At 45.3% G+C, this 72,089-nt stretch overlaps 1 protein-coding gene across 1 annotated transcript; it reads left to right on the top strand.

The window, feature by feature from the left end:
• The first annotated feature begins 29,827 nt into the window (after nucleotides 1-29,827).
• On the top strand, nucleotides 29,828-31,996 carry LOC139384597 (proline-rich protein 36-like). The gene has a single exon (XM_071129423.1). It carries the CDS (start codon nucleotides 29,828-29,830, stop codon nucleotides 31,994-31,996), a length of 2,169 nt encoding a protein of 722 aa, XP_070985524.1.
• Nucleotides 31,997-72,089: the final 40,093 nt, after the last annotated feature.

Below are 72,089 nucleotides of genomic sequence, written 5' to 3'. Positions count from 1 at the left end.
TAAAGAGGAGAAGGAAACTCCAGCCCCGTACTGGTCTGGACCTAGTAAACACAGTAAAGATGAGAAGGAAACTCCAGCCCCGTACTGGTCTGGACCTAGTAAACACAGTATAGAGGAGAAGGAGACTCCAGCCCTGTACTGGTCTGGACCTAGTAAACACAGTAAAGAGGAGAAGGAAACTCCAGCCCTGTACTGGTCTGGACCTAGTAAACACAGTAAAGAGGAGAAGGAAACTCCAGCCCTGTACTGGTCTGGACCTAGTAAACACAGTAAAGAGGAGAAGGAAACTCCAGCCTCGTACTGGTCTGGACCTAGTAAACACAGTATAGAGGAGAAGGAAACTCCAGCCCCGTACCGGTCTGGACCTAGTCAACACAGTATAGAGGAGAAGGAGACTCCAGCCCTGACCCTGTAGTAAACACGGTATAGAGGAGAAGGAGACTCCAGCCCCGTCCCTGTTGTAAACACAGTGCAGAGAAGGAGGAGACTCCAGCTCCGACCCTGTAGTAAACACAGTGCAGAGGAGAAGGAGACTCCAGCCCTGACCCTGTAGTAAACACGGTATAGAGGAGAAGGAGACTCCAGCCCCGACCCTGTTGTAAACACAGTGCAGAGAAGGAGGAGACTCCAGCCCCGACCCTGTAGTAAACACAGTGCAGAGGAGAAGGAGACTCCAGCCCTGACCCTGTAGTAAACACAGTACAGAGGAGAAGGAGACTCCAGCCCTGGCCCTGTAGTAAACACAGTATAGAGGAGAAGGAGACTCCAGCCCCGTACCGGTCTGGACCTAGTAAACACAGTATAGAGGAGAAGGAGACTCCAGCCCTGACCCTGTAGTAAACACAGTATAGAGGAGAAGGAGACTCCAGCTCCGACCCTGTAGTAAACACAGTGCAGAGGAGAAGGAGACTCCAGCCCTGACCCTGTAGTAAACACGGTATAGAGGAGAAGGAGACTCCAGCCCCGACTCTGTTGTAAACACAGTGCAGAGAAGGAGGAGACTCCAGCTCCGACCCTGTAGTAAACACAGTATAGAGGAGATGGAAACTCCAGCCTCGTACTGGTCTGGGCCTAGAAAACACAATAAAGAGGAGAAGGAAACTCCAGCCCGGTACTGGTCTGGACCTAGTAAACACAGTAAAGAGGAGAAGGAAACTCCAGCCCCGTACCGGTCTGGACCTAGTAAACACAGTATAGAGGAGAAGGAGACTCCAGCCCTGTACTGGTCTGGACCTAGTAAACACAGTAACGAGGAGAAGGAAACTCCAGCCTCGTACTGGTCTGGACCTAGTAAACACAGTATAGAGGAGAAGGAAACTCCAGCCCCGTACTGGTCTGGACCTAGTAAACACAGTATAGAGGAGAAGGAGACTCCAGCCCTGACCCTGTAGTAAACACAGTATAGAGGAGAAGGAGACTCCAGCCCTGACCCTGTAGTAAACACAGTGCAGAGGAGAAGGAGACTCCAGCCCTGACCCTGTAGTAAACACAGTACAGAGGAGAAGGAGACTCCAGCCCTGACCCTGTAGTAAACACAGTATAGAGGAGAAGGAGACTCCAGCCCTGACCCTGTAGTAAACACAGTATAGAGGAGAAGGAGACTCCAGCCCTGACCCTGTAGTAAACACAGTATAGAGGAGAAGGAGACTCCAGCCCCGACCCTGTAGTAAACACGGTGCAGAGAAGGAGGAGACTCCAGCCCCGACCCTGTAGTAAACACAGTACAGAGGAGAAGGAGACTCCAGCCCCGACCCTGTAGTAAACACAGTGCAGAGGAGAAGGAGACTCCAGCCCCGACCCTGTAGTAAACACAGTATAGAGGAGATGGAAACTCCAGCCTCGTACTGGTCTGGACCTAGTAAACACAGTATAGAGGAGAAGGAGACTCCAGCCCTGACCCTGTAGTAAACACAGTACAGAGGAGAAGGAGACTCCAGCCCCGACCCTGTAGTAAACACAGTATAGAGGAGAAGGAGACTCCAGCCCGACCCTGTAGTAAACACAGTATAGAGGAGAAGGAGACTCCAGCCCCGACCCTGTAGTAAACACAGTACAGAGGAGAAGGAGACTCCAGCCCCGACCCTGTAGTAAACACGGTATAGAGGAGAAAGAGACTCCAGCCCCGACCCTGTTGTAAACACAGAGCAGAGAAGGAGGAGACTCCAGCCCTGACCCTGTAGTAAACACAGTACAGAGGAGAAAGAGACTCCAGCCCCGACCCTATAGTAAACACGGTATAGAGGAGAAGGAGACTCCAGCCCCGACCCTGTTGTAAACACAGTGCAGAGAAGGAGGAGACTCCAGCCCTGACCCTGTAGTAAACACAGTACAGAGGAGAAGGAGACTCCAGCCCCGACCCTGTAGTAAACACAGTGCAGAGGAGAAGGAGACTCCAGCCCCGACCCTGTTGTAAACACAGTATAGAGTAGAAGGAGACTCCAGCCCCGACCCTGTAGTAAACACAGTGCAGAGGAGAAGGAGACTCCAGCCCCGACCCTGTAGTAAACACAGTACAGAGGAGAAGGAGACTCCAGCCCTGACCCTGTAGTAAACACAGTGCAGAGGAGAAGGAGACTCCAGCCCCGACCCTGTAGTAAACACAGTACAGAGGAGAAGGAGACTCCAGCCCTGACCCTGTAGTAAACACAGTGCAGAGGAGAAGGAGACTCCAGCCCCGACCCTGTAGTAAACACAGTATAGAGGAGAAGGAGACTCCAGCCCCGACCCTGTAGTAAACACAGTACAGAGGAGAAGGAGACTCCAGCCCTGACCCTGTAGTAAACACAGTACAGAGGAGAAGGAGACTCCAGCCCTGACCCTGTAGTAAACACAGTACAGAGGAGAAGGAGACTCCAGCCCTGACCCTGTAGTAAACACAGTACAGAGGAGAAGGAGACTCCAGCCCTGACCCTGTAGTAAACACAGTGCAGAGGAGAAGGAGACTCCAGCCCTGACCCTGTAGTAAACACAGTGCAGAGGAGAAGGAGACTCCAGCCCCGACCCTGTAGTAAACACAGTACAGAGGAGAAGGAGACTCCAGCCCTGACCCTGTAGTAAACACAGTGCAGAGAAGGAGGAGACTCCAGCCCCGACCCTGTAGTAAACACAGTACAGAGGAGAAGGAGACTCCAGCCCTGACCCTGTAGTAAACACAGTACAGAGGAGAAGGAGACTCCAGCCCTGACCCTGTAGTAAACACAGTGCAGAGGAGAAGGAGACTCCAGCCCTGACCCTGTAGTAAACACAGTACAGAGGAGAAGGAGACTCCAGCCCCGACCCTGTAGTAAACACAGTACAGAGGAGAAGGAGACTCCAGCCCTGACCCTGTTGTAAACACAGTACAGAGGAGAAGGAGACTCCAGCCCCGACCCTGTAGTAAACACAGTACAGAGGAGAAGGAGACTCCAGCCCCGACCCTGTTGTAAACACAGTATAGAGGAGAAGGAGACTCCAGCCCCGACCCTGTTGTAAACACAGTATAGAGGAGAAGGAGACTCCAGCCCCGACCCTGTAGTAAACACGGTATAGAGGAGTGAATAAGGAGGAGGGGGAGTGAGGGTATGTTACTGTATCAATGGGATAAAGTTCAGATGTAGTTTATTAAATGGCAGCTTCATTTATGGTAGGGTATTATTTATTATATTTTGTTTAGTTCTGTGCACTTCTTGCTGAATTTAGAGTAAAGTTGCTTGGTCAACTGTCTGGGCTATCCTCACTCACGAGTCACGAGCATTCCCATCTCTCCTCAAACATGGCCCTTCTAGCCCACTTTCACCACTCTTCTCGTGGCACGCCATGGAAGGCAGTTTTTGTCATGTATTTATTGACACAGCTAATATTGCAGCGTATCACAGGCCTCACTCTTCTCCCCAGTTACTGGGGCTCCACTACCTGACACTCCATGTCTCCTCAGCCTCTGTACCCTCCAACCAGTCTCTGTGAATGAGCTCTGTGTTCCCCAGCCCAGTCAATTAGAAGCTAGTCGACAGCTCCAGGCCGGGGAGTTCCCTCATGCTTTCACGCCTATAATAGGACCTCTCCTCTTGCATCTCTCTCTCTCTCTCTTGCTCTCTCTCTTTCTTGCTCCATCCATCCATCCCTCCCTCCCTCTCTTTCTCTCTCTGTCTACCCTCTCTCTCTCTCTCTCTCTCTCTCTCTCTCTCTCTCTCTCTCTCTCTCTCTCTCTCTCTCTCTCTCTCTCTCTCTCTCTCTCTCTCCTGCTGCTGAGGCCTGTGGCCTGTGTAGGGCCAGTGGTGCCTCTCCTCTCCTGCTGCTGAGGCCTGTGTAGGGCCAGAGGGGCCTCTCCTCTCCTGCTGCTGAGGCCTGTGTAGGGCAGAGGGGCCTCTCCTCTCCTGGTGCTGAGGCCTGTGTAGGGCCAGAGGGGCCTCTCCTCTCCTGCTGCTGAGGCCTGTGTAGGGTCAGAGGGGCCTCTCCTCTCCTGCTGCTGAGGTCTGGAGGGCCAGAGGGGCCTCTCCTCTCCTGCTGCTGAGGCCTGTAGGGCCAGAGGGGCCTCTCCTCTCCTGCTGCTGAGGCTTGTAGGGCCAGAGGGGCCTCTCCTCTCCTGCTGCTGAGGCCTGTAGGGCCAGAGGGGCCTCTCCTCTCCTGCTGCTGAGGTCTGTAGGGCCAAAGGGGCCTCTCCTCTCCTGCTGCTGAGGCCTGTAGGGCCAGAGGGGCCTCTCCTCTCCTGCTGCTGAGGTCTGTAGGGCCAGTGAAACATACTCCTCACCTTTACAGTGTGAGGCCTGTAGACACTCTGTTATCCCTTTGTTCCACCTTTGACAGGTCGTCATTTTAAATAAGAATCTCTTGATTGACTTACCTGTATAAATAAATGGTAGATCAAATAAATTGGCAGCTCTCCTACAGTGCTGGCTGGCTCTGCCATGGGCCTGTCAACAGATGGTAGGAAAACCATCACAAGAGGGGTGAAACCTCTCTCTCTCTCTCTCTCTCTACCCCCAAGCCCCTTTGCTCAATACGTTGGACACGGCAAAACCCCTCTGGTTGTTGGGTTCTGAACAGCTGTAACACATGTCAGAGGAGTGGGCTGCCTGCACCACAATATAACTATTTCTCCCGTTAGAAAGCCATGGATATGGAACTCACCGCTCCATACACTTGGATTCAGGACGTGTTTGACATGACAGGAGACTGTATGAATTATTTGCTCCGTAACCAGCCAAAGGCCTGACAACCTAGTTTTGGAGAGTTAAAATATTTATATGAAGTGAGCCAGGCAGGCAGCACAGAAGGGTGCTGTTGACATCCTGTGAGTGTATCTGTTCGGAGGTATCAGACCAGACCACAAACCCAGAGATCATTACCCAGCCTGCCCCACTCTCCTCTGCTATCAGCTCTGGGGTGTCTGCTATGGTTATGTCACATGTCAGGAAGACTTAGATCACACCAGGAAGGAAAGTCTGTATGTACAAATGGAAAGAGATAGGCCATTCAAGATTGTCTGTCTGGGAGGATGTATTCCATTTGTCAGACTAATATCATCATCGGCGAATAGCATTACTTGTTGGTGTTAGAGTTTCAGAAGGTAGTAGAGCGTAACCCACAGCCAGAGGTAGAACATCTGAGAGTGGCTTGGCTATCACCACAAACTCTCTTCATACAAAACAGAGACACAAAGATCCATAAGCCGTTCAGAGGTGGTCCTCACCACATATTTATGAGGACATTCATGTTTAATCTGTGTTGACGAAGATAGTTACACCTCCAGTGGCCCTCTGCAGCAGACAGGTATAGAAAATACTGTCTGTAGACTACCTCTGTGTGTCTGTCTGGTGTGCCAGGTCAGCTCTGATGGAATGTCAGCAGAGTTGCTGTGTCCATCTGAGGCCTCACACACACACACACACGCACACACGCACACACACACACACACACACACACACACACACACACACACACACACACACACACACACACACACACACACACACACACACACACACACACACACACACACACACACACACACACACACACACCTCCACCCTCCTGTAATGCCTCTCCTCTCCCCATCCGGGTCAGTGTCGGGAGCTGCAGAGAAGAAACATTCAGCTTTCTAATGTGTTCCAGTCATTTAGTGGAGCAGATAGCCTCTCTGAGACCTACCCTGAATCTGTTGTTCATCTCTCCATCTCTCTATCTCCCCCTGGCGTTGTTGACGTATCACTCTCCTCATGGTATGTGTGTGTGCATGTGCATTTTTGCTCACACATGTGTAGATGTGCATACGTGTGTATGTGTGTGTCCGTCCATAGATTTGTGCGGTGCGTGTGTTAAGTGGATAATTGCGTCAGAATACGTCTCAAGTGATTCAGTCAGCATACTCAATAGTACTGGGTAATGTTTTAACACAGAGTATGTTTTCTGTCATTAGGGTAATGTTTTAATACTGAGTATGTTTTCTGTCATTAGGGTAATGTTTTACTTCAGAGTATGTTTTCTGTCATTAGGGTAATGTTTTAACACAGAGTATGTTTTCTGTCATTAGGGTAATGTTTTAATACAGAGTATGTTTTCTGTCATTAGGGTAATGTTTTAACACAGAGTATGTTTTCTGTCATTAGGGTAATGTTTTAACACAGAGTATGTTTTCTGTCATTAGGGTAATGTTTTAATTCAGAGTATGTTTTCTGTCATTAGGGTAATGTTTTAATACAGAGTATGTTTTCTGTCATTAGGGTAATGTTTTAATACAGAGTATGTTTTCTGTCATTAGGGTAATGTTTTAATTCAGAGTATGTTTTCTGTCATTAGGGTAATGTTTTTTATTGAGCTGAGTAATCATATTCAGTGCATTCAGGAAAGTATTCAGACCTCTTCCCTTTTTCCACATTTTGTTACGTTACAGCCTTATTCTAAAATGAATTAAATACAAAAAACCCTAATCAATCTGCACACAATACCCCATAATGCCAAAAAAAAAGGCACACGACAGCCCGTTTGAAGCTTTCAAAAAGGCACCTAAGATTCAACAAGATTCTCTGGTCTTATGAACCCAAGATTTAACTATTTGTCCTGAATTCCAAGCATCACGTCTGTGATAAACCTGGCACCATCCCTATGGTAAGCATGGGGGTAGGGATGTTTTTCAGCTGCAGGGACTGGGAGACTAGTACAGAGAGATCATTGATGAAAACCTGCTCCAGAGCTCTCAGGACCTCAGACTGGGGTGAAGGTTCACCTTCCAACAGGACTATGACCCTAAGCACACAGCCAAGACAACGCAGGAGTGGCTTCAGGACAAGTCTCTGTATGTCCTTGAGTGGCCCAGCCAGAGCCCGGACTTGAACCCGATCGAACATCTCTGGAGAGACCTGGAAATAGCTGTGCAGCCACACTCCCCATCCAACCTGACAGAGCTTAAGAGGATCTGTTGAGAAGAATGGGAGAAACTCACCAAATACAGGTGTGCCAAGCTTGTAGCGTCATACCCAAGAAGACTTGGGGCTGTAATCGCTGCCAAAGGTGCTTCAACAAAGTCCTGAGTAAAGGGTCTGATATTTCAGTTTTTTTTAATACATTTGCAAAGATTTCTAAAAACCTGTTTATGCATTGTGTGTAGATTGATGAGGTCAATTTTTAAAATCAGCTTTAGAATAAGGCTGTAACGTAACAAAATGTGGAATAAGTAAAGAGGTCTGAATACTTTCCAAATGCGCTGTATATATTAAAGTGATTGATGATCTAAGTATGGCATTTATGGTATGGTATTTGTATGGTATTTGTAACAATTATTGGAATCAATGGGTTTCATAATGGTAATACAGTAGGCTCAGTCAGTCAAGCACTCTGTCACAGTCATGTACACTCCACTATATACACTCCACTATATACAGTACAGTATGTGTTTACCCCCGTTTCCTCTGCAGTATCTCAGGCCTACAGCACATTTGTTGTTTATTATTATCTCTGGTTGTAGTGGTTAATACTGGGTATTATACACATGTTTTTGATGTATTTATTTACAACCCATGAACACTGTTAGTGATAACTAAGTTTTGTTCTCCTTTTATTTTACTCTGTGAATCAACCTTAGCCCTTCCTTTATCTATTTGACAGCAGGCAGAAATAACTGTGACCTCTCGGCCACTGGTCAAACGCTCCCAACCTCCAGGCTCCCCCCCCCCCCCTCCCCCCAACCATCTGTGATCCCCCCCACAGTACCCCCCCTCAACCGCCCCTCAACCGCCCCTCAACCATCCAACACCCCCCCCCCCCCCGAAAACCTCTCCCTTCATTCCCCAAACCCATCCCATCACCACCTCCTCCGAGCCACCATCCCAGTCCAGCCCAATCGAAAAGCTACCAATAAAAATTGAAAAATTGAAAAAAAGACAAGAACAAAGGAAAACAACAACAATAACAATGTAAAACCAAATACCACATGTTTGTGTGTGTTTGTGCGTGTGTGTGAGTTTGAATTGGAGTGTGTGTCTCAGGCAAACAGACATTGGATGTAACAACCTTCCTTTTTAGTGTCCTTTTAGTTGTTGGTAGTTATTTGTTGACCGTCATTTTACCCCTCACTCAGCAGCTTCACTCCCACTCATCTCCCGTTCCACATTCCAACCCTCGGTTTCCCTCATCCCATCCCACCTATCTCTGCTGGCCACCCTCTTCGGATGTTTGTGCCTCTGATGTTAAATTAAATTGTGAGTACTTTTTTTAAGAGTATTAATATATTAGCGATTGACTGACCAGGTCTTTCCAAATCTCCCAACAATGCTATTTCTAGGGTCAATTTTAGATTCACTGTATGCTTTTTCAGCCATTCCTGAACCTGAGACCAGAACCATAGTGGATAAGACATTTAAATGAGTATGTAACTATGTTAATTATGTAAACATGACCTGAAAGTGTGGTAATTTATATAATCCTAATAAATGCCATTTGATTTACGGTCATTTGTGTTTATTCTTCTCGAGGAAGAGGAGACCGCCAGGCTACAAATCAGCATGAGGAACATTTATCTGAGATGGACAGAGAGGACAGGGTTAGACAATGATCATCATCACACATACTGGGGATTACATGGATGGGTAAGGCAGAGAGAGAGACGCAGGACAGAGAGAGAGATGAGAAATAGAAGGGGTGCAGAAGGGTGTAGAGAAAAGAGAAAATAAGAGAAAGAGAAAACAGAGCGGGAGAGAGAAAGAGAGAGGACCCAACAGGGGGAGATAAACAGTGATGGAGAATCAAATCTGGTTAAAAATGTCAGATGCCCTTGGCCTGTAGCAGGCTAGCAGCAGCTGACACCAGTGATCATCATTAGGTCAGAGAGACACACACAGAGAGAGAGGGAGAGAGGCAGCACAGCAGCACTCTGTTTAATAAAATTAGCCATGGACCATGATGGCCAAATAGCGTAGAGCAGACAGCTTTGTTCCAAGGTGTCAGAGAACAACACATCCTACACTTTTTCACTGTTGACCACCATCTCATCTTCATATCTGTTTGTTATCTTGTTTATCGTTGTTTTGTAACCTTTCGCCTGTGATGCATGATATACAAGAGACATATTATTGTGCTGATGTTATGACAGTTGAGTTGACTTACTTAACATGTTGGCACACAGATCTCACATTGGAATTGAGACTTGAGGCAGACTGTCTCCATTCCAGAGCAGTGACACTGGAGAGCACCTATAGAGAACCGCTACCACCAACTTAGTGGTCGCAACTTTGAAGAGTTTTTCACCACAAACGCACAAAGATATTTATGTGATATACTGTATATGTACAAATATCAAATGAAAGATGAGCTCATCACACTCTGAATGGTTCTGGTTCACTCACGCAAGTTGCCATCACTTACTGTCATAGCAACAGGAAATGACGTCAAAGCAACCCACAACAATGCACACCGGTCGGCCGGCTCACCTATTACTCAGATAGACTCAGATCGTCTGAGGCGTCATTGGATTTTATGACTCCTTCAGAGGTCTTCCTCCCTACAATGTTTCACTGTTAGAATAACAATATCTCTGTCAAACATAAACACAAAGGTACTGCCACTGTGTTAATGACTGTAGCTCTCTGACTCAGTCCTGAGGTTGACCTCTCTCTCTCTCTCTCTCTCTCTCTCCCTCTAATGCTTGTTTCTTATTATTTATTCATTATTTTACCAGGTAAGTTGACTGAGAACACATTCTCATTTGCAGCAACGACCTGGGGAATAGTTACAGGGAAGAGGGGGATGAATGAGCCAATTGTAAACTGGAGATTATTAGGTGACCGTGATGGTTTGATGGCCAGATTGGGAATTTAGCCAGGACACCGGGGTTAACACCCCTACTCTTACGATAAGTGCCATGGGATCTTTAATGACCGCAGAGAGTCAGGACACCTGTTTAACGTCCCATCCGAAAGACGGCACCCTACACAGGGCAGTGTCCCCAATCACTGGCCTGGGGAATTGGGATATTTTTAAGACCAGAGGAAAGAGTGCCTCCCACTGTCCCTCCAACACCATCTGGTCTCCCATCCAGGGACTGACCAGGACCAACCCTGCTAAGCTTAAAAAGCAAGCCAGCAGTGGTATGCAGGGTGGTATGCTGCTGGCTCAGGGATCAGAGGGAGCACACAGAGTTTGTGACCATGGTGCCTTGGGAAAACTTATTTATAGAGTTGTTTTATTCATCTGCTCTCAGAGCAGCAGAGCAGGGCTAGGACCCACGGCTGGAGCTAGGGCCGCTGGATTCCTCCCCATATGTCACACAATTTATTATTATTATTATTATTTATTCCCTGTCTGAGCATCTGACTACTATTCACTGACTATGGTCTCTCTTCCTGTCAGTCCTACATCCTGCAATAAGAGATTGTCCCCCAGCCCTGGTTGATAAACATGCAGTGTATGTGACAACAGTTGGTGGTATATGTCTCACCTCTGACCCCCTGACCCCCTGCCCTTTCCTCTCTGGAACACTTTCTCCAGGCTAATCTCTAATGCCTCACAGGCTCCACTCTAATTCATTACTTCCATCTTCTTCTCTCAACCTGGACACATAAACAAGATGCACCGCTGACCCCCACAACATTGCCCCCCCCCCCATCACTACGCCTGCCATGTCCCCCTCAACACCTCCTGCATAGCCTCTCCAATCCAGACCCTCACAACATCCCCCCATTGTCCTCCTCATTGACCCTCACTGCTACTGTGGCAATGCTGGCCTGACGTTTGAAGCTCCTCAATACTATCCTCAGTTTCTACAGAGCAAGGGGCCAGCATGGTAACAATAGCTGTAGGTCGGAATAGTGTAGCACTATGAGTTATGGTGAAAAAATATGGCAACTTTCCCAAGATTCCCAGGTTTTCCAGAACTCCTGGTTGGAGGATTCTGGATTTCCTGGTTTTCCCCTCCTGATTCCTGTATCTTCCAACAGGGATTTGGGGGAAAACTGGGGAACTTGGGAAAGTTATCGGATTGTTGCAACCCTAATGGTGACAATATTTGTGTTGGTCTTTATTGCAACAGTGGAAATGCTGATGTGATATTTGAAGTGCCTCCTCAATGCTATTGTGTCCCAATTGATATAGACGCTATAGTGTAGAAGCATGGTGAACAATATCTGCAGGTCAGAGGATTGTAGAGCTCTGTGAGTTATGGTGACATTGAGAGAACTCCAGTCTATTAAGCCAAAGCAGGAGCTGTGATGGAGGTCTTTGCAAAGTGAACTTGAATAAAGATGACGGACTGCATTAGTTTGGGAACAGGGAAATGTATGTTGCATAGTGCAAGGCCTAGGCTCCGGTAATGGCTACAGTAAAAAGTCACCAGAATATGATATAAAGCAGGGGAATTTATTCTACCAATGTAAAGTAGAAGGGTTATGTATTTGGGGGTATATTACCTTGTGTTACCCTGGGTTGAGTGATCTTATCTGATGTCAGTGAGGTACCAGGTCATTCTCTTATTCGCTCATTTACAGCATTTTAACATGATTTGCTAAATAGTCATCATTACACAATCGTTAAACACAGGTGTCAAGGAATATGACCAGGAGCCTTATATTGTTGAAACTATTTACAGCAAGCAGACATGGGAAGTCTATGGCTGACGTGACATCACTACAAATGGGACATGATTCATTATATTGAGGTCCTGTAGGTATCTTTTAACCACCAGTTTTATTCATCTTGTTTTATCTACGGTAGATGTTGAAACGGCCAACTTCAGTCAGCTCATTCTAGCCATCCCTTCTGGTTGTTCTAGTCGGGCAGCTTAGTCTCCCATTCAGAGGACCCCCACTTTTGTTAGTGTCTTATTGGTCAAGGTCATGCCAAATACTTATTACCACATCTCCTTCAGCCTATCAGTGGCCTTGATTCCCGGGACTTCAGTTTCAGTTAGTCTATGACCCCAGCACGCTGTGTGGTCAGAAACGTGCTTTCCCCATCCTGATGGGCTCCCGAGTGGCGCAGCGGTGTAAGGCACTACATCTCAGTGCTAGAGGCATCACTACAGACCCTGGTTCAATTCCAGGCTGTTTTGCAACCGGCCGTGATTAAGAGTCCCATAGGGTGGCAAACAATTGGCCCAGCGTCTTCCGAGTTAAGGTTTGGCCGGGGTAGGCCGTCATTGTAAATAAGAATTTATTCTTAAGTGACTTGCCTAGTTAAATAAAGGTTAAATAAATAAATAAATAAATGAGCACCACAGTTTTCCCTCCTGCTGAACTTTTCCTCCTGTGGGCTGAATCCTTGTATGTCTGATGTTAAATTGTACGTGTATCTAAAAGACCACATAGTTAATGTCAGTTCTCACTGGAAGTCGATGCCTCTCCTTGTTCGGGCGGTGCTCGGCGGTCGACGTCACCGGTCTTCTACCGAAGTCGATGCCTCTCCTTGTTCGGGCGGTGCTCGGCGGTCGACGTCACCGGTCTTCTACCGAAGTCGATGCCTCTCCTTGTTCGGGCGGTGCTCGGAGGTCGACGTCACCGGTCTTCTACCGAAGTCGATGCCTCTCCTTGTTCGGGCGGTGCTCGGCGGTCGACGTCACCGGTCTTCTACCGAAGTCGATGCCTCTCCTTGTTCGGGCGGTGCTCGGCGGTCGACGTCACCGGTCTTCTACCGAAGTCGATGCCTCTCCTTGTTCGGGCGGTGCTCGGCGGTCGACGTCACCGGTCTTCTACCGAAGTCGATGCCTCTCCTTGTTCGGGCGGTGCTCGGCGGTCGACGTCACCGGTCTTCTACCGAAGTCGATGCCTCTCCTTGTTCGGGCGGTGCTCGGCGGTCGACGTCACCGGTCTTCTACCGAAGTCGATGCCTCTCCTTGTTCGGGCGGTGCTCGGCGGTCGACGTCACCGGTCTTCTACCGAAGTCGATGCCTCTCCTTGTTCGGGCGGTGCTCGGCGGTCGACGTCACCGGTCTTCTACCGAAGTCGATGCCTCTCCTTGTTCGGGCGGTGCTCGGCGGTCGACGTCACCGGTCTTCTACCGAAGTCGATGCCTCTCCTTGTTCGGGCGGTGCTCGGCGGTCGACGTCACCGGTCTTCTACCGAAGTCGATGCCTCTCCTTGTTCGGGCGGTGCTCGGAGGTCGACGTCACCGGTCTTCTACCGAAGTCGATGCCTCTCCTTGTTCGGGCGGTGCTCGGCGGTCGACGTCACCGGTCTTCTACCGAAGTCGATGCCTCTCCTTGTTCGGGCGGTGCTCGGCGGTCGACGTCACCGGTCTTCTACCGAAGTCGATGCCTCTCCTTGTTCGGGCGGTGCTCGGCGGTCGACGTCACCGGTCTTCTACCGAAGTCGATGCCTCTCCTTGTTCGGGCGGTGCTCGGCGGTCGACGTCACCGGTCTTCTACCGAAGTCGATGCCTCTCCTTGTTCGGGCGGTGCTCGGCGGTCGACGTCACTGGTCTTCTAGCCATCATTGATCCATGTTTAATTTTCCATTGGTTTTGTCCTACACACCTGGTTCCAATCCCATTAATTAATTGTTGTGTATTTAACCCTTTAACCCATGAGTTTCCCCTCATGTCCTTGTCAGAGATTGTTTATCGTTATGCTCGTGGTTTATGGATTGGTGTGCGACGGGTTCTTGTACCCATGTTTATTTTATTATGGACTTTGGTTTTGGAGTTTTTGTTTTACGTTATTAAACTACTCCATTATAGCAAGTTTGACTCTCCTGCGCCTGACTTCCCTGCCACCTACACTGGACATGATTCTCAGTTATCTTAACCATGAATGGTCAGATATGTGTGTGTAAGTGTGGAATTCTTCCATTAAACTCACCTTAACCTGGACATCCGCCTCTCCCTTGTTCTGACGAACATTCTGTAGTGGTTCTGTAGTGGCACCTAAGATTTCTTATTACATTCATGGTTATTGGATTCTCTACAACCCTACCCCTATTTTAGATAACATCTGTGTTAGTTATATATAATATATGTTATATTTGGCTAATTTCATATCAGAGGGTGTTAGCTAACGAAGCATAGCAAGTTGATATATTCTGGGCACATATTCCCGGTTGACGGTGTAGGTATTGGCGGTTGCTTACTTGATTCTCTCACACAATTTGTTATGTGGTATTTCATTCACAGTCCTGCCAGCAGCCTTCAGAGAACATTCCATAACTCTTAGGGAGTGAGAGATTTTTAATTAAAATGAAGACCGCTGGCTAAAGCGTAACATTATAGACGTCACAAATAGATACCGTCCCAAATGCCACCCTATTCCCTATATAGTGCGCTACTTTTGACCAGGCCCCATTTGGCTTTGGTGAAAAGTAGTGCACTATACAGGGAATAGGGTGCCATTTGGGACATATACATAGTTTCCCCTTTAAAATGGATCCCATCAACGCCTGCAGGACTCAGATTGCAGCCGATTCCTGCTTTTTGAAGAACTCGTTAATCACAGCTAGTCCTTCATTTAATGATCAACACCTATAGATTGATGCTGTCCGGAGAAACCAGGGATTTCAATCGCTTCATTCACGTGTCTAGGTTGTCATCTGTCCACGTTTCTGTATTATACAGTATACTGATATAACTAGGACCCACACATTTTCCATATTGGATTTTTTTATTTGTTACCTTTGAACTGAACCTGTTCTAAATAATTACCATATGTGAAGAACACAGGTTGTGTGTGTGTGTGTGTGTGTGTGAGACAATAGTTTGCTTTTAGTCAAGGCCTGGGAGGTGTACCGTTTGTACCTTAGGTCACTGCTTTTGAGTGTACTGGGAGACTTGATATGGTGTGTGTGGGGGGGATGTTGCCCCCTGGGCCGTTTAGAGGGGTGGGAGTGTCAAGGTGATGTTCATAAATCCCTCCTGGTAGGGCCAGAGCCTAATTGAAAAGGCTGGAGTTGGAGTGGGACCCCTGAACTGTGTCCCCTGGCCCCTCCCAACTGCCCCCTGGATATTCTGTCACAGCTCTGTGAAGAACCGTGTCAGGATTAAAGAACCGTGTCAGGATTAAAGAACCGTGTCAGGATTAAAGAACAGTGTCAGGGTTAAGGAACAGTGTCAGGATTAAAGAACAGTGTCAGGATTAAAGAACAGTGTCAGGGTTAAAGAACAGTGTCAGGATTAAAGCACAGTGTCAGGATTAAAGCACAGTGTCAGGATTAAAGAACCGTGTCAGGGTTAAAGAACAGTGTCAGGGTTAAAGAACAGTGTCAGGGAACAGTGTCAGGGTTAAAGAACAGTGTCAGGGTTAAAGAACAGTGTCAGGGTTAAAGAACAGTGTCAGGGTTAAAGAACAGTGTCAGGGTTAAAGAACAGTGTCAGGGTTAAAGAACAGTGTCAGGGTTAAAGAACAGTGTCAGGGTTAAATAACAGTGTCAGGGTTAAAGCACAGTGTCAGGGTTAAAGAACAGTGTCAGGGTTAAAGAACAGTGTCTGGATTAAAGAACAGTGTCTGGATTAAAGAACCGTGTCAGGGTTAAAGAACAGTCAGGATTAAAGAACAGTGTCAGGATTAAAGCACAGTGTCAGGGTTAAAGAACCGTGTCAGGGTTAAAGAACAGTCAGGGTTAAAGAACAGTGTCAGGGTTAAAGAACAGTGTCAGGGTTAAAGAACAGTGTCAGGATTAAAGAATAGTGTCAGGATTAAAGAACAGTGTCAGGATTAAAGAACAGTGTCAGGGTTAAAGAACAGTCAGGATTAAAGAACCGTGTCAGGGTTAAAGAACAGTGTCATGGTTAAAGATCCGTGTCAGGATTAAAGAACCGTGTCAGGATTAAAGCACAGTGTCAGGATTAAAGCACAGTGTCAGGGTTAAAGAACCGTGTCAGGGTTAAAGAACCGTGTCAGGGTTAAAGAACCGTGTCAGGATTAAAGCACAGTGTCAGGGTTAAATAACAGTGTCAGGGTTAAAGAACAGTGTCAGGGTTAAAGAACAGTGTCAGGGTTAAAGCACAGTGTCAGGATTAAAGAACTGTGTCAGGATTAAAGAACCGTGTCAGGGTTAAAGAACAGTGCCAGGGTTAAAGAACCGTGTCAGGATTAAAGAACCGTGTCAGGGTTAAAGAACCGTGTCAGGGTTAAAGAACAGTGTCAGGGTTAAAGAACCGTGTCAGGATTAAAGAACCGTGTCAGGGTTAAAGAACCGTGTCAGGGTTAAAGAACCGTGTCAGGATTAAAGAACCGTGTCAGGGTTAAAGAACCGTGTCAGGGTTAAAGATCCGTGTCAGGATTAAAGAACCGTGTCAGGGTTAAAGAACCGTGTCAGGGTTAAAGAACCGTGTCAGGATTAAAGAACAGTCAGGATTAAAGAACCATGTCAGGGTTAAAGAACAGTGTCAGGGTTAAAGAACCGTGTCAGGGTTAAAGAACCGTGTCAGGGTTAAATAACAGTCAGGATTAAAGAACCGTGTCAGGATTAAAGAACAGTGTCAGGGTTAAAGAACCGTGTCAGGGTTAAAGAACCGTGTCAGGGTTAAAGAACAGTGTCAGGGTTAAAGCACAGTGTCAGGGTTAAAGAACAGTGTCAGGGTTAAAGAACAGTGTCAGGGTTAAAGAACAGCGTCCGGGTTAAAGCACAGTGTCAGGGTTAAAGAACAGTGTCAGGGTTAAAGAACAGTCCGGATTAAAGAACAGTGTCAGGATTAAAGAACAGTGTCAGGGTTAAAGAACAGTGTCAGGATTAAAGAACAGTGTCAGGGTTAAAGAACAGTCCGGATTAAAGAACAGTGTCAGGGTTAAAGAACAGTCCGGATTAAAAAAAGAGTGTCAGGGTTAAAGAACAGTGTCAGGGTTAAAGAACAGTGTCAAGGTTAAAGAAGAGTGTCCAGATTAAAGAACAGTTTCAGGGTTAAAGAACAGTGTCAGGGTTAAAGAACAGTGTCAGGGTTAAAGAACCGTGTCAGGGTTAAAGAACCGTGTCAGGACTAAAGCACAGTGTCAGGGTTAAAGAACCGTGTCAGGGTTAAAGAACAGTGTCAGGGTTAAAGAACAGTCAGGGTTAAAGAACAGTGTCAAGGTTAAAGAAGAGTGTCCAGATTTAAGAAGAGTGTCAGGTTTAAAGAACAGCGTCAAGGTTAAAGTAGAGTGTCCGGATCAAAGAAGAGTGTCAGGATTAAAGAACAGTGTCAGGGTTAAAGTAGAGTGTCTGGATTAAAGTAGAGTTTCCGGATTAAAGAAGTGTGTCAGGATTAAAGTAGAGTGTCCGGGTTAAAGAAGAGTGTCCGGATAAAAGAAGAGTGTCAGGGTTAAAGAAGAGTGTCCTGATTAAAGTAGAGTGCCAAGATTAAATTAGAGTGTCAGATTTAAAGTAGAGTGTTAAGCCTTTTAGGAACGTTTTTAAAGCATCCATCTTGGCGTCAGGTAGCCTAGTGCTTAAGAGTGTTGGGCCAGTAACCAAAAGCCGGCAAATTGGAAAAATCTGCCCTTGAGCAAGGCAGGCGCCGATGATGTCGCTTAAGGCAACCCCCTGAACCTCTCTGATTCAGCGGTTAAATACGGAAGACATATTTTTGTTGAATGCATTCAGTTTTGCAACTGATTATGTATCCCCTTTCCTTGTATTAATCTTCTCCTTAACTGTGTTTAAGACGTGTGCATAACAACTATTATTGCATTTTTTTATTTAATTTAATTTCACCTTTATTTAACCAGGTAGGCTAGTTGAGAACAAGTTCTCATTTGCAACTGTGACCTGGCCAAGATAAAGCAAAGGAGTGTGACACAGACAACAACAGAGTTACACATGGAGTAAACAATAAACAAGCCAATAACACAAACAAGTCAATGACACAGTAGAGAAAATAAAGTCTATATACAGTGTGTGCAAAAGGCATGAGGAGGCAAGCAATAAATAGGCCATAGGAGCAAATCATTACAATTTAGTATAAATGAGCAGATGATGATGTGCAAGAAGAGATACTGGTGTGCAAAAGAGCAGAAAAGTAAATAAAATTAAAACAGTATGGGGATGAGGTAGGTAGATTGGGTGGGCTATTTACAGATGGACTATGTACAGCTGCAGTGATCAGTTAGCTGCTCAGATAGTTGATGTTTAAAGTTGGTGAGGGAAATAAAAGTCTCCAACTTCAGCGATTTTTGCAATTCGTTCCAGTTACTGGCAGCAGAGAACTGGAAGGAAAGGCAGCCAAATCAGGTGTGGGCTTTGGGGATGATCAGTGAGATATATATCTGCTGGAACGTGTGCTACGGGTAGGTGTTGTTATCGTGACCAGTGAACGGAGATTAGGCAGAGCTTTACCTAGCATAGACTTATAGATGACCTGGAGCCAGTGTGTCTGGCAACGAATATGTAGTGAGGGCCAGCCGACTAGAGCATACAGGTCGCAGTGGTGGGTGGTATATAAGGTGATTTGGTAACAAAACGGATGGCACTGTGATAGACTGCATCCAGTTTGCTGAGTAGAGTGCTGAAAGCTATTTTGTAGATGACATCGCCGAAGTCGAGGATCGGTAGGATTGTCAGTTTTACTAGGGTAAGTTTGGCGGCGTGAGGGAAGGAGGCTTTGTTGCGAAATAGAAAGCCGATTCTAGATTAGATTTTGGATTGGAGATGTTTAAAATGAGTCTGGAAGGAGAGTTTACAGTCTAGCCAGACACCTAGGTATTTATAGTTGTCCACATATTCTAGGTCGGAACCGTCCAGGGTGGTGATGCTAGTCGGGCGGGCGGGTGCGGGCAGCGAACGGTTGAAAAGCACGCATTTGGTTTTACTAGCATTAAAGAGCAGTTGAAGGCCACGGAAGGAGTGTTGTATGGCATTGTAGCTCGTTTGTAGGTTAGTTAGCACAGTGTCCAAGAAAGGGCCAGAAGTATACAGAATGGTGTTGTCTGCGTAGAGGTGGATCAGGGAATCGCCCGCAGCAAGAGCGACATCATTGATATATACAGAGAAAAGAGTTGGCCCGAGAATTTAACCCTGTGGTACCCCCATAGAGACTGCCAGAGGTCCGGACAACATGCCCTCCGATTTGACACACTGAACTCTGTCTGCAAAGTAGTTGGTGAACCAGGCGAGGCAGTCGTCAGAAAAACCAAGGCTATTGTGTCTGCCGATAAGAATACGGTGATTGACAGAGTCGAAAGCCTTGGCCAGGTTGATGAAGACGGCTACACAGTACTGTCTTTTATCGATGGCGGTTATGATATCGTTTAGTACTTTGAGCGTGGCTGAGGTGCACCTGTGACTGGCTCGGAAGCCGGATTGCACAGCGGAGAAGGTACGGTGAGATTCGAAATGGTCAGTGATCTGTTTATTAACTTGGCTTTCAAAGACTTTAGATAGGCAAGGCAGGATGGATATAGGTCTGTAACAGTTCGGGTCTAGGGTGTCACCCCCTTTGAAGAGGGGGTTGACCGCGGCAGCTTTCCAATCATTAGGGATCTCGGACGATACGAAAGAGAGGTTGAACAGGCTGGTATTAGGGGTTGCAACAATGGCGGTGGATAGTTTTAGAAAGAGAGGGTCCAGATTGTCTATCCCAGCTGATTTGTACTGGTCCAGGTTTTGCAGCTCTTTCAGAACATCTGTCTGGATATGGGTGAAAGAGAAGCTGGGGAGGCTTGGGCGAGTAGCTGCAGGGGGGGCGGAGCTGTTGGCCAGGGTTGGAGTAGCCAGGAGGAAGGCATGGCCAGCCGTTGAGAAATGCTTATTGAAATTTTCGATTATCATGGATTTATCAGTGGTGACCGTGTTAACTAGCCTCAATGCAGTGGGCAGCCGGGAGGAGGTGCTCTTGTTCTCCATGGACTTTACAGTGTCCCAAAACCTTTTGGAGTTAGAGCTACAGGATGCAAATTTCTGCTTGAAAAAGCAAGCCTTTGCATTCCTGATTGACTGCGTGTATTGGTTCCTGACTTGGTTCCCTGAACAGTTGCATATCGTGGGGAGTATTAGATGCTATGGCAATCTGCCACAGGATGTTTATGTGCTGGTCAAGGGCAGTCAGGTCTGGAGTGAACCAAGGGCTATATCTGTTCTTAGTTCTGCATTTTTTGAACGGGGCATGCTTATCTAAGATGGTGAGGAAATTACTTTTAAAGAATGACCAGGCATCCTCGACTGACGGGATGAGGTCAATATCCTTCCAGGATACCCGGGCCAGGTCGATTAGAAAGGCCTGCTCGCAGAAATGTTTTAGGGAGCGTTTGACAGTGATGAGGGGTGGTCGTTTGACCGCGGACCCATAGCGGATACAGGCAATGAGGCAGTGATCGCTGAGATCCTGATTGAAAACAGCGGAGGTGTATTTGGAGGGCAAGTTGGTCAGGATAATATCTATGAGGGTGCCCATGTTTACGGATTTAGGGTTGTACCTGGTGGGTTCCTTGATGATTTGTGTGAGGTTGAGGGCATCTAGCTTAGATTGTAGGACTGCCGGGGTGTTAAGCATATCCCAGTTTAGGTCACCTAACAGAATGAACTCTGAAGCTAGACGGGGGGCGATCAATTCACAAATGGTGTCCAGGGCACAGCTGGGAGCGGAGGGGGTCGATAGCAGGTGGCAACAGTGAGAGACTTATGTCTGGAGAGGTTCATTTTTAAAATTAGAAGTTCAAACTGTTTGGGTATAGACCTGGAAAGTATGACAGAACTTTGCAGGCTCTCTCTGCAGTAGATTGCAACTCCTCCCTATTTGGCAGTTCTATCTTGACGGGAAATGTTGTAGCTGTATGGAAATCTCAGAATTGTTGGTGGCCTTCTTAAACCAGGATTCAGACACGGCAAGGACATCAGGGTTGGCGGGGTGTGCTAAAGCAGTGAGTAAAAAACTCAGGGAGGAGGATTCTGATGTTAACATGCATGAAACCAAGGCTTTTTCGGTTACAGAAGTCAAAAAATGAGGGTGCCTGGGGACACGCGGGGCCTGGGTTTACCTCCACATCACCCGAGGAAGAGGAGGAGTAGGATGAGGATACGGCTAAAGGCTATCAAAACTGGTCGCCTAGAGCGTTGGAGACAAAGAATAAAAAGAGCAGATTTCTGGGCGTGGTAGAATAGATTCAGGGCATAATGTGCAGGGGTATGGTGGGGTGCGGGTACAGCGGGGGTAAGCCCAGGCACAGAGTGATGATAAGAGAGGTTGTATCTCTGGATAAGCTGGTTATAATGGGTGAGGTCACCGCATGTGTGGGTGGTGGGACAAAGGAGGTGTAATGAGTGGAACTAGGGGTTCCATTGTAAACTAAAACAATGATAACTAACCTAAACAACAGTATACAAGGCATATTTACATATGAGAGAGGCATACAGCGAGGCATAAAGTAAGCACAGGTGTTGATTTGGAGAGCTAGCTAAGACAACAACAACAGCTAATCAGCTGAAACAACAGGTAAAATGGCGATGAATGGGCAGAGGGTTGGTTAACTACACACAGAGCCTGAGTTCGCGGCTGGGGCCAGCAGATAAACAAACAAAAAGAACTATGTAGAGTTTACATTAAGCAGATCTTCCCATCCTGTGTTGTTTTGGACTTTTAACATCTCAAAAGAATCAGAAGAGTAACCATATCCTCTGTACTCTTCACATTGTACTCACAGATGACACATAGCTGGCTTTTGAAGGGGAACAGTAAGCTGAGTGCCCACTCGGCAAGAAAGGACTGAATCTGTCATTTCACACGCAGAAGGAAATCCACACTGGTTGGTCATTGTGCCAGAGTCAGCCAGACAATAGGTAGGAGGTGGATAAACATATAATTTTGACATGTACATTGAGCTTATGACAGGGACAGTTTTACTGCTGCCGCCAGAGGTAATGTGATGGGAGAGAGATGTCTGATGTTACAGTACTTTTACCATCTGAGGAGCAGGACCTGATGGGGATCTCTCTCTCTCTCTCTCTCTCTCTCTCTCTCTCTCTCTCTCTCTCTCTCACACACTTCTGCTTCAAGTGAGATGATTCCTCCCTCTTTTCCTCCCACTCCTCCTCTCTTCTCAGCTGTTTGACCATTCAGAGGTGTGAAGTCCTGATGTCCACCTGGGGACAGACCTGGAACAGAGCAGCTGTGGTGGTGGTGCAGAGCAGAGCAGAGCAGCAGTTGGGTTGGCTTTAGTGGTGGGGGGGACATAGTGCCTGGCGGCTGGTTGGACGGCTGGTTGGACAACTGGGTGTCTTGGAGGTGTAACAGAAACAATCCCATTAAGGGGTGGATCGCCTTTCACACAGATTACTGAGCATCTGTTAGTCCTACTGGAGGGCCAGGGGCAAGGTCCCCACAGGGCTGGTCATGGCTCCCCCTGTTTCCCTCCATTCCCCAGGGACACATAGAGAGGGCTGGTCAGGGGCTGCTGACAGAAAATGGACAGACTGTTATATTTGATTTTAGATTATAATGATTATAATGTTTTGAGACAAGTCCAGTTTATTCAATTTTACAATACATTTAGGATGAATAATCAATTATACAGAGATATTTATCCTTCCATTTTTCCTCACCAGGTCTGTAATAATGACAACAAGGACAACACAAGACTATTGTGCATGTCAGAGAGTGTAACCTGATCTTTACTGTACTGTATATCTTCCTTATTAACACATACTGTAGAAATAAAAACCAAGAGGCCCTCCCCTCCACAGTCTGTAATGGATTGTCCTCTGGATGACAGGATCATTCGTTTTCAGCATATCTTTGACACGTGTACATTTTCTCACCAGGTGTCATGTCTATCTTGTCACCAAAAAATATCAACAGTTCTCTGAGAGCTTCGGCCATAGACTATAGAGGGGAAGGAATAGAACTGACCAGTTCAAGTGTTACACACTGATCCCATCTGTGTTCAGAGTGCCACACACACACACACACACACACACACACACACACACACACACACACACACACACACACACACACACACACACACACACACACACACACACACACACACAGGTACAAACCAGTGAGTGACGTAAAGGAGCAGCAGAGATGTCACGGAGATGAAACGGAGATGACATGGACACAGTGCCATCAAATGATGGTTAACTGAGTAAGTGTAAATGGTAAATGACGGACGCACATCACACAAAGCATTGCCACCTGCTGTTCCAATGGGCTAATGCTAACGACACACTACTATCTAAAACTAAAAAGGGTTGTGCGGCCATAGGAGAACCGGTTTTGGTTCCAGGTAGGACTCTTTTAGGATTCCATGTAGAACCTTCTGTGGAAAGGGAGGGTTCTACATGGAACCCCAAATAATTCTACCTGGAACCAAAATGTGTTCTTCAAAAGGGTCCTCCTATGGCTTTTTGGTATTAGATAGTAGTAGTGTGTCGTTAGCATTAGCCCATTGGAACAGCAGGTGGCAATGCTTTGTGTGACGTGATGTGCATCCGTCACGGATGAGGTGCGGAGGTGGGAGGACAGACCGTGTCAAAGGGCTGCAGTCTCTAATTAGGTGTGGCGGGACAGTGTGTGTTTCTTCCTATAGGCTCAGTGTTATTGTGTTATCGTGTTCTCCTCTCTGTGGGGCTGGGGCTCTGTGTGTTTCTCTGTCTGTGTGTGATGTCGCCTCTCCTTCTCCCTGGGTGAAAGGTGAGAACTCTGAGAAAGCATTCTGGTCTGCTAGAGAGACCTGACTTGTTCTGCATGCTTGACTTGGGTAGGGAGGGAGAGGAGAGGGGGGAGACAGAAGGGGGAAGGATAGGGTGAGAGAGGGAGAAAGGAAAGCAGGGGGGAGGGGGGAGAAACAGAGAGAGTACAAGGACGACAGAGAGACAGGACAGCGAGTGGAAGAAGGAGGTAGGTACAAAGAATAATGAGATAGGGAAAGAAATAAACAGCGGGATTGAGGAAAGGAGAAGCTCAGATAAACATAGAGAGAGAGGAAGAGACAGAGGGACAGAGGGAGACAGATAGACAGAGGGAGAGCTAGAGGGACAGGGAGAGACAGATAGACAGAGGGAGAGCTAGAGGGACAGGGAGAGACAGATAGACAGAGGGAGAGAGGGAAGAGACAGAGAGCGAATAGACAGAGGGAAGAGATAGAGAGGGAAGAGACAGATAGAGGGAAGAGACAGAGAGGGAAGAGACAGATAGGGAAGAGACAGATAGAGGGAAGAGACAGAGAGGGAAGAGACAGATAGAGGGAAGAGACAGATAGACAGAGGGAGAGAGGGAAGAGACAGATAGAGGGAAGAGACAGATAGAGAAGAGAGTTAGAGAGAGAGAGAAGGGGCAGGCAGACAGAGAGAAGAGGGAAGAGACAGAAGAGACAGATAGAGAGGAAAGAGAGACATAGACAGAGACAGAGAGAGAGAGAGAGAGAGAGAAGATACAGAGAGAAGAGACAGATAGAGAGCAGATACAGAGAGAAGAGACAGATAGAGAGAGGGAAGAGACAGACAAGACAGAGAGAGAGAGAGAGCAGATACAGAGAGAAGAGACAGATAGAGAGAAAGAAAAAACAGATAGGGAAGAGACAGATTGATAGAGAGAAGAGATAGATAGAGGGAGAGGGAGAGACAGATAGACAGAGGGAGAGAGGGAAGAGACAGAGAGCGAATAGACAGAGGGAAGAGATAGAGAGGGAAGAGACAGATAGAGGGAAGAGACAGAGAGGGAAGAGACAGAGAGGGAAGAGACAGATAGAGGGAAGAGACAGAGAGGGAAGAGACAGAGAGGGAAGAGACAGATAGAGGGAAGATACAGATAGAGAAGAGAGTTAGAGAGAGAGAGAAGGGGCAGGCAGACAGAGAGAAGAGGGAAGAGACAGAAGAGACAGAGATAGAGAGAGAGAAGATACAGAGAGAAGAGACAGATTGAGAGCAGATACAGAGAGAAGAGACAGATAGAGAGAGGGAAGAGACAGAAGAGACAGATAGAGAGGAAAGAGAGACAGACAGAGACAGAGAGAGAGAGAGAGCAGATACAGAGGGAGAGAGAGAGCAGATACAGAGAGAAGAGACAGATAGAGAGAAAGAAATAAAAAACAGATAGGGAAGAGACAGATTGATAGAGAGAAGAGATAGATAGAGGGAGAGGGAGAGACAGATAGACAGAGGGAGAGAGAAGAAGAGAGGGCTGTAGCCAGTGTCTGGTCTGGTCTGGCCTAGTAGTAGTAGTAGTAGTAGTAGTAGTATCTGTTTCAGAGGTGCATCCTCTCATGTCACTGGATACAAGAGGAGTGAGCAGAGAAGAGATGAGAACTAAGATGAGAACATCTCCACCTGTATGCATCTTCAGTCTCCACCCCTTACTTATACCCACCACCCACTCTCCACACAGATACTGATCTCAGCTTGAGAATTAAGAGATATTCATACAATATTATTACAGGAACACTGCATTCGGACCCCTTGAAATTTTCCACATTTTGTTAGGTTACAGCCTTATTCTAAAATTGATTAATTGATTTTCCATCATCAATCTACACACAATACCCCATAATGGCAAAGCTAAAACAAGTTTTCAGAAAATATTGCTAATTTATAAAATAAATAAATGAAATATCACATTTACTTAAGCATTCCGACACTTTACTCTGTTGAAGCACCTTTGGCAGCGATTACAGTCATGAGTCTTATTGGGTATGATATGCTCAAGCTTGGCACACCTGTATTCTTCTATGCAGATCCTCTCAAGCTCTGTCAGGTTGAATGGGGAGCATTACTGCACAGCTATTTTCAGGTCTCTCCAGAATTGGTCGATTGGGTTCAAGTCTGGCTGGGCCACTCAAGGACATTCAGAGACTTGTCCCAAAGCCACTCCTGTGTTGTCTTGGCTGTGTGCTTAGGGTCGTTGTCCTGTTGGAAGGTGAACCAACGACCCAGTCTGAGGTCCTGAGCTCAATGGAGCAGATTTTCCTCAAGGATCTCTGTGTACTTTGCGCCGTTCATCTTTCCCTCAATCCTGACTAGTCTCCCAGTCCCTGCCGCGGATAAACATCCCCACAGCATGATGCTGCCACCACCATGGTTCACCTAAGGGATGGTGCCAGTTTTCCTCCAGATGTAACATCTGGCATTCAGTCTTTAGGTGCCTTTCTGAAAGCTCCTGGCAGGCTGTCACGTGCCTTTTACTGAGGAGTGGCTTCCGTCTGACCACTCTACCATAAAGGCCTGATTGGTAGAGTGCTGCAGAGATGGTTGTCCTTCTGGAAGGTTCTCCCATCTCCACAGAAGAATTCTAGAGCTCTGTCAGCGTGACCATCGGCTTCTTGGTCACCACCCTGACCAAGGCCCTTCTCCCCCGCTTGCTTTGGCCGAGCGGCCAGCTCTAGAAAGAGTCTTGGTGGTTCCAAACGTCCATTTAAGAATGATGGAGGCCACTGTGTTCTTGGGGACATTCAATGCTGCAGAAATGTTGGTACCCTTACCCAGATCTGTGCCTCGACACAATCCTGTCTCGGAGCTCTAAGGACAATTCCTTTGACCTCATGGCTTTGTTTTTGCTCTGACATGCACTGTCAACTATGGGACCTTATATAGACAGGTGTGTGCCTTTCCAAATCATGTCCAATCAATTGAATTTACCACAATTGGACTCCAATGAAGTTGAAAAACATCTCAACGATGATCAATGGAAACAGGATGCACCTGAGCTCAATTTCATTTCTCATAACAAAGGTTCTGAATACTTATGTTATTTCATAAAAAAAATATATTTTTAATACATTTGCAAAATGTTCTAAAAATCTGTTTACGCTTTGTCATTAATGGGAATTGTGTATAGATTGATGAGGATTAAAACTTTTTTAAATACATTTTAGAATAAGACTGTAACCTGACAGAATGTGTAAAAGTTAAGACGTCTGAATACTTTACGAAGGCACTGTGGTAGTGAGCGTTGTCATCAAATGAGTTGGAGATGTATTGACAGATTGCTTTGTGTGACATATCTTCAAAATCAGAGAAAGAGAAACTGAACTCACATTCCTTTCACTCCTTCCTCAAATGAACTCAGCTGACACAGTTGTCCGTTTATCTCCCTGAGCATCCACTCCCGTGATGAGTAGACGGGAGAGGGAGGGGAAGGAGGACACAAAAAGTGGAGGGCTTTATAAATAGCAAGCCACTGGAGTGGAGACAGGAGAGCAAAACAAGTTGCTGAACGCTTCATGACTGCTGTCTTCAAAACAACGCAGATGCGCTTTCATTTATGGCCACTCTCTGGGATGGGAGCAGAAAACTCAGGATCGATCCGTGGCCCTTTCTTTCACCTGTTAAGAGCTTTCCTCATAATTGGCTGCTACCGCCGCTGCTGGGGCTGCGTCCCAAATGGCATCCTATTCCCTATATAGGATAAATGCCATTTGGGATGCAGACTACAACTGCTGCCAAAACTCCTGGCGGCAGCTGCATCCTCCGACAAAGCACACTAGTATGTTAAAGTATGTGTAAACCATGGCTATTTTTCTTCCCCTCAGGCTATTGATTTTAAATGAAGTATCAAAGAAAATCTATAGTAATCAACAAATAGAAGGCAACCTGCTGTAGTGTCACATCCAGGGGCTGGGCTTAATCAATTTGGCTGCCTGTCACAACATGTAAGGGTGGAGGGAAGGGAGAAAATGAAGTTTGGAACCTGGATAGAATGGAAAGTGAGTTGTGGGATGGAATGAATCGTTTGTCATTGGAAGAGAGAAAGAGAGAGAGAGCGAGAGCGAGACACACAGAGAGAGAGAAAGAGGCAGAGAGAGAGAAAGAGAGAGAGAGAGAGAGAGCGAAAGCAAGGTTGTATGGAGGTACAGGATAGAGATGACAGGCATGTCCGATCCACACCCCTCCCTTCAAATATATGTTCATCCCCCTTTCCTGGCGTCTCCTCTCTGCCTCTCTCCCTCTCCTCACCTCTCCTCTTTCTCCTCTCCTCTCTCACCCTGTGACGGAGCAGTCACCTTCGGTTGGGTATTCTGGTGTAAAAACATTACAGTATCCCCAGGCTGTGTATCATGTTACCGTCAACCGAGGCCCAATCCAAAGAAACCTGTCCAAAATGCTTAATGAATGTCCTAGTGAACTGTGAAACAGGTAGTCTACCTGCCACCACCTGTCAGCACCTAGCCATCTGTCTCTGCCACAGCTCTCCTTACATACTGCATACCTGAACGTTGAGCCAACGTTGGGGCCACAACGTCGCCCAGGCAGACAGATTTAACGAACCGAAACAGAATGAGTATTTTGGATTGAATGTGTTGATGTGATGGTGGTGTTGTCAGGCAGATTTCCTACTTTGTGTTTTGGGCCAGTTGAATGAGTCATTTACTGAAGGTGTTAACATACTGTAGGTTCTCTGATCATATCAGTCCTTTCAATTAGATGTTCTGTATTAGTTTGATGACATCATTTGATGTACAGGGCTTTTGTACAGACCAATAAATACATAGAGTGGTCTGTTCTACAGTTTTTTATTCATATTTATTTTTACCTTAATTTAACTAGGCAAGTCAATTAAGAAAAATTCTTATTTATAATGACGGTGTAAAGGTTTTCCTCCTCTTCTGAGGAGGAGTAGGAAAGATCGGACCAATGCACAGCGTGGTAAGTGTCCATATTTTAATGAAATCTAACCGAACACTGAATACAAAAGAACAAGAGAAAATAAATGAAAACCGAAACCGTTCTGTATGGTAAAACACAGACACAGAAAACAACTACCCACCACCCATAGTGGGAAAACAGGCTGCCTAAGTATGGTTCTCAATCAGCGACAACGATCGACAGCTGCCTCTGATTGGGAACCAGACCAGGCCAAACACAGAAATACAAAACCTAGAATACACAACATAGAATGCCCACCCCAACTCATGCCCTGACCAAAATAAAACAGAGACATAAAAAAGGAACTAAGGTCAGGACATCACTGTACAGTAGCTAAGTGGCCCGGTTAACTTCTGTACATAAAGTGGTACGGTAATATTATATAATACATGTCAATACTGGAGAAAATATCAAGTTTAGAAAAGGGTCTGCACACTGACCTGACAAAGGGTGAATTAATGTCCTTGTCACGCCCTGACCTTTGATTTGTATGTTTATAGGTTTTGTTTGGTCAGGGTGTGATCTGAGTGGGCATTCTATGTTGGATGTCTAGTTTGTCTGTTTCTGTGTTTGGCCTGATATGGTTCTCAATCAGAGGCAGGTGTTAGTCGTTGTCTCTGATTGGGAACCATATTTAGGTAGCCTGTTTTGTCATTGTGGGTGTTTGTTTATGTGTAGTGTTTGTGTCAGCACATTTTGTATATAGCTTCATGGTCGTTGTTCATTTATTGTTTTGTTTACTTTGTGTTTTTGTCATCCATTAAAATGATGCATTCACACCACGCTGCGCTTTGGTCCGCTTCTTACGATGATCGTGACAGAATCACCCACCACAAACGGACCAAGCGGCATGGTAACGGGCAGCAGCAGCGGCCAGCATCACAAGACTCATGGACATGGGAGGACGAGTTGGACGGAAAAGGACCCTGGGCACAGCCAGGGGAATATCGCCGCCCCAAGAGTTGGAGGCAGTGAAGGCAGAGAGGTGCTGGTATGAGGAGGCAGCACGGCGGTGCCGGTCTCCCCCCTGTCCAGCGCCGCCCAGAGTCTCCCCCTGTCCAGCGCCGCCCAGAGTCTCCCCCCTGTCCAGCGCCGCCCAGAGTCTCCCCCCTGTCCCGCGCCGCCCAGAGTCTCCCCCCTGTCCCGCGCCGCCCAGAGTCTCCCCCCTGTCCCGTGCCGCCCAGAGTCTCCCCCCTGTCCCGCGCCGCCCAGAGTCTCCCCCCTGTCCCGCGCCGCCCAGAGTCTCCCCCCTGTCCCGCGCCGCCCAGAGTCTCCCCCCTGTCCCGCGCCGCCCAGAGTCTCCCCCCTGTCCCGCGCCGCCCAGAGTCTCCCCCCTGTCCCGCGCCGCCCAGAGTCTCCCCCCTGTCCCGCGCCGCCCAGAGTCTCCCCCCTGTCCCGCGCCGCCCAGAGTCTCCCCCCTGTCCCGCGCCGCCCAGAGTCTCCCCCCTGTCCCGCGCCGCCCAGAGTCTCCCCCCTGTCCCGCGCCGCCCAGAGTCTCCCCCCTGTCCCGCGCCGCCCAGAGTCTCCCCCCTGTCCCGCGCCGCCCAGAGTCTCCCCCCTGTCCCGCGCCGCCCAGAGTCTCCCCCCTGTCCCGCGCCGCCCAGAGTCTCCCCCCTGTCCCGCGCCGCCCAGAGTCTCCCCCCTGTCCCGCGCCGCCCAGAGTCTCCCCCCTGTCCCGCGCCGCCCAGAGTCTCCCCCCTGTCCCGCGCCGCCCAGAGTCTCCCCCCTGTCCCGCGCCGCCCAGAGTCTCCCCCCTGTCCCGCGCCGCCCAGAGTCTCCCCCCTGTCCCGCGCCGCCCAGAGTCTCCCCCCTGTCCCGCGCCGCCCAGAGTCTCCCCCCTGTCCCGCGCCGCCCAGAGTCTCCCCCCTGTCCCGCGCCGCCCAGAGTCTCCCCCCTGTCCCGCGCCGCCCAGAGTCTCCCCCCTGTCCCGCGCCGCCCAGAGTCTCCCCCCTGTCCCGCGCCGCCCAGAGTCTCCCCCCTGTCCCGCGCCGCCCAGAGTCTCCCCCCTGTCCCGCGCCGCCCAGAGTCTCCCCCCTGTCCCGCGCCGCCCAGAGTCTCCCCCCTGTCCCGCGCCGCCCAGAGTCTCCCCCCTGTCCCGCGCCGCCCAGAGTCTCCCCCCTGTCCCGCGCCGCCCAGAGTCTCCCCCCTGTCCCGCGCCGCCCAGAGTCTCCCCCCTGTCCCGCGCCGCCCAGAGTCTCCCCCCCTGTCCCGCGCCGCCCAGAGTCTCCCCCCCTGTCCCGCGCCGCCCAGAGTCTCCCCCCCTGTCCCGCGCCGCCCAGAGTCTCCCCCCCTGTCCCGCGCCGCCCAGAGTCTCCCCCCTGTCCCGCGCCGCCCAGAGTCTCCCCCCCTGTCCCGCGCCGCCCAGAGTCTCCCCCCCTGTCCCGCGCCGCCCAGAGTCTCCCCCCCTGTCCCGCGCCGCCCAGAGTCTCCCCCCCTGTCCCGCGCCGCCCAGAGTCTCCCCCCCTGTCCCGCGCCGCCCAGAGTCTCCCCCCCTGTCCCGCGCCGCCCAGAGTCTCCCCCCCTGTCCCGCGCCGCCCAGAGTCTCCCCCCCTGTCCCGCGCCGCCCAGAGTCTCCCCCCCTGTCCCGCGCCGCCCAGAGTCTCCCCCCCTGTCCCGCGCCGCCCAGAGTCTCCCCCCCTGTCCCGCGCCGCCCAGAGTCTCCCCCCCTGTCCCGCGCCGCCCAGAGTCTCCCCCCCTGTCCCGCGCCGCCCAGAGTCTCCCCCCCTGTCCCGCGCCGCCCAGAGTCTCCCCCCCTGTCCCGCGCCGCCCAGAGTCTCCCCCCCTGTCCCGCGCCGCCCAGAGTCTCCCCCCCTGTCCCGCGCCGCCCAGAGTCTCCCCCCCTGTCCCGCGCCGCCCAGAGTCTCCCCCCCTGTCCCGCGCCGCCCAGAGTCTCCCCCCTGTCCCGCGCCGCCCAGAGTCTCCCCCCTGTCCCGCGCCGCCCAGAGTCTGCCGCCAGTCCGTCCCGCGCCACCAGTCAGCCAGGACCTGCCAGAGCCGCCAGCCAGTCCCGAGCTACCCTTCAGTCCCGAGCTGCCCCTCAGTCCAGTGGGGCCCTTTAGTATGGTTGCCAGCCCAAGGTCGGTGGCGAGGGTCGTCGTTCCTAGGAGGCCACAGAAACGGACTAAGACTATGGTGGAGTGGGGTCCACGTCCAGCGCCAGAGCCGCCACCGCGGACAGATGCCCACCCAGACCCTCCCCTATAGGTTCAGGTTTTGCGGCCGGAGTCCGCACCTTGGGGGGGGGGGGGGGGGGGTACTGTCACGCCCTGACCTTAGTTTGCTTTGTATGTTTATAGGTTTTGTTTGGTCAGGGTGTGATCTGAGTGGGCATTCTATGTTGGATGTCTATGTTTGGCCTGATATGGTTCTCAATCAGAGGCAGGTGTTAGTCGTTGTCTCTGATTGGGAACCATATTTAGGTAGCCTGTTTTGTCATTGTGGGTTGTGAGTGATTGTCTATGTGTAGTGTTTGTCAGCACATTTCGTATATAGCGTCACGGTCGTTGTTCATTTATTGTTTTGTTCAGTTTACTTTGTTTTCGTCATCCATTAAAATGATGCATTCACACCACGCTGCGCTTTGGTCCGCTTCTTACGATGATCGTGACAGTCCTGTGATTTAAAGATGTGATTAGAGCACCTGAGTGTGCTGGTGTCACATCACACTTAGCACTTTTCTCTCCACTCAGCCACAGACTGCCTGGTCCAAGTGTCCCCTGCTCCTGCTGTGAAAGTTGGTCTGAATAAAGCTTTACACCCCATCACCTTCACTTATTAGGTGTTTACCTGTGACTTTGTCCCTGCTAGCAGCAGCACTCTAGTGTTCATCAGAAAATGGCCCTCAGGTTGAATAGTCTAATAAAGGGACTGGCACACAGTGTTTGTGTGTGTGTGAACATGCACGCATGCATGCATGCGCGTGTGTATGTGCGTGTCAGCCAGTGGTGAGAGAGTGACAACACGAGGGGCATTCTGTTCCCTGCCACTCAGACACAACCCATGCAGGCCTGCTGCTGTTAAAAGGAAAAAGCTTTTAGAGGTTGTAAATGGCCATGGCGATGGGAGGAATTGTGTGTGGGGGGGGTCCAGGCTGGTGAACACCACCTGGGTGAGATTAGCCATTTTATTGAGGCACATAACCTGTCAAATGCTTTCTCACAGCACGGACAGACCCATGATTACCAAAGACCAGTGAGGTTAAATACTGTGCTGTGTTTCCTTCTAAAATGTGACCCTTTTTCTTCAGTCTTGAAATTACTCTGTTTTTTCTGTAAATGTACTCCCTATGTTTGAGTTTTTTTTTTTTTACAGCACATTAATCAATGTTTCAGTAAAAGTGCCGGTTTTAGCCAGCCGGCTAATTTTCAACCGCAGTCCCGGGGCAGATTACTAACAACTATTACAATTACAATACAGACAAACAATGAGCAGTGAGCACATGCAGAACAACGTAGGACAAGCAACACGTAGCATGCACTTCTACCACTCCTTTCTTTAAAAAAAGCTTGTATTCAAAGATTCAGTCATTTTCATGGCTCCATCTAATTCCAGATCACTCAATTGAAGACAAACATAGGATGACCTGTTCAAATGTGCTGTGTTTCTGGTTCATGAATGCATGTGCTCACTACTCACACAGGCTGCCATTAAACTAGATATATGAGTTCTGTCACTTTGTGGTAAGCAGCATTAAATAATGTACAGAAATTCCTCAGCGAGCTCTTTTTATGACACAAGCTGTCTGCATCCATCTTCAGTAGAGTTGAATGGAGAGACAGCTAACTGATGAATTGATTATAAGTTCAGGCTTTGAAGCCTTCGCTGTGTTTTCCCCGCTGCGACTGATTACTCATATTTATAACCCCGGACCATTTAACTGGGCCTGCTGTTAGGTCTGCTGTAACCGCAATATATGGCTCAGCAATTGGTCCTTGTTTAACCTTGGTGATTGTAAAGCTGTCATTCAGGAATAATGTAATATTCACCTTGATGAAGGATGCCAAATATGGGTCATACAGGTTCGACTGAAACAGAGAGAAATTGGAAACTCTGGAGTTTGGTTCTGTGTCTGCAGGAGATTAGTAGAGACTAGAGATAATATACTTAGGATATTACTTGCTGGTCCCGGAGCTGTCGGTCGGTGTGTGACTGACTGCTTCTGAACTCCCAATGAGAATACACAGGGCAAGAGCCTCTCAATTCTTCCTTTTCCACGTCCTCTCCGTGTTACTATGACTTCCTTAGGGGACTTCCTGTATCTAATATGTGATTTACTGTTAGCAGGAACAGCTTTGATGTACTGTGTGAATTGTTATTTTGTGCAAGGATCCTCCTCTCCCTCTCTCTCTCCCCACCCCCCCTCTCTCTCTCTTTCTCTCCTCCCTTATCCCCCCTCTCTCCCGCCCTCTCTTTCTTCTTCCCTATCCAAATAAATGATTCCATCCCTCCATCTTTTGAATCCGTTTTGCAAGTGGAAAAAATATCTGACCCCTATCCACTTACTGCATGACAATACATTCATATTGTTGACTTTGTCCTGATGTAATATTGTTTTCTCCGTTTGTGCAAAGCGCATAATTCTCAATCAGTGTAATTTCTGTGTGTGTGTGACAAGGATGCACTAACGTTGCCATACTCAGAGCTGGAGAGGGAGAGAGCCCTGAGCCTTATAGTTTATTTGATTATAGCTGTATCTGCTGAACACACTGGATGCTAATGGCTTTCTCCCATTATTACAACGGCTAGCCTGCCTAGCTACAGTCTTTCCTAGCGTGACTGTCTGTGTTCAGCAGGTCACATCAGGTACACCTAGAATTTGACTGCGAGCATGTCTCAATTTGGCCTTCCTGTATAGCTAAAAACAAATGGATCTGACTGCATCATGGACCACAATAAGTAACTATTTTCCAGGAATATGAATACTTTTCCTTAATAGTGTCCATCTTACAATAAAAATACATCTTCATAGTTTTTGATGGATTTATGGCACAGGGTCTTCTCCTAATAATTATTCCTGAAGGACTAATAACTAGCTTAGTTTCAGGTCATGTCTCCACTCTACCTGTGTCCAGCTGTGTCCATGCCTATTAGTCCGTACCTGGCCCTCTAGCCCTAGCATGGTGTGGTGTGATTGACAGGTGAAGGCTCTCACCTGTCATTGGCTGGCAGGGTTGTAAGTGGGATCTCTGGCGCCAGTCCAGTCTAAACAGGGCTTCACCCTACTGTGTCTGTCTCAACAGGTCTGCTGCTGCTCCACGCTCAGCACATCCCGGCACAGCCACACACACTGAGGAACTAGTCATCCATCACTCACTCTGACACACACACAGATACAGACTGATATACACACACACGCACGCAAAACACCATTCTCAACATCAACAGTAAAGAGGTGACTCCGGGATGCTGGCCCTCTAGGTAGAGTTCCTCTGTCCAGTTTCTGTGTTTTTTTTCCCATCTTAATCTTTTATTTTTATTGACCAGTCTGAGATATGTCTTTTTCTTTGCAACTCTGCCTAGAAGGCCAGCATCCTGGAGTCACCTCTTCACTGTTGACGTTGAGACTGGTGTTTTGCAGGTACTATTTAATGAAGCTATTTGTTTCTCAAACTAGACACTTGTTTAGTTGTGCACCAGGGCCTCTCACTCCTCTTTATATTCTGGTTAAAGCCAGTTTGCGCTGTTCTGTGAACGGAGTAGTACACAGCATTGTATGACATCTTCAGTTTCTTGTCAATTTCTCGCAAGGATTAGCCTTAATTTCTCAGAACAAGAATAGACTGATGAGTTTCAGAAGAAAGTTATTTGTTTCTGGCCATTTTGAGCATGTAATCGAACCCACAAATGCTGATGCTCCAGAGACTCAACTAGTCTAAAGAAGGCCAGTTGTAGCTTCTTTAATCAGCACGACAGTTTTCAGCTGTGCTAACATAATTGCAAAAGGTTTTTCTAATGATCAATTAGCCTTTTAAAATGATAAACTTGGATTAGCTAACACAACGTGCCATTGGAACACAGGAGTGATTGTTGCTGATAATGCGCCTATGTAGATATTCATTTACAACATTAACAATGTCTAACCTGTATTTCTGATCAATTTTATGTTATTTTAATGGACAAAAAAATGGCTTTTCTTTCAAAAACAAGGACATTTCTAAGTGACCCCAAACTTTTGAACGATAGTGTACATACATACACACATATGCACACATACGAGCACACTCACACATTATGAGGCTTGGGGTATCAGTTCTCATGTCTCTCTCTATGTCACAGTGTGAGCGATAGGAGGGAGGGAAGGGGGGCAGGACTGTGTGTGAGTGATGCAGGAGCCAGACCATCTGTTTGGCTGGGTCAGAGTGTGCTGATATCCCCTCTGTCTTGAACACACACATACAAACTGATACACACACACAGACACAGACACACACAGACACAGACAGACACACACACACACACACACACACACACACACACACACACACACACACATACAAACTGATACACACACACAGACACAGACACACACAGACACAGACAGACACACACACACACACACACACACACACACACACACACACACACACACACACACACACACACACACACACACACACACACACACACACACACACACACACACACACACACACACACACACACACACAGCACCGCTGCAGATGTTTCAGTTGTTTTTAGGTCAGTGTTGTTTTGGGTTCCATTCCTCCGTTTAGAGCTGAGGGATTAACATGGTGGTTCACTGAGGGACATCTGAAGAAGTGTTAGTTTGGACTGATGCTGAGGGTCACTCTTGTTCAAACACGTCTCAACCCTAGCATGGTTCATACAAAGATTGTTAATCTGCTTATCATGCTTGTGTTTGAAAACAGTACATGGAAGGATGTATGTTGGCTTGTCTCCTTCAGTCATCTCTGTCCATGATTTACTTGGAATTATTCAAAACCGTTTTTCACGTTTGACTGATTGTCCGTTGTTTCCTTGTGCCTGCTATAGCCATGACTCACTGTGACTGACTGGTGCTAAGGAGACCTGTAGGTGCAGTGAGTCTGCTCTCTCTCTTCTCTGCTTCTGGACTCTGTTGTCTCCAGTTTATCTCCAGTCAGCTGGCAGAGGAAGTCTTGTCTGGTTAGGCTGGATCTGATTCAGAAGTCTTATCTAAGTGTGTCAGGGCTGGGTAGCTGGGTAGTGACAGACAGACAGCTATCAGCCTAGCTCTGGCCTGCCTCAGACCACCCCACACATCTAACAAATGGCAATGACCATAGGAGTTGGCTATGCAGCAGGAACAGATCTGGGACCTGGCTACCCCACATTATTATGGAGAATTTAAAGTTGTCCGTTGTATTAACTTAGCCTAAGGCCTGACAGACAAATAGTAATAATACAAAATATCAATATTTTGATGTTTCCTGATGATAGGAAACCTCCATGTCTGTTTAAAAATGTCCCTTTGTCTTTTTTTAACTCACTGTCTATCACTAATGAGGAACGCCTGGAACCTCAAAAAGTTATTATTCTTCACTATGTTTGGAGGTGGGGCCTAGATAGAGCTGTGAATGGAACGCTGTTGACTTACTGGTGGAGAGAGCTGGGCTGCGACCGCCATTACTGGATAGTCATTCCAGGTCGGATCATCATTGGAGCGCTGGAGAAACCAGGAAACCAGAGACAGGCCAAATAAACAAGCATGTCAGCCATAGCATGGCCCTCTGACCTCTCCTGTCCCAACTGTTTTCATATCTTCTCAAGGCCTAATGCTGAGAACAAGTGACACTTCTTGTTTGTAAGTTGTGGGTCTCCATTTCTGTGTTATCATTCCCTCTGTCTCCTTTCCTCTCTCTCTCTCTCTCTCTCTCTCTCTCCCTCTCTCTCTCTCTCTCTCTCTCTCTCTCTCTCTCTCTCTCTCTCTCTCTCTCTCTCTCTCACTTTGCTGACCCACTGTTTTCTTTCCACTAACCCAGAAGACCAGACGATCTTGGAATAGGAAGAAACAAGAATCCAGAAGTGAGTTATTACATTCATTAGTCAAGGGAGGATATTTTTTGTAATTATTCTAGCACAATTCTGATCAAGCTACTGTTTATCATCTGTCTGTGTTGATCCTAAATCATCATTTAACCTGTGTTGGACATCATTTAACCTGTGTTGATCCTGGATCATCATTTAACCTGTGTTGAACATCATTTAACCCGTGTTGATCCTGGATCATCATTTAACCTGTGTTGATCCTGGATCATCATTTAACCTGTGTTGAACATCATTTAACCTGTGTTGATCCTGGATCATCATTTAACCTGTGTTGACCATCATTTAACCTGTGTTGATCCTGGATCATCGTTTAACCTGTGTTGACCATCATTCAACCTGTGTTGATCCTGGATCATCGTTTAACCTGTGTTGATCATCATTTAACCTGTGTTGATCCTGGATCACCATTTAACCTGTGTTGATCATCATTTAACCTGTGTTGATCCTGGATCATCATTTAACCTGTGTTGATCCTGGATCATCTTTTAACCTGTGTTGATCCTGGATCATCGTTTAACCTGTGTTGATCATCATTTAACCTGTGTTGATCCTGGATCATTGTTTAACCTGTGTTGATCCTGGATCATCGTTTAACCTGTGTTGACCATCATTTAACCTGTGTTGATCCTGGATCATCGTTTAACCTGTGTTGATCAACATTTAACCTGTGTTGATCCTGGATCACCATTTAACCTGTGTTGATCCTGGATCATCGTTTAACCTGTGTTGATCTTGGATCATCATTTAACCTGTGTTGATCCTGAATCATAGTTTAACCTGTGTTGACCATCGTTTAACCTGTGTTGATCCTGGATCATCATTTAACCTGTGTTCATCCTGGATCATCGTTTAACCTGTGTTGATCCTGGATCATCATTTAACCCGTGTTGATCCTGGATCATTGTTTAACCTGTGTTTATCATCATTTAACCTGTGTTGATCCTGGATCATCGTTTAACCTGTGTTGATCATCATTTAACCTGTGTTGATCCTGGATCATCATTTAACCTGTGTAGATCCTGGATCATCGTTTAACCTGTGTTGATCCTGGATCATCATTGAACCTGTGTTGATCCTGGATCATCATTTAACCTGTGTTGATCCTGGATCATCGTTTAACCTGTGTTGATCCTGGATCATCATTTAACCTGTGTTGACCATCATTTAACCTGTGTTGATCCTGGATCATCGTTTAACCCGTGTTGATCATCATTTAACCTGTGTTGATCCTGGATCATCATTTAACCTGTGTTGATCCTGGATCATCGTTTAACCCGTGTTGATCATCATTTAACCTGTGTTGATCCTGGATCATCATTTAACCTGTGTTGATCCTGGATCATCGTTTAACCTGTGTTGATCCTGAACATTGTTTAACCTGTGTTGACCATCATTTAACCTGTGTTGATCCTGGATCACCATTTAACCTGTGTTGATCCTGGATCATCGTTTAACCTGTGTTGATCTTGGATCATCATTTAACCTGTGTTGATCCTGGATCATCGTTTAACCCGTGTTGATCATCATTTAACCTGTGTTGATCCTGGATCACCATTTAACCTGTGTTGATCCTGGATCATCGTTTAACCTGTGTTGATCTTGGATCATCATTTAACCTGTGTTGATCCTGAATCATAGTTTAACCTGTGTTGACCATCATTTAACCTGTGTTGATCTTGGATCATCATTTATCCTGTGTTGATCCTGGATCATCGTTTAACCTGTGTTGATCCTGGATCATCATTTAACCTGTGTTGATCCTGGATCATCGTTTAACCTTTGTTGACCATCATTTAACCTGTGTTGATCCTGGATAATCGTTTAACCTGTGTTGATCCTGGATCATCATTTAACCTGTGTTGATCCTGGATCATCGTTTAACCCGTGTTGATCCTGGATCATCGTTTAACCTGTGTTGACCGTCATTTAACCTGTGTTGATCCTGGATCATCGTTTAACCTGTGTTGATCCTGGATCATCATTGAACCTGTGTTGATCCTGGATCATCATTTAACCTGTGTTGATCCTGGATCATCGTTTAACCTGTGTTGATCATCATTTAACCTGTGTTGATCCTGGATCATCATTTAACCTGTGTTGATCCTGGATCATCGTTTAACCTGTGTTGATCCTGGATCATCGTTTAACCTGTGTTGATCCTGGATCATCGTTTAACCTGTGTTGACCATCATTTAACCTGTGTTGATCCTGGATCATCATTTAACCTGTGTTGATCCTGGATCATCGTTTAACCTGTGTTGATCCTGGATCATTGTTTTACCTGTGTTGATCCTGGATCATCATTTAACCTGTGTTGATCCTGGATCATCGTTTAACCTGTGTTGACCATCATTTAACCTGTGTTGATCCTGGATCATCGTTTAACCTGTGTTGATCATCATTTAACCTGTGTTGATCCTGGATCATCTTTTAACCTGTGTTGATCCGGGATCATTATTCAGCCTAGACAGCTAATTGTATAAAATAAATAAATAGCATAGATCTGTGTCTGGACAGTGGACACCGCCTATCGTTCATGTCCATGGTTTTCAGCCCTGTCACCCGTAACATTCCATTACTCCACTACTCCCCTCTCACCCTAATCAATAAGATGTAGATGGATCAGTAGCAGCTGCCATGGAGGTTCTATAGAGGTGAATATACAGTCCCTTCTACTGGCCAGCCAGCTGGAACTCTGCTGCTAACCTGTAGGCCTGGGAATCAGCAGACACATCACACATGTTGGGGGGCGGGGGGATAGAAAGTTAATGGTGTCAATCATTGATAACTGGGCGGAGCCAGGGGCTGTTAATGGTTTTCCCCCGAGAGGGGAGGGGACAAGGGGAGGAGATGGAGGGAGAAAGCAGGGGGATAATGGGGGTGTTGTAATAGGAGGGGAGGGGACAGGAGAAAGAGGAGAGAGACAGAGCGATGAGGGGAGGGAGGAGGGGGACGGAGGGAGGAGGGGGAGGGGTGTGTAACAGGAGAGGTGGTGTTCAGGGAGGAAGCAGTAAGTGTGCAAGCTGTCATGCTGTAGGAGAGTGTGCTCCAGTGAGCTGCATCTGCTGGCAGCCACAGAGGCCATGCCTTGGGGTTCAGGGTTAGAGGTCACGGGGCTAGTCATCCCTCTCTAGGGTGAAGGTATCAGATATCCATCCTCACTAACTCAATAGAATAGAAGAGACAACTCACACGACTCCATTCACCATTCACTATACTACTGACTTTATAGAATGAGATGTAGTGATTATACTAGACCTTTATGGAGCTTTGTGTTTTGTTATGTTATTGTTTACCAAATGAATGTCAAGTAAATCTGTGGTCAATACCATGGCTTAGTTTGGGTTCTGCCACACTGCAATAACATCATTGAGCGCAGTGTCCCACCTTTTTATTCAATAAACTTCCTTATACCAGAGACAGAGCTTTAATGAGTGTGTTTCTAAAGGCTTGATCCTCTCATTTCCTTCACTTCTTGAAACCTTGTTTCGGTCTCTGAGTTGCCACCATCTTAGTTCCTCATCTTAGTTCAGTGGGATAGGGGAGGTCCAGAGGGGCGGGGCAGCCCTGTGAACCAGACAAGGGAGCACTTCCTGTTCCAATCCCCAGTCAGACGTAAATAAACTCAACCTGTTTCTATGCTGGTAGCCCATCTACAGCAGTCTGTCCTGGAGGTCAGGACCACGTCCTCCTTTGACCTAACCACCATCTCTCATGTCATGGAGCCACCCTACCTGACGTTTGTTTTCCCTTGCTGCACTATCTGATCCAGTGTCCACTTTCTGTCTTTCATATTTTAAAGGCAGGGGGATAAGACCCTGCAGCGCCTCTCTCACTCAGACACGACACACTCCCCTGATATCCCCACCAAAAAAAGTCTGGCAACGTCTGTGACCCCTCTGCGCTTCTCCCTCTGTGACCACTAATGGTTTAGTTTGTGTCAGATCACATTTCAATTTTCCCCCTCAATTTTTCCAGGACAACTTTCCCTGTTGCACGACTTTAACCAGTCATGAGCTCACATGTTTACGTTTCGATGCAGAGAGTTTGCCACTGGCTCTCAAATAAAACATAGCTGAGATGGACTGTGTTTATGGTACAGCGGGGACTGTCAGAAACACTCGCCAGCAGATCTGTCCAGTACCGTAGGTATTTGGGGTAAGTAGGGGTAGGTATGGGTGGGTATTGGGGGTATTTGCAGTCTCATTTGACAGTTGTCAAGGCCTGGCTCCTGGGTCCCTAGTGTGGCTGATTGGTGACTGGCATATGGCTTAAAAACAAAAATCTATTTTTTGAGTGAGAAGTAGGCATTGATCTGAAGCCAAAGAAGATAGTAAATTCACGAGCACCACAATGCCTAATCCACCCATGCTCTACCAAGGTTTTTCAGCACAAAGCTTTCACCTACTACAAACCTTCTCAAACAGCCTAATTCATACTCTTCACAGTACCAGTCAAATGTTTGAACACACCTCTCATTCAAGGGTTTTTCTTTATTATGACTATTTTCTACATTGTAGAATAATAGTGAAGACATCAAAACTATGAAATAACACATATGACATCATGGAGTAAACTGTAACGAGTGCGCTGAAAGTCAGGAAGCAAATTCAGTGAGTGTCTTAATAAATAAACATAACATAATCCAAAACAAGAAAACACAAACAACGCACAGACAAGGAACAGAAACAATGACTCCTGGGGAAGGAACCAAATGGAGTGACATATAAAGAAAGGGCAGGTAATCAAGGAAGTGATGGAGTCCAGGTGAGTGTCATAATGTTGCGCGTAACAATTGTTGCGCGTAACGATGGTGACATGTGTGCGCCATAACGAGCAGCCTGGTGACCTAGAGGCCAGAGAGGGAGCACACCTGACATAAACAAAAAAAGTGTTAAACAAATCAACAAATATTTGATATTTGAGATTCTTCAAAGTAGCCACCCTTTGCCTTGATGACAGCTTTGCACACTCTTGGCATTAGTTGGTTTAGATTCAACATAGCTAACTGTTTCCTTGTATGCCAACTCATTTTATCAGCTACAGTTTGTGGGATTCTGATCTGAGGAAATGTAGACTAGCATGTGTGGCAGATGGCGCCAGAGAGTAGGGCTGCCGTCTTATCAGCTCTTAACCAACCATGCTATTTTGATTGTCTTTTCAGGTTGTTCTTAAAACTTGTTTTGTACATAATGTTGCTGCTACCGTCTCTTATGACCGAAAAGAGATTCTGGACATCAGAACTGGGATTACTCACCTCAAGTTGGACGAGGTGTTCTTCTCAATGAGTCGGACGCAAGGGAAATACCAAAGACGCCCAACCAGGCCCAGATCCCCGTGATTTACTGGAAAAGGAAAGTTTGGGGTCACTTAGAAATGTCCTTGTTTTTGAAAGAAAAACAATTTTTTGTCCATTAAGATAACATAAAATTGATCAGAAATACAGTGTAGACATTGTTAATGTTGTAAATTACTATTGTAGCTGGAAACGACCAATTTTTCTATGGAATATCTACATAGGCGTACAGAGCCCCATTATCAGCAACCATCACTCCTGTGTTCCAATGACATACTGTGTTAGCTAATCCAAGTTTATCATTTTAAAAGGCTAATTGATCATTAGAAAACCATTTTGCAATTATGTTAGCACAGCTGAAAACTGTCATGCTGATTAAAGAAGCAATACAACTGGCCTTCTTTAGACTAGTTGAGTATCTGGAGCATCAGCATTTGTGGGTTCAATTACAGGCTCAAAATGCCCAGTAACAAAGACCTTTCTTCTGAAACTCATCAGTCTATTCTTTTCTGAGAAATTAAGGCTATTCCATGAAAGAAATTGCCAAAAAACTGAAGATCTCATACAATGCTGTGTACTACTCCGTTCACAGAACAGCACAAACTGTCTCTAACCAGAATAGAAAGAGGAGTGGGAGGTCCCGGTGCACAATTGAACAAGAGGACAAGTACATACCCCAACCAGAAGCCATGGATTACAGGCAACATCCACACTGAGCTAAAGGCTAGAGCTACGGCTTTCAAGGAGCGGGACTCTAACCCAGAAGCTTATAAAAAATCCCGCTATGCCCCCCGACGAACCACCAAACAGGCAAAGCGTTGTCATGACATTGGCCTAGGGGTTAGGTTTATGAAAGTCATAAATACCTCTTCCCCCCTTTTTCCTCTCTCTACCATACTGATGTTACATTTGCAAAAACCTTGGTTAACATAGAGATTCTGGGAACATCAAAAGGTGGGGGGAAATGAGCTATATTCTGGTAACCGAACAATTGAACATATGCGGTGGTACTTAATAATGAATATGATGTCAGTTTGGTTGTCATCTGGGACATTCTCATCAATGATATGATGACATAAACTCTACAGTGGAAAGTCTACACATCAGAGTTTTCGGATTCACATGTAATTGTTGTTCAATTTAAATATTTGAATATGAAATTATTTGTGATGGGATGAAATGTGATTTTAGCTTCTAAAATGTGAGATTTTGGTTTTCATAAGACAGGGCTCTGCTCAATCAGTGAAGGGCTCTGCCCCTGTGAAGGGACATGGGCTATAAAACTTTTCAAACACGCCCTCCTCTCCCTTCCTATATAAGCCCTTGTCAGTGAAGGGCTAAGCCCCCGTTATGATTTAATTATGTGTATGTGTAATTCTGTGTGATTAGTTAGGTATTTAGTAAATAAATGATTAAACCCAATTTTGTATTGCTTGATTTAAATTGTTAGCCAGGGTTTGTGCAGATAACCAAGAATTTACAACTTTCAGATGAGACTGAATTAAGACGAAGATTAATATTGACTGCCATTGATGGAAAATATTACTAGGTCTTTAAGAGTTTATTCAGAAGATAACAGCTCTATAAATATTATTTTGTGGTGCCCTGACTCTCTAGTTAATTACATTTACATGATTAGCTCAATCAGGTAACATTAATTACGGAGAAATTATTTTATAGAAAAGCATGTCATATCACTTAATCCGGCATAGCCAAAGACACAACAGCATCAATACAGGAATAAGATCGAATCGCACTACACTGGCTCTGACACTCGTTGGATGTGGCAGGGCTTGCAAATTATTACAGACTTCAAAGGGAAGTACAGCCGAGAGCTGCCTGGTAACACAAGCCTACCAGACAAGCTAAATAACTTATATGCTCGGCTGCGAGGCAAGTAACACTGAAACTTGCATGAGAGCACCAGCTGTTCCAGACGATTGTGTGATCGCGCTCTCCATAGCCGATGTGAGAAAGACCTTTAAACAGGTCAGACGAATTACCAGGAAGTCTCCCTGTCTGAGTCTGTAATACAGAAATGTTTAAAGCAGACCGCCATAGTCCCTGTGCCCAAGAACACTAAGGTAACCTGCCTAAATGACTACTGAACCGTAGCACTTACGTTTGTGGCCATGAAATGCTTTGAAAGGCTTATCATGGCTCACATCCAAACCATTATCCCAGAAACCCTAGACCCACTCCAATTTGCATACCGCACCAGCAGATCCACAGATGATGCAATCTCCATTGCACTCCACACTGCACTTTTCCACCTGGACAAAAGGAACACCTACAGTGAGGGAAAAAAGTATTTGATCCCCTGCTGATTTTGTACGTTTGCCCACTGACAAATAAATTATCTGTCTATCATTTTAATGGTAGGTTTATCTGAACAGTGAGAGACAGAATAACAACAAAAAGATCTAGAAAAACGCATGTCAAAAATGTTATAAATTGATTTGCATTTTAATGATAGAAATAAGTATTTGACCCCCTCTCAATCAGAAAGATTTCTAGCCCCCTATTGTCCTTTATACAGGTATCAAGCTGAGATTAGGAGCACACTCTTAAAGGGAGCGCTCCTAATCTCAGTTTGTTACCTGTATAAAAGACACCTGTCCACAGAAGCAATCAATCAATCAGATTCCAAACTCTCCACCATGGCCAATACCAAAGGGCTCTCCAAGGATGTTAAGGACAAGATTGTAGCCCTACACAAGGCTGGAATGAGCTACACGACCATCACCAAGAAGTTTGGTGAGAAAGTGACAACAGTTGGTGCGATTATTCGCAAATGGAAGAAACACAAAAGTACTGTCAATCTCCCTCGGCTTGGGGCTCCATGCAAGATCTCACCTCGTGGAGTTGCAATGATCATGAGAACGGTGAGGAATCAGCCCAGAACTACACGGGGGATCTTGTCAATGATCTCAAGGCAGCTGGGACCATAGTCACCAAGAAAACAATTGGTAACACACTGCGCCGTGAAGGACTGAAATCCTGCAGCGCCCGCAAGGTCCCCCTGCTCAAGAAAGCACATATACATGCACGTGTGAAGTTTGCCAACGAACATCTGAATGATTCAGAGGACAACTGGGTGAAAGTGTTGTAGTAAGATGAGACCAAAATGGTGCTCTTTGGCATCAACTCAACTCGCCGTGTTTGGAGGAGGAGGAATGCTGCCTCTCCCCAGCCGCCTCCTCCGAGCATGCGCAGACCAGCTGGCTGGTGTGTTACCGGAAATATTCAATCAATCCTTATCCTCAGTCTGCTGTTCCCATATGCCTCAAAAGGGCCACCATTGTTCCTGTTCCCAAGAAAGCTAAGATAACTGAGCTAAACGACTACCGTAGCACTCACTTCCGTCATCATGAAGTGCTTTGAGAGACTAGTCAAGGACCATATCACCTCCACCCTACCTGACACCCTAGACCCACTCCAAGTTGCTTACCGCCCAAATAGGTCCACAGACGATGCAATCTCAACCACACTGCACACTGCCCTAACCCATCTGGACAAGAGGAATACCTATGTGAGAATGCTGTTCATCGACTACAGCTCAGCATTTAACACCATAGTACCCTCCAAACTCATCATCAAGCTCAAGACCCTGGGGCTCGACCCCGCCCTGTGCAACTGGGTACTGGACTTCCTGACGGGCCGCCCCCAGGTGGTGAGGGTAGGCAACAACATCTCCACCCCGCTGATTCTCAACACTGGGTCCCCACAAGGGTGCGTTCTGAGCCCTCTCCTGTACTCCCTGTTCAGCCACGACTGCGTGGCCATGCACGCCTCCAACTCAATCATCAAGTTTGCAGACGACACTACAGTGGTAGGCTTGATTACCAACAACGACGAGACGGCCTACAGGGAGGAGGTGAGGTCCCTCGGAGTGTGGTGTCAGGAAAATAACCTCACACTCAACGTCAACAAAACTAAGGAGATGATTGTGGACTTCAGGAAACAGCAGAGGGAGCACCCCCCTATCCACATCGATGGGACAGTAGTGGAGAGGGCAGTAAGTTTTAAGTTCCTCGGCGTACACATCACAGACAAACTGAAACGGTCCACCCACACAGACAGCAAGGTGAAGAAGGCGCAGCAGCGCTTCAGCGCCGTCATCCCCACCGTCAAACATGGAGGTGGAAAGATTATGCTTTGGGGGTGTTTTTCTGCTAAGGGGACAGGACAACTTCATCGCATCAAAGGGACGATGGACGAGGCCATGTATTGTCAAATCTTGGATGAGAACCTCCTTCCCTCAGCCAGGGCATTGAAGGCGCAGCAGCGCTTCTTCAACCTCAGGAGGCTGAAGAAATTCGGCTTGTCACCAAAAGCACTCACAAACTTCTACAGATGCACAATCGAGAGCATCCTGTCGGTCTGTATCGCCGCCTGGTATGGCAACTGCTCCGCCCACAACCTTAAGGCTCTCCAGAGGGTAGTGAGGTCAGCACAACGCATCACCGGAGGCAAACTACCTGCCCTCCAGGACACCTACACCACCCGATGTCACATGAAGGCCATAAAGATCATCAAGGACAACAACCACCTGAGCCACTGCCTGTTCACCCCGCTATCATCCAGAAGGCGAGGTCAGTACAGGTGCATCAAAGCAGGGACCGAGAGACTGAAAAACAGCTTCTATCTAAATGCCATCAGACTGTTAAACAGCCACCACTAACATTGAGTGGCTGCTGCCAACACACTGACTCAACTCCAGCCACTTTAATAATGGGAATTGATGAAAATTTATGTAAAACATATCACTAGCCACTTTAAACAATGCTACTTAACATAATGTTTACATACCCTACATTACTCATCTCATATGTATATGTATGTACTGTACTCTATATCATCTACTGCATCTTTATGTAATACATGTATCACTAGCCACTATAAACTATGCCACTTTGTTTACATACCCTACATTACTAATCTCATATGTATATACTGTACTCTACACCATCTACTGCATCTTGCCTATGCAGTTCTGTTCCATCACTCATTCATATATCTTTATGTACATATTCTTTATCCCTTTACACTTGTGTGTATAAGGAAGTAGTTTTGGAATTGTTAGGTCAGATTACTTGTTGGTTATTTCTGCATTGTCGGAACTAGAAGCACAAGCATTTCGCTACACTCGCATTAACATCTGCTAACCATGTGTATGTGACAAATAAATTTGATTTGATTTTTGATGACCCCAAGAACACCATCCCCACCGTCAAACATGGAGGTGGAAAGATTATGCTTTGGGGGTGTTTTTCTGCTAAGGGGACAGGACAACTTCATCGCATCAAAGGGACGATGGACGAGGCCATGTATTGTCAAATCTTGGATGAGAACCTCCTTCCCTCAGCCAGGGCATTGAAAATGGATTGTGGATGGGTATTCCAGCATGACAATGATCCCAAACACATGGCCAAGGCAACAAAAGTGTGGCTCAAGAAGAAGCATATTAAGGTCCTGGAGTGGCCTAGCCAGTCTCCAGACCTTAATCCCATAGAAAATCTGTGGAGGGAGCTGAAGGTTTGAGTTGTCAAACATCAGCCTCGAAACCTTAATGACTTGGAGAAGATCTGCAAAGAGGAGTGGGACAAAATCCCTCCTGAGATGTGTGCAAACCTGGTGGCCAACTATGAGAAACGCATGACCTCTGGGTTTTGCCACCAAGTACTAAGTCATGTTTTGCAGAGGGGTCAAATACTTATTTCCCTCATTAAAATGCAAATCAATTCTTAACATTTTTGACATGTGTTTTTCTGGATTTATGTTGATGTTATTCTGTCTCTCACTGTTCAAATAAATCCACCATTAAAATGATAGACTGATAATTTCTTTGTAAGTGGGCAAACGTACAAAATCAGCAGGGGATCAAATACTTTTTTCCCTCACAGTATGTGAGAATGCTATTCATTGACTACAGCTCAGCGTTTAACACCATAGTGTCCTCAAAGCTCATCACTAAGCTAAGGACCCTGGGACTTAACACCTCCCTCACAACTCGATCCTGGACTTCCTGACGGGCCACCCCCATGTGGTAAGGGTAGGTAACAACACATCTACAGTGCTGATCCTCAACACAGGAGCCCCTCAGGGGTGCATGCTTAGTCCCCTCCTGTACTCCCTGTTCACTCATAACTGCACGGCCAGGCATGACTCCAACACCATCATTAATTTTGCTGATGACGCAACAGTGGTAGGCCTGATCACAGACAACAATGAGACAGCCTATAGGGAGGAGGTCAGAGATCTGACTGTGTGGTGCAAGGACAACAACCTCTCCCTCAACGTGATCAAGACAAAGGAGATGATTGTGGACTTCAGGAACAGGAGGACTGAGCATGCCCCCATTCTCATCGATGGGGCTGTAGTGGAGCAGGTTGAGAGCTTCAAGTTCCTTGGTGTCCACGTCCCCAACAAACTAATATGGTCCAAGCACACCAAGACAGTCGTGCAGAGGGCGCGACAAAACCTATTCCCCCTCAGGAGACTGAAAAGTTTTGGCATGGGTCCTCAGATCTTCAAAAGGTTTTACAGCTGCACCATCGAGAGCATCCTGACGGGTTGCATCACTGCCTGGTATGGCAACTGCTCGGCCTCCGACTGCAAGTCACTACAGAGGGTAGTGCGTACAGCCCAGTAAATCACCGTGCCAAGCTTCCTGCCATCCAGGACCTCTATACCAGGCAGTGTCAGAGGAAGGCCCTAAACATTGTCAAACGCACGGCAAGAGTTACCTGAGCACAAAGTCTAGGTCGAAGAGGCTTCTAAACAGCTTCTACCCCCAAGACATAAGACTCCTGAACAGCTTCTCAAATGGCTACCCAGACAATTTGCATTGCCCCCCCCCCACCCACGCTGCTGCTAATCTGTTATTATCTATGCATAGCCACTTTAATAACTCTACCTACATTAACACATTGACTCTGTACCGGTAACCCCTGTATATAGCCCCACTATTGTTATTTACTGCTGCTCTTGAGTTACTGTATTTGTTATTCTTATCTCTTACTTTTTTGGGGGGTATTTTCTTAAAACTTTATTGTTGGTTAAGGGCTTATAAGTAAGCATTTCACTGTAAGTCTACACCTGTTGTATTCGGTGCATGTGACAAATACAATGTGATTTGATTTAATTTGATTTAGCTAGTAGTGTTTGTGCTGAAACTGACATCTGGCTACACACGTAGCTATCTAACCAGTTAGACTGTATCATGCCGGAGTAACTAGATAATAAATGCCCATTGCATGTATTATAAGTTAATAGCATGGCAGTTAAAGTTTGGTGTGGACTATGCACTTTACTTCCTTAGCTAGCTATGCTTTATGGAAGAATGTAGCTAGCTAGGATATATTGTCAACATTGATTGGTACCTTCTTTTATGCTTGTAGCTAATTGGCTATAATAGCAGCCAACGATGTTCGCTAACTTATTTATTTGTGCTCTGATTTAGTTTACACTGACTTCACCATATAAAAAAACATCCTCAGCAAAATATACCTAACTTTATTTGCTTGTAGCTTGATTCTCATCTGACTGGTGCAAGCTAGCTACAGCTGCTAGCATGCTACTAGCTAGCTTCTTCTGTTGCGCAGCAACCAAGTTGTTGGTCCTGTTTCAGAACTGAGATTCGGCTGAAAAGATGTTAGCGTTGTCAAAAATGCTACAAAAAGGTAGCACATCGAAATGAGCACGTGAGCGATACATTTTATAATCTGTTGCACCTAGAAACTTGGTCAAGCCAACATTTTTTTAATCCATTGGTCACTTTATAGACACTATAGTCTCATTTTAATCCATCTAGTTTTTGAGCTAGGTAGGCACAGAAAATACTATTAAAACTGGTAGATGGTTCTCGGTAACAGCCAGACTGTTCATGGGGAGAGGTTGATTTGCTCATTTTCATCGATTGATGTCATATTGGCTTACATATGATGGTAGGGAGCTTCAACCAATGCCTATCAGTGGAGGCTCCTCAGAGGAGGAAGGGGAGAACCATCCTTCTCAGTGAATTTCATAAAAATAAAAATAGTGAAGCATTACAAAGTTATTATTTTAACATAAAACCATACTTAATATTTAATATGTCACCAAATAATGTATTAAAACACATTGTTTTGCAAAACAGGTCTACAGTAGCCTCAACAGCACTCTGTAGGGTAGCACCATGGTGTAGCCGGAGGACAGATATTTTCAATACAAAACCTAGGAGGCTCATGGCACCGCCTTCCATAGACTTACACAGTAATTATGACAACTTCCAGAGGACGTCCTCCAACCTATCAGAGCTCTTGCAGCATGAACTGACTTGTTGTCCACCTGATCAAAGGATCAGAGAATGAATCTAATACTGAAAGAATAAGCTACAGCTAGCTAGCACTGCAGTGCATATAATGTGGTGAGAAGTTGACTCAAAAATAGAAAGACAATAGGTGAACAGCTTTGAAGAAATTAATTTCTTCAAAAAGGAAGGAGAAGCAAGAGAGAGAGAGAAAGAGTGGGAGCTAGCAATATTTTGTATTTTTTTCACTTTCACTTTTGCTTACTTAGGTAGCAAATGCAGCTAGCTAGTTTAGCCTACTCAAACACTTGGATCAAACAGAGAGAGATGCTATGTTACCTAGCTGGCTATGGCTATCCAACACTTGAACTCTTCCAAGTCAAGGTAAGCTTTTGGTTTTATTCATTTATTGCTAACGGCGCACGCCGGTGTAACTGCTAAACTGCTTGCTAACTGTACACTGTACTGCATGACTGTAGCGGGTTTACTAACGCGTTAGTTCTAGTAGCTATGTTGACTGACATTGGCTAATATGGCGACAATGATGTAGGCTATGTGTAGAGGTTAGCGGTTATAATATAAAGGTTTGGCTTGGAAAGGTTTCTTCACCTGGTCACAAACAGCTAATGTGATGTGCACTGAAGTCCACAAGCGAAGGGAAAAGGTGGGAGGAGGAGAGCATGTAGATGTGAGAAGGAATTATCCAATGATCAAAGGGATAATGTGGTTTGTTTTTGGCTGCCTTGAAATTGAACTGTGTTTGTGTGTGATCAGGGGTGTATTCATTCCACCAATTCTGTTGAAAAATCTTTATTAAATGTAAGCAAATGGAACCAGACAGGTGTAAACATACCTGAATTTGTCTAATAGAAACTCTGGTTTGCAACAGTTGGACTAATGTTTACACATACATCAGCTACTGTAGATGCAGGCAAGATTGTGCAAGGTGGTATTGAATGTGTCCATGTCTGTTACCTTGATTACTAAAATTTCTCTCCATCTGGTAGCAAACTCATGATGGGTATCGGAAAATGTTTTGTATCATGTAGTAGCCTAAACCTATCGATGTTCCATTGAGCTGGGTGAATGGAATATGAATGACAGTCATTCAATGTGCTGTATTAGAAATAAGGCCATGCTCATGAAAAAATAATAATCTTAAACGGCACTGGCCGCCACTAATGCCTATGCTATATTAGGGCATACTCACTGGTAGTAACTGCATTGGTAGAAACCCAAAGTAACACTAGTAATCTTCCAGCATCACAATGGAGTGGACCTCGAATGACTAATTAGGTGTATTTGCCTTTAAAATACATTGTTTACTCTGACTGTTTTGTCTGATTGACGAGAACCATGTCAGACTAGTGAACTGCACTGACTTCAACCTGAACTACCTCTCTCCTCAGACATCCCCTAACATCTCTCTCCTCAGACATCCCTTAACATCTCTCTCCTCAGACATCCCCTAACATCTCTCTCCTCAAACATCCAATGACATCTCTCTCCTCAAACATCCCCAAACATCTCTCTCTTCAAACATCCCCTAACATCTCACTCCTCAGACATCCCCTAACACCTCTCTCCTCAGACATCCCCTAACATCTCTCTCCTCAGACATCCCCTAACATCTCTCTCCTCTGACATCCCCTAACACCTCTCTCCTCAGACATCCCCTAACATCTCTCTCCTCACACATCCAATAAGATCTCTCTCCTCAGACATGCCCTAAGATCTCTCTCCTCAGACATCCCCTAACATCTCTCTTCTCAGACATCCCTGAACCACCTCTCTCCTCAGACATACCCTAACATCTCTCTCTTCAGACATCCCCTAACATCTCTTTCTCCAGACATCCCCTAACATCTCTTTCCTCAGACATCCCCTAACACCTCTCTCTTCAGACATCCCTGAACCACCTCTCTCCTCAGACATCCCCTAACATCTCTCTCCTCAGACATCCCTGAACCATCTCTCTTCTCAGGCATCCCCACATCATCTCTCTCCTCAGACATCACCTAACATCTCTCTCCTCAGAAATCCCTGAATCACCTCTCTCCTCAGACATCCCCTAACATCTCTCTCCTCAGACATCCCCTAACATCTCTCTCTTCAGACATCCCTGAACAACCTCTCTTCTCAGACATCCTTACATCATCTTTCTCCTCAGACATCCCCTAACACCTCTCTCCTCAGACATCCCCACACCACCTCTCTCCTCAGACATCACTGAATCACCTCTCTCCTCAGACATCCCCTAACATCTCTCTCCTCAGACATCCCATAACATCTCTCTCCTCAGACATCCCCTAACATCTCTCTCCTCAGACATCCCCAAACATCTCTCTCCTTAGACATCCCTGAACCACCTCTCTTCTCAGACATCCTTACATCATCTTTCTCCTCAGACATCCCCTAACATCTCTCTCCTCAGACATCCCCTAACACCTCTCTCCTCAGACATCCCTTAACATCTCTCTCCTCAGACATCCCTGAACCATATCTCTTCTCAGACATCCTCTAACATCTCTCTCCTCAGACATCCCCTAACATCTCTCTCCTCAAACATCCCTGAATCACCTCTCTCCTCAGACATCCCCTAACATCTCTCTCCTCAGACATCCCCTAACATCTCTCTCTTTAGACATCCCTGAACCACCTCTCTTCTCAGACATCCCCTAACACCTCTCTCCTCAGACCTCCCCTAGCATCTCTCTCCTTAGACATTCCTGAATCACCTCTCTCCTCAGACATCCCCTAACACCTCTCTCCTCAGATATCACCTAACATCTCTCTCCTTAGACATTCCTGAATCACCTCTCTCCTCAGACATCCCCTAACACCTCTCTCCTCAGATATCACCTAACATCTCTCTCCTCAGAAATCCCTGAATCACCTCTCTCCTCAGACATCCCCTAACACCTCTCTCCTCAGACATCCCCTAACATCTCTCTCCCAGACATCCCCTAACATCTCTCTCCTCAGACACCTCCTAACATCTCTCTCCTCAGACATCCCTGAACCACCTCTCTTCTCAGACATCCTTTCTCCTCAGACATCCCCTAACATCTCTCTCCTCAGACAACCCTTAACATCTCTCTCCTCAGACATCCCTGAACCACATCTCTTCTCAGACATCCTCTAACATCCCTCTCCTCAGACATCCCCTAACATCTCTCTCCTCAGACATCCCTTAACATCTCTCTCCTCAGACATCCCTGAACCACATCTCTTCTCAGACATCCTCTAACATCTCTCTCCTCAGACATCCCCTAACATCTCTCTCCTCAGACATCCCTGAACCACCTCTCTTCTCAGACATCCACTAGATGGCTCTGCTAAGGAAGCAGCCAGGGAGCCACTGATCCATAATCAGTGGCTGTTCCTTCCCTCTGAACAGCTCCTGTGGTTCACTGACACTCTACGCTGTTAAGATTAGAGGTGAAGGAAACAGGGGGAATCAGACCATGTGCAGTCATTCCTCTGCCGTGTGCTGTCAGCAGAATAACTCGCTGCCTCTGTGGCGCTGAGAAACAACTGTTTTCGTTCCTTTGTGTGTGGAGAGGGTCCTTGTTTCCCACTGCTGTTTAGAGGAGCTGTCAGAGACTGAGATCCAGACAGACCTATGTTATATAGGACTGTCTGGATGAATCAGAGAGAGGGGGGGTGACTATGTTATATAGGTCTGTCTGGATGAATCAGGGAGAGGGGGGGTGACTATGTTATATAGGTCTGTCTGGATGAATCAGAGAGAGGGGGGTGACTATGTTATATAGGTCTGTCTGGATGAATCAGAGAGAGGGGGGGTGACTATGTTATATAGGTCTGTCTGGATGAATCAGAGAGACTATGTTATATAAGTCTGTCTGGATGAATCAGAGAGACTATGTTATATAGGTCTGTCTGGATGAATCAGAGAGAGGGGGGTGACTATGTTATATAGGTCTGTCTGGATGAATCAGAGAGAGGGGCTATGTCGTAGTTGAAGAGTCGTCCCAGTGTTGGAGATCCTGTCTCCATGTCGGGTGCACACAGTAAACCCTCCTTCATCCTGTCAAGGTGGGACTAAGAGAGGGGGAAAGGAGGAAACTGAGGAAATATCCTTTTTCTTGGACGTCTTGCTTCCTGATTTATTAGATTGCTAATGCATACAAAGCAGGATTTTGACGAGTTGAGTTGGGATTCATAAAATGCGTTTAAGACCTGTATTGTTGATTGTATGGAGTTTGCATTCCTATGGTACACACACACACACACACACACACACACACACACACACACACACACACACACACACACACACACACACACACACAGAGCTGTTTATGTATAATCACCCTGGCAAATTGACTGCAGCATTTATAATAGAAATGATTCTGGATCTACCAGAAGGTTTTGTTAGTGCTGTATGAGACGTGTTTACCATGGCTTCACTAGGCATCTATTTAGGACTCTTGAAATGATTCTGGATCTACCAGAAGGTTTTGTTAGTGCTGTATGAGACGTGTTTACCATGGCTTCACTAGGCATCTATTTAGGACTCTTGAAATGATTCTGGATCTACCAGAAGGTTTTGTTAGTGCTGTATGAGACGTGTTTACCATGGCTTCACTAGGCATCTATTTAGGACTCTTGAAATGATTCTGGATCTACCAGAAGGTTTTGTTAGTGCTGTATGAGACGTGTTTACCATGGCTTCACTAGGCATCTATTTAGGACTCTTGAAATGATTCTGGATCTACCAGAAGGTTTTGTTAGTGCTGTATGAGACGTGTTTACCATGGCTTCACTAGGCATCTATTTAGGACTCTTGAAATGATTCTGGATCTACCAGAAGGTTTTGTTAGTGCTGTATGAGACGTGTTTACCATGGCTTCACTAGGCATCTATTTAGGACTCTTGAAATGATTCTGGATCTACCAGAAGGTTTTGTTAGTGCTGTATGAGACGTGTTTACCATGGCTTCACTAGGCATCTATTTAGGACTCTTGAAATGATTCTGGATCTACCAGAAGGTTTTGTTAGTGCTGTATGAGACGTGTTTACCATGGCTTCACTAGGCATCTATTTAGGACTCTTGAAATGATTCTGGATCTACCAGAAGGTTTTGTTAGTGCTGTATGAGACGTGTTTACCATGGCTTCACTAGGCATCTATTTAGGACTCTTGAAATGATTCTGGATCTACCAGAAGGTTTTGTTAGTGCTGTATGAGACGTGTTTACCATGGCTTCACTAGGCATCTATTTAGGACTCTTGAAATGATTCTGGATCTACCAGAAGGTTTTGTTAGTGCTGTATGAGACGTGTTTACCATGGCTTCACTAGGCATCTATTTAGGACTCTTGAAATGATTCTGGATCTACCAGAAGGTTCTGTTAGTGCTGTATGAGACGTGTTTACCATGGCTTCACTAGGCATCTATTTAGGACTCTTGAAATGATTCTGTATCTACCAGAAGGTTCTGTTAGTGCTGTATGAGACGTGTTTACCATGGCTTCACTAGGCATCTATTTAGGACTCTTGAAGTTATTCTGGATCTACCAGAAGGTTTTGTTAGTGCTGTATGAGACGTGTTTACCATGGCTTCACTAGGCATCTATTTAGGACTCTTGAAATGATTCTGGATCTACCAGAAGGTTTTGTTAGTGCTGTATGAGACGTGTTTACCATGGCTTCACTAGGCATCTATTTAGGACTCTTGAAATGATTCTGGATCTACCAGAAGGTTTTGTTAGTGCTGTATGAGACGTGTTTACCATGGCTTCACTAGGCATCTATTTAGGACTCTTAAAATGATTCTGGATCTACCAGAAGGTTTTGTTAGTGCTGTATGAGACGTGTTTACCATGGCTTCACTAGGCATCTATTTAGGACTCTTGAAATGATTCTGGATCTACCAGAAGGTTTTGTTAGTGCTGTATGAGACGTGTTTACCATGGCTTCACTAGGCATCTATTTAGGACTCTTGAAATGATTCTGGATCTACCAGAAGGTTTTGTTAGTGCTGTATGAGACGTGTTTACCATGGCTTCACTAGGCATCTATTTAGGACTCTTGAAGTGATTCTGGATCTACCAGAAGGTTTTGTTAGTGCTGTATGAGACGTGTTTACCATGGCTTCACTAGGCATCTATTTAGGACTCTTGAAATGATTCTGGATCTACCAGAAGGTTTTGTTAGTGCTGTATGAGACGTGTTTACCATGGCTTCACTAGGCATCTATTTAGGACTCTTGAAATGATTCTGGATCTACCAGAAGGTTTTGTTAGTGCTGTATGAGACGTGTTTACCATGGCTTCACTAGGCATCTATTTAGGACTCTTGAAATGATTCTGGATCTACCAGAAGGTTTTGTTAGTGCTGTATGAGACGTGTTTACCATGGCTTCACTAGGCATCTATTTAGGACTCTTGAAATGATTCTGTATCTACCAGAAGGTTCTGTTAGTGCTGTATGAGACGTGTTTACCATGGCTTCACTAGGCATCTATTTAGGACTCTTGAAATGATTCTGTATCTACCAGAAGGTTCTGTTAGTGCTGTATGAGACGTGTTTACCATGGCTTCACTAGGCATCTATTTAGGACTCTTGAAGTTATTCTGGATCTACCAGAAGGTTTTGTTAGTGCTGTATGAGACGTGTTTACCATGGCTTCACTAGGCATCTATTTAGGACTCTTGAAATGATTCTGGATCTACCAGAAGGTTTTGTTAGTGCTGTATGAGACGTGTTTACCATGGCTTCACTAGGCATCTATTTAGGACTCTTGAAATGATTCTGGATCTACCAGAAGGTTTTGTTAGTGCTGTATGAGACGTGTTTACCATGGCTTCACTAGGCATCTATTTAGGACTCTTGAAATGATTCTGGATCTACCAGAAGGTTTTGTTAGTGCTGTATGAGACGTGTTTACCATGGCTTCACTAGGCATCTATTTAGGACTCTTGAAGTGATTCTGGATCTACCAGAAGGTTTTGTTAGTGCTGTATGAGACGTGTTTACCATGGCTTCACTAGGCATCTATTTAGGACTCTTGAAATGATTCTGGATCTACCAGAAGGTTTTGTTAGTGCTGTATGAGACGTGTTTACCATGGCTTCACTAGGCATCTATTTAGGACTCTTGAAATGATTCTGGATCTACCAGAAGGTTTTGTTAGTGCTGTATGAGACGTGTTTACCATGGCTTCACTAGGCATCTATTTAGGACTCTTGAAATGATTCTGGATCTACCAGAAGGTTTTGTTAGTGCTGTATGAGACGTGTTTACCATGGCTTCACTAGGCATCTATTTAGGACTCTTGAAATGATTCTGTATCTACCAGAAGGTTCTGTTAGTGCTGTATGAGACGTGTTTACCATGGCTTCACTAGGCATCTATTTAGGACTCTTGAAATGATTCTGTATCTACCAGAAGGTTCTGTTAGTGCTGTATGAGACGTGTTTACCATGGCTTCACTAGGCATCTATTTAGGACTCTTGAAGTTATTCTGGATCTACCAGAAGGTTTTGTTAGTGCTGTATGAGACGTGTTTACCATGGCTTCACTAGGCATCTATTTAGGACTCTTGAAATGATTCTGGATCTACCAGAAGGTTTTGTTAGTGCTGTATGAGACGTGTTTACCATGGCTTCACTAGGCATCTATTTAGGACTCTTGAAATGATTCTGGATCTACCAGAAGGTTTTGTTAGTGCTGTATGAGACGTGTTTACCATGGCTTCACTAGGCATCTATTTAGGACTCTTGAAATGATTCTGGATCTACCAGAAGGTTTTGTTAGTGCTGTATGAGACGTGTTTACCATGGCTTCACTAGGCATCTATTTAGGACTCTTGAAATGATTCTGGATCTACCAGAAGGTTTTGTTAGTGCTGTATGAGACGTGTTTACCATGGCTTCACTAGGCATCTATTTAGGACTCTTGAAATGATTCTGGATCTACCAGAAGGTTTTGTTAGTGCTGTATGAGACGTGTTTACCATGGCTTCACTAGGCATCTATTTAGGACTCTTGAAATGATTCTGGATCTACCAGAAGGTTTTGTTAGTGCTGTATGAGACGTGTTTACCATGGCTTCACTAGGCATCTATTTAGGACTCTTGAAATGATTCTGGATCTACCAGAAGGTTTTGTTATTGCTGTATGAGACGTGTTTACCATGGCTTCACTAGGCATCTATTTAGGACTCTTGAAATGATTCTGGATCTACCAGAAGGTTTTGTTAGTGCTGTATGAGACGTGTTTACCATGGCTTCACTAGGCATCTATTTAGGACTCTTGAAATGATTCTGGATCTACCAGAAGGTTTTGTTAGTGCTGTATGAGACGTGTTTACCATGGCTTCACTAGGCATCTATTTAGGACTCTTGAAATGATTCTGGATCTACCAGAAGGTTTTGTTAGTGCTGTATGAGACGTGTTTACCATGGCTTCACTAGGCATCTATTTAGGACTCTTGAAATGATTCTGGATCTACCAGAAGGTTTTGTTAGTGCTGTATGAGACGTGTTTACCATGGCTTCACTAGGCATCTATTTAGGACTCTTGAAATGATTCTGGATCTACCAGAAGGTTTTGTTAGTGCTGTATGAGACGTGTTTACCATGGCTTCACTAGGCATCTATTTAGGACTCTTGAAGTGATTCTGGATCTACCAGAAGGTTTTGTTAGTGCTGTATGAGACGTGTTTACCATGGCTTCACTAGGCATCTATTTAGGACTCTTGAAATGATTCTGGATCTACCAGAAGGTTTTGTTAGTGCTGTATGAGACGTGTTTACCATGGCTTCACTAGGCATCTATTTAGGACTCTTGAAATGATTCTGGATCTACCAGAAGGTTTTGTTAGTGCTGTATGAGACGTGTTTACCATGGCTTCACTAGGCATCTATTTAGGACTCTTGAAATGATTCTGGATCTACCAGAAGGTTTTGTTAGTGCTGTATGAGACGTGTTTACCATGGCTTCACTAGGCATCTATTTAGGACTCTTGAAATGATTCTGTATCTACCAGAAGGTTCTGTTAGTGCTGTATGAGACGTGTTTACCATGGCTTCACTAGGCATCTATTTAGGACTCTTGAAATGATTCTGTATCTACCAGAAGGTTCTGTTAGTGCTGTATGAGACGTGTTTACCATGGCTTCACTAGGCATCTATTTAGGACTCTTGAAGTTATTCTGGATCTACCAGAAGGTTTTGTTAGTGCTGTATGAGACGTGTTTACCATGGCTTCACTAGGCATCTATTTAGGACTCTTGAAATGATTCTGGATCTACCAGAAGGTTTTGTTAGTGCTGTATGAGACGTGTTTACCATGGCTTCACTAGGCATCTATTTAGGACTCTTGAAATGATTCTGGATCTACCAGAAGGTTTTGTTAGTGCTGTATGAGACGTGTTTACCATGGCTTCACTAGGCATCTATTTAGGACTCTTGAAATGATTCTGGATCTACCAGAAGGTTCTGTTAGTGCTGTATGAGACGTGTTTACCATGGCTTCACTAGGCATCTATTTAGGACTCTTGAAATGATTCTGGATCTACCAGAAGGTTCTGTTAGTGCTGTATGAGACGTGTTTACCATGGCTTCACTAGGCATCTATTTAGGACTCTTGAAATGATTCTGGATCTACCAGAAGGTTCTGTTAGTGCTGTATGAGACGTGTTTACCATGGCTTCACTAGGCATCTATTTAGGACTCTTGAAATGATTCTGGATCTACCAGAAGGTTTTGTTAGTGCTGTATGAGACGTGTTTACCATGGCTTCACTAGGCATCTATTTAGGACTCTTGAAGTGATTCTGGATCTACCAGAAGGTTTTGTTAGTGCTGTATGAGACGTGTTTACCATGGCTTCACTAGGCATCTATTTAGGACTCTTGAAATGATTCTGGATCTACCAGAAGGTTTTGTTAGTGCTGTATGAGACGTGTTTACCATGGCTTCACTAGGCATCTATTTAGGACTCTTGAAATGATTCTGGATCTACCAGAAGGTTTTGTTAGTGCTGTATGAGACGTGTTTACCATGGCTTCACTAGGCATCTATTTAGGACTCTTGAAATGATTCTGTATCTACCAGAAGGTTTTGTTAGTGCTGTATGAGACGTGTTTACCATGGCTTCACTAGGCATATATTTAGGACTCTTGAAATGATTCTGGATCTACCAGAAGGTTTTGTTAGTGCTGTATGAGACGTGTTTACCATGGCTTCACTAGGCATCTATTTAGGACTCTTGAAATGATTCTGTATCTACCAGAAGGTTTTGTTAGTGCTGTATGAGACGTGTTTACCATGGCTTCACTAGGCATCTATTTAGGACTCTTGAAATGATTCTGGATCTACCAGAAGGTTTTGTTAGTGCTGTATGAGACGTGTTTACCATGGCTTCACTAGGCATCTATTTAGGACTCTTGAAATGATTCTGGATCTACCAGAAGGTTTTGTTAGTGCTGTATGAGACGTGTTTACCATGGCTTCACTAGGCATCTATTTAGGACTCTTGAAATGATTCTGGATCTACCAGAAGGTTTTGTTAGTGCTGTATGAGACGTGTTTACCATGGCTTCACTAGGCATCTATTTAGGACTCTTGAAATGATTCTGGATCTACCAGAAGGTTTTGTTAGTGCTGTATGAGACGTGTTTACCATGGCTTCACTAGGCATCTATTTAGGACTCTTGAAATGATTCTGGATCTACCAGAAGGTTTTGTTAGTGCTGTATGAGACGTGTTTACCATGGCTTCACTAGGCATCTATTTAGGACTCTTGAAATGATTCTGGATCTACCAGAAGGTTTTGTTAGTGCTGTATGAGACGTGTTTACCATGGCTTCACTAGGCATCTATTTAGGACTCTTGAAATGATTCTGGATCTACCAGAAGGTTTTGTTAGTGCTGTATGAGACGTGTTTACCATGGCTTCACTAGGCATCTATTTAGGACTCTTGAAATGATTCTGGATCTACCAGAAGGTTTTGTTAGTGCTGTATGAGACGTGTTTACCATGGCTTCACTAGGCATCTATTTAGGACTCTTGAAATGATTCTGGATCTACCAGAAGGTTTTGTTAGTGCTGTATGAGACGTGTTTACCATGGCTTCACTAGGCATCTATTTAGGACTCTTGAAATGATTCTGGATCTACCAGAAGGTTTTGTTAGTGCTGTATGAGACGTGTTTACCATGGCTTCACTAGGCATCTATTTAGGACTCTTGAAATGATTCTGGATCTACCAGAAGGTTTTGTTAGTGCTGTATGAGACGTGTTTACCATGGCTTCACTAGGCATCTATTTAGGACTCTTGAAATGATTCTGGATCTACCAGAAGGTTTTGTTAGTGCTGTATGAGACGTGTTTACCATGGCTTCACTAGGCATCTATTTAGGACTCTTGAAGTGATTCTGGATCTACCAGAAGGTTTTGTTAGTGCTGTATGAGACGTGTTTACCATGGCTTCACTAGGCATCTATTTAGGACTCTTGAAATGATTCTGGATCTACCAGAAGGTTTTGTTAGTGCTGTATGAGACGTGTTTACCATGGCTTCACTAGGCATCTATTTAGGACTCTTGAAGTGATTCTGGATCTACCAGAAGGTTTTGTTAGTGCTGTATGAGACGTGTTTACCATGGCTTCACTAGGCATCTATTTAGGACTCTTGAAATGATTCTGGATCTACCAGAAGGTTTTGTTAGTGCTGTATGAGACGTGTTTACCATGGCTTCACTAGGCATCTATTTAGGACTCTTGAAATGATTCTGGATCTACCAGAAGGTTTTGTTAGTGCTGTATGAGACGTGTTTACCATGGCTTCACTAGGCATCTATTTAGGACTCTTGAAATGATTCTGGATCTACCAGAAGGTTTTGTTAGTGCTGTATGAGACGTGTTTACCATGGCTTCACTAGGCATCTATTTAGGACTCTTGAAATGATTCTGGATCTACCAGAAGGTTTTGTTAGTGCTGTATGAGACGTGTTTACCATGGCTTCACTAGGCATCTATTTAGGACTCTTGAAATGATTCTGGATCTACCAGAAGGTTTTGTTAGTGCTGTATGAGACGTGTTTACCATGGCTTCACTAGGCATCTATTTAGGACTCTTGAAATGATTCTGGATCTACCAGAAGGTTTTGTTAGTGCTGTATGAGACGTGTTTACCATGGCTTCACTAGGCATCTATTTAGGACTCTTGAAATGATTCTGGATCTACCAGAAGGTTTTGTTAGTGCTGTATGAGACGTGTTTACCATGGCTTCACTAGGCATCTATTTAGGACTCTTGAAATGATTCTGGATCTACCAGAAGGTTTTGTTAGTGCTGTATGAGACGTGTTTACCATGGCTTCACTAGGCATCTATTTAGGACTCTTGAAATGATTCTGGATCTACCAGAAGGTTTTGTTAGTGCTGTATGAGACGTGTTTACCATGGCTTCACTAGGCATCTATTTAGGACTCTTGAAATGATTCTGGATCTACCAGAAGGTTTTGTTAGTGCTGTATGAGACGTGTTTACCATGGCTTCACTAGGCATCTATTTAGGACTCTTGAAATGATTCTGGATCTACCAGAAGGTTTTGTTAGTGCTGTATGAGACGTGTTTACCATGGCTTCACTAGGCATCTATTTAGGACTCTTGAAATGATTCTGGATCTACCAGAAGGTTTTGTTAGTGCTGTATGAGACGTGTTTACCATGGCTTCACTAGGCATCTATTTAGGACTCTTGAAATGATTCTGGATCTACCAGAAGGTTTTGTTAGTGCTGTATGAGACGTGTTTACCATGGCTTCACTAGGCATCTATTTAGGACTCTTGAAATGATTCTGGATCTACCAGAAGGTTTTGTTAGTGCTGTATGAGACGTGTTTACCATGGCTTCACTAGGCATCTATTTAGGACTCTTGAAATGATTCTGGATCTACCAGAAGGTTTTGTTAGTGCTGTATGAGACGTGTTTACCATGGCTTCACTAGGCATCTATTTAGGACTCTTGAAATGATTCTGGATCTACCAGAAGGTTTTGTTAGTGCTGTATGAGACGTGTTTACCATGGCTTCACTAGGCATCTATTTAGGACTCTTGAAGTGATTCTGGATCTACCAGAAGGTTTTGTTAGTGCTGTATGAGACGTGTTTACCATGGCTTCACTAGGCATCTATTTAGGACTCTTGAAATGATTCTGGATCTACCAGAAGGTTTTGTTAGTGCTGTATGAGACGTGTTTACCATGGCTTCACTAGGCATCTATTTAGGACTCTTGAAGTGATTCTGGATCTACCAGAAGGTTTTGTTAGTGCTGTATGAGACGTGTTTACCATGGCTTCACTAGGCATCTATTTAGGACTCTTGAAATGATTCTGGATCTACCAGAAGGTTTTGTTAGTGCTGTATGAGACGTGTTTACCATGGCTTCACTAGGCATCTATTTAGGACTCTTGAAATGATTCTGGATCTACCAGAAGGTTTTGTTAGTGCTGTATGAGACGTGTTTACCATGGCTTCACTAGGCATCTATTTAGGACTCTTGAAATGATTCTGGATCTACCAGAAGGTTTTGTTAGTGCTGTATGAGACGTGTTTACCATGGCTTCACTAGGCATCTATTTAGGACTCTTGAAATGATTCTGGATCTACCAGAAGGTTTTGTTAGTGCTGTATGAGACGTGTTTACCATGGCTTCACTAGGCATCTATTTAGGACTCTTGAAATGATTCTGGATCTACCAGAAGGTTTTGTTAGTGCTGTATGAGACGTGTTTACCATGGCTTCACTAGGCATCTATTTAGGACTCTTGAAATGATTCTGGATCTACCAGAAGGTTTTGTTAGTGCTGTATGAGACGTGTTTACCATGGCTTCACTAGGCATCTATTTAGGACTCTTGAAATGATTCTGGATCTACCAGAAGGTTTTGTTAGTGCTGTATGAGACGTGTTTACCATGGCTTCACTAGGCATCTATTTAGGACTCTTGAAATGATTCTGGATCTACCAGAAGGTTTTGTTAGTGCTGTATGAGACGTGTTTACCATGGCTTCACTAGGCATCTATTTAGGACTCTTGAAATGATTCTGGATCTACCAGAAGGTTTTGTTAGTGCTGTATGAGACGTGTTTACCATGTCTTCACTAGGCATCTATTTAGGACTCTTGAAATGATTCTGGATCTACCAGAAGGTTCTGTTAGTGCTGTATGAGACGTGTTTACCATGGCTTCACTAGGCATCTATTTAGGACTCTTGAAATGATTCTGGATCTACCAGAAGGTTTTGTTAGTGCTGTATGAGACGTGTTTACCATGGCTTCACTAGGCATCTATTTAGGACTCTTGAAGTGATTCTGGATCTACCAGAAGGTTTTGTTAGTGCTGTATGAGACGTGTTTACCATGGCTTCACTAGGCATCTATTTAGGACTCTTGAAATGATTCTGGATCTACCAGAAGGTTTTGTTAGTGCTGTATGAGACGTGTTTACCATGGCTTCACTAGGCATCTATTTAGGACTCTTGAAGTGATTCTGGATCTACCAGAAGGTTTTGTTAGTGCTGTATGAGACGTGTTTACCATGGCTTCACTAGGCATCTATTTAGGACTCTTGAAGTGATTCTGGATCTACCAGAAGGTTCTGTTAGTGCTGTATGAGACGTGTTTACCATGGCTTCACTAGGCATCTATTTAGGACTCTTGAAGTGATTCTGGATCTACCAGAAGGTTTTGTTAGTGCTGTATGAGACGTGTTTACCATGGCTTCACTAGGCATCTATTTAGGACTCTTGAAGTGATTCTGGATCTACCAGAAGGTTTTGTTAGTGCTGTATGAGACGTGTTTACCATGGCTTCACTAGGCATCTATTTAGGACTCTTGAAATGATTCTGGATCTACCAGAAGGTTTTGTTAGTGCTTTATGAGACGTGTTTACCATGGCTTCACTAGGCATCTATTTAGGACTCTTGAAATGATTCTGGATCTACCAGAAGGTTTTGTTAGTGCTGTATGAGACGTGTTTACCATGGCTTCACTAGGCATCTATTTAGGACTCTTGAAGTGATTCTGGATCTACCAGAAGGTTTTGTTAGTGCTGTATGAGACGTGTTTACCATGGCTTCACTAGGCATCTATTTAGGACTCTTGAAATGATTCTGGATCTACCAGAAGGTTTTGTTAGTGCTGTATGAGACGTGTTTACCATGGCTTCACTAGGCATCTATTTAGGACTCTTGAAATGATTCTGGATCTACCAGAAGGTTTTGTTAGTGCTGTATGAGACGTGTTTACCATGGCTTCACTAGGCATCTATTTAGGACTCTTGAAATGATTCTGGATCTACCAGAAGGTTTTGTTAGTGCTGTATGAGACGTGTTTACCATGGCTTCACTAGGCATCTATTTAGGACTCTTGAAATGATTCTGTATCTACCAGAAGGTTCTGTTAGTGCTGTATGAGACGTGTTTACCATGGCTTCACTAGGCATCTATTTAGGACTCTTGAAATGATTCTGTATCTACCAGAAGGTTCTGTTAGTGCTGTATGAGACGTGTTTACCATGGCTTCACTAGGCATCTATTTAGGACTCTTGAAGTTATTCTGGATCTACCAGAAGGTTTTGTTAGTGCTGTATGAGACGTGTTTACCATGGCTTCACTAGGCATCTATTTAGGACTCTTGAAATGATTCTGGATCTACCAGAAGGTTTTGTTAGTGCTGTATGAGACGTGTTTACCATGGCTTCACTAGGCATCTATTTAGGACTCTTGAAATGATTCTGGATCTACCAGAAGGTTTTGTTAGTGCTGTATGAGACGTGTTTACCATGGCTTCACTAGGCATCTATTTAGGACTCTTGAAATGATTCTGGATCTACCAGAAGGTTCTGTTAGTGCTGTATGAGACGTGTTTACCATGGCTTCACTAGGCATCTATTTAGGACTCTTGAAATGATTCTGGATCTACCAGAAGGTTCTGTTAGTGCTGTATGAGACGTGTTTACCATGGCTTCACTAGGCATCTATTTAGGACTCTTGAAATGATTCTGGATCTACCAGAAGGTTCTGTTAGTGCTGTATGAGACGTGTTTACCATGGCTTCACTAGGCATCTATTTAGGACTCTTGAAATGATTCTGGATCTACCAGAAGGTTTTGTTAGTGCTGTATGAGACGTGTTTACCATGGCTTCACTAGGCATCTATTTAGGACTCTTGAAGTGATTCTGGATCTACCAGAAGGTTTTGTTAGTGCTGTATGAGACGTGTTTACCATGGCTTCACTAGGCATCTATTTAGGACTCTTGAAATGATTCTGGATCTACCAGAAGGTTTTGTTAGTGCTGTATGAGACGTGTTTACCATGGCTTCACTAGGCATCTATTTAGGACTCTTGAAATGATTCTGGATCTACCAGAAGGTTTTGTTAGTGCTGTATGAGACGTGTTTACCATGGCTTCACTAGGCATCTATTTAGGACTCTTGAAATGATTCTGTATCTACCAGAAGGTTTTGTTAGTGCTGTATGAGACGTGTTTACCATGGCTTCACTAGGCATATATTTAGGACTCTTGAAGTGATTCTGGATCTACCAGAAGGTTTTGTTAGTGCTGTATGAGACGTGTTTACCATGGCTTCACTAGGCATCTATTTAGGACTCTTGAAATGATTCTGTATCTACCAGAAGGTTTTGTTAGTGCTGTATGAGACGTGTTTACCATGGCTTCACTAGGCATCTATTTAGGACTCTTGAAATGATTCTGGATCTACCAGAAGGTTTTGTTAGTGCTGTATGAGACGTGTTTACCATGGCTTCACTAGGCATCTATTTAGGACTCTTGAAATGATTCTGGATCTACCAGAAGGTTTTGTTAGTGCTGTATGAGACGTGTTTACCATGGCTTCACTAGGCATCTATTTAGGACTCTTGAAATGATTCTGGATCTACCAGAAGGTTTTGTTAGTGCTGTATGAGACGTGTTTACCATGGCTTCACTAGGCATCTATTTAGGACTCTTGAAATGATTCTGGATCTACCAGAAGGTTTTGTTAGTGCTGTATGAGACGTGTTTACCATGGCTTCACTAGGCATCTATTTAGGACTCTTGAAATGATTCTGGATCTACCAGAAGGTTTTGTTAGTGCTGTATGAGACGTGTTTACCATGGCTTCACTAGGCATCTATTTAGGACTCTTGAAATGATTCTGGATCTACCAGAAGGTTTTGTTAGTGCTGTATGAGACGTGTTTACCATGGCTTCACTAGGCATCTATTTAGGACTCTTGAAATGATTCTGGATCTACCAGAAGGTTTTGTTAGTGCTGTATGAGACGTGTTTACCATGGCTTCACTAGGCATCTATTTAGGACTCTTGAAATGATTCTGGATCTACCAGAAGGTTTTGTTAGTGCTGTATGAGACGTGTTTACCATGGCTTCACTAGGCATCTATTTAGGACTCTTGAAATGATTCTGGATCTACCAGAAGGTTTTGTTAGTGCTGTATGAGACGTGTTTACCATGGCTTCACTAGGCATCTATTTAGGACTCTTGAAATGATTCTGGATCTACCAGAAGGTTTTGTTAGTGCTGTATGAGACGTGTTTACCATGGCTTCACTAGGCATCTATTTAGGACTCTTGAAATGATTCTGGATCTACCAGAAGGTTTTGTTAGTGCTGTATGAGACGTGTTTACCATGGCTTCACTAGGCATCTATTTAGGACTCTTGAAATGATTCTGGATCTACCAGAAGGTTTTGTTAGTGCTGTATGAGACGTGTTTACCATGGCTTCACTAGGCATCTATTTAGGACTCTTGAAGTGATTCTGGATCTACCAGAAGGTTTTGTTAGTGCTGTATGAGACGTGTTTACCATGGCTTCACTAGGCATCTATTTAGGACTCTTGAAATGATTCTGGATCTACCAGAAGGTTTTGTTAGTGCTGTATGAGACGTGTTTACCATGGCTTCACTAGGCATCTATTTAGGACTCTTGAAGTGATTCTGGATCTACCAGAAGGTTTTGTTAGTGCTGTATGAGACGTGTTTACCATGGCTTCACTAGGCATCTATTTAGGACTCTTGAAATGATTCTGGATCTACCAGAAGGTTTTGTTAGTGCTGTATGAGACGTGTTTACCATGGCTTCACTAGGCATCTATTTAGGACTCTTGAAATGATTCTGGATCTACCAGAAGGTTTTGTTAGTGCTGTATGAGACGTGTTTACCATGGCTTCACTAGGCATCTATTTAGGACTCTTGAAATGATTCTGGATCTACCAGAAGGTTTTGTTAGTGCTGTATGAGACGTGTTTACCATGGCTTCACTAGGCATCTATTTAGGACTCTTGAAATGATTCTGGATCTACCAGAAGGTTTTGTTAGTGCTGTATGAGACGTGTTTACCATGGCTTCACTAGGCATCTATTTAGGACTCTTGAAATGATTCTGGATCTACCAGAAGGTTTTGTTAGTGCTGTATGAGACGTGTTTACCATGGCTTCACTAGGCATCTATTTAGGACTCTTGAAATGATTCTGGATCTACCAGAAGGTTTTGTTAGTGCTGTATGAGACGTGTTTACCATGGCTTCACTAGGCATCTATTTAGGACTCTTGAAATGATTCTGGATCTACCAGAAGGTTTTGTTAGTGCTGTATGAGACGTGTTTACCATGGCTTCACTAGGCATCTATTTAGGACTCTTGAAATGATTCTGGATCTACCAGAAGGTTTTGTTAGTGCTGTATGAGACGTGTTTACCATGGCTTCACTAGGCATCTATTTAGGACTCTTGAAATGATTCTGGATCTACCAGAAGGTTTTGTTAGTGCTGTATGAGACGTGTTTACCATGTCTTCACTAGGCATCTATTTAGGACTCTTGAAATGATTCTGGATCTACCAGAAGGTTCTGTTAGTGCTGTATGAGACGTGTTTACCATGGCTTCACTAGGCATCTATTTAGGACTCTTGAAATGATTCTGGATCTACCAGAAGGTTTTGTTAGTGCTGTATGAGACGTGTTTACCATGGCTTCACTAGGCATCTATTTAGGACTCTTGAAGTGATTCTGGATCTACCAGAAGGTTTTGTTAGTGCTGTATGAGACGTGTTTACCATGGCTTCACTAGGCATCTATTTAGGACTCTTGAAATGATTCTGGATCTACCAGAAGGTTTTGTTAGTGCTGTATGAGACGTGTTTACCATGGCTTCACTAGGCATCTATTTAGGACTCTTGAAGTGATTCTGGATCTACCAGAAGGTTTTGTTAGTGCTGTATGAGACGTGTTTACCATGGCTTCACTAGGCATCTATTTAGGACTCTTGAAGTGATTCTGGATCTACCAGAAGGTTCTGTTAGTGCTGTATGAGACGTGTTTACCATGGCTTCACTAGGCATCTATTTAGGACTCTTGAAGTGATTCTGGATCTACCAGAAGGTTTTGTTAGTGCTGTATGAGACGTGTTTACCATGGCTTCACTAGGCATCTATTTAGGACTCTTGAAGTGATTCTGGATCTACCAGAAGGTTTTGTTAGTGCTGTATGAGACGTGTTTACCATGGCTTCACTAGGCATCTATTTAGGACTCTTGAAATGATTCTGGATCTACCAGAAGGTTTTGTTAGTGCTTTATGAGACGTGTTTACCATGGCTTCACTAGGCATCTATTTAGGACTCTTGAAATGATTCTGGATCTACCAGAAGGTTTTGTTAGTGCTGTATGAGACGTGTTTACCATGGCTTCACTAGGCATCTATTTAGGACTCTTGAAGTGATTCTGGATCTACCAGAAGGTTTTGTTAGTGCTGTATGAGACGTGTTTACCATGGCTTCACTAGGCATCTATTTAGGACTCTTGAAATGATTCTGGATCTACCAGAAGGTTTTGTTAGTGCTGTATGAGACGTGTTTACCATGGCTTCACTAGGCATCTATTTAGGACTCTTGAAGTGATTCTGGATCTACCAGAAGGTTTTGTTAGTGCTGTATGAGACGTGTTTACCATGGCTTCACTAGGCATCTATTTAGGACTCTTGAAGTGATTCTGGATCTACCAGAAGGTTTTGTTAGTGCTGTATGAGACGTGTTTACCATGGCTTCACTAGGCATCTATTTAGGACTCTTGAAGTGATTCTGGATCTACCAGAAGGTTTTGTTAGTGCTGTATGAGACGTGTTTACCATGGCTTCACTAGGCATCTATTTAGGACTCTTGAAATGATTCTGGATCTACCAGAAGGTTTTGTTAGTGCTGTATGAGACGTGTTTACCATGGCTTCACTAGGCATCTATTTAGGACTCTTGAAATGATTCTGTATCTACCAGAAGGTTCTGTTAGTGCTGTATGAGACGTGTTTACCATGGCTTCACTAGGCATCTATTTAGGACTCTTGAAATGATTCTGTATCTACCAGAAGGTTCTGTTAGTGCTGTATGAGACGTGTTTACCATGGCTTCACTAGGCATCTATTTAGGACTCTTGAAGTTATTCTGGATCTACCAGAAGGTTTTGTTAGTGCT

The sequence above is a fragment of the Oncorhynchus clarkii genome, chromosome 26, assembly GCF_045791955.1.
Source record: "Oncorhynchus clarkii lewisi isolate Uvic-CL-2024 chromosome 26, UVic_Ocla_1.0, whole genome shotgun sequence".
NCBI classification, from domain to species: Eukaryota; Metazoa; Chordata; class Actinopteri; order Salmoniformes; family Salmonidae; genus Oncorhynchus; species Oncorhynchus clarkii.
The sequence above is the reverse complement of the archived record's forward strand: the minus strand, read 5'-3'. Positions and strand labels throughout refer to the sequence as shown.

Bases quoted from the DNA above. Each gene is read 5' to 3' on its own strand.
- LOC139384597 (XM_071129423.1), top strand. From the start codon at position 29,828: ATGGACATGGGAGGACGAGTTGGACGGAAAAGGACCCTGGGCACAGCC.